The following is a 56,997-nucleotide window of genomic DNA, read 5'->3' on the forward strand; positions in this document are numbered from 1 at the left end:
TTCTTTAAACAGTCTTCACGAATAGTTCTCCAGGCTTCTTGAAGGACATTCAAAGCTCTTCTTTGGATGTTGGCTGCCTTTTGTTCCATTCTTTGCCAAGATGATCCCACATTGCTCCAATAATGTTGAGGCCCAGGCTCTGGGGAGGCCAATCCATGACTGATAGGGTCCCACTGTGTGTTTTTCTATTCAGGATTGCTTTTACTGCATTGGCAGTGTGTTTGGGATCATCATCAGGCTGAAAAAATGACAGTTACCAATCAGAAGCTTACCACATGGTATTATATTGTAGCTCAAATGGTACTTTTCTGTGTTTATAGCTCCATCAATTTTGACAAGATCTCCAACACCAGTAGCTGAAATGCAGCCCCAAATCATGACAGTGCCTCCACCGTGTTTTACAGATGGCTGTAGACACTCACTGCTATACCTCTCTCCTGACCTCCAAATATAATTACAACTAAAATGTTTAAATTTGGATTCATCTCTCCATAAGACCTGCTTTTCTCCCTGTCCCTTCCTGAAGAAATCACCCATCCTTCCACTGAAACCATATCTGATCAGTAAACTGTAGATGGATACATCTGGCCCTTTCAGAAGTGGCAGGAACAGTATCTGAAAGTCATGTCATTAAAAAACTGACTGAAAATCAGTCAGCTACAAGGACTAAAAATGAGAGAAAAAACACCAATGAAAAACTATGAAAGACCTTCAAGAAAGCCTAAAGAACTATTGCCCAGGAACACATTAAAAAGTTACTAGAAAGTCTGGGTCCTTGGAAGCAAAAATATATTAAAAAAAATAAAATAAATAAAAATAGGGGTGGCTCAAGACTTTTGCATAGCGCTGTAGTTGTGTTACATTTCCAAGATATTTTACCAGTTTCTGATTTAATGATAAAGTCCATCATTTGTGGAGGATTTAAAGCCAGGAGCACACTTTGTTTGTCCAGCTGACATTTATGAGTACAAAGTTGTATGACTGCAGTTTCGTTCTTCCTCCCTGGCGGAGACCGAGATGGCTGAAACAATCTAATCAAAACCTGCTTAGTGTCCGACCACGGTATTAAAACAATCCTTCAGTTACTTTGTGTGAAACCATCATCGCTGCTTAAAGCATTACTACAATTTTACCAAAAAAAAAAAAAAAAAAAAAAAGTATCAAAGCTCTCAGTGAACATTTTATTCCGTTATCACCCGTAACATGAACTCAGTCTGAACTGTCAGTGTGTGACTACAAAATAAAAACAATGCAGGATCTGGCAGAAAGATTAACGTAACAACAGAGAGGAAACCCAATACAGAGTCTGGTGATATCTACTTTTATTTAAATTAAATCTTATGAATTTTAAAGCATTTTCTTACTTACCGAAAAAAAAAACCAAAAAAAAAACCTAACTTTTTTCTGAATTAGATTTTTGTCTCTCATTAACAATCACAATATTACTCAGAGATTCTAGGCAGCAGAGCACAGTAGGTCAAACAGTTCTGAAAGCATTTCTAAGAAATGGCTGTAAACAGAAGTCAAGGCACAAATATACTGCAACAGACATGGAAGTGATACTATAAAATTGAAAGAATGTTAGGTACACACATACTTTAAATATCGGTTAGAATTTAGCCACAACCCCCCCACCCCCACCCCGGCAGATGAAGACATTTTTTCTATTTTTAACTTTAATTTTCTTTTTTTTTTTTCCTTTTTTCGTTGGAATGTTACATACTTTGTGCAGATTACATAGCTAGTATTTGCCAAGTTGAGTCATGCAGAATATATACTTTCGCTATGAATGATGAACTGATGTAAACATTATTAAAAAAAGCACTTTCTTTTTATGAATCATATTTTAAGTCCATGCCTGTGCTTCAGCTTTTAAAAAATAAGCGTCATGTGATTAAAATGTTAATAATTTGCACATTGGAATTTCTAAGAGTAAAATGAATGCATATATATATATATATATATATATATATATATATATATATATATATATATATAAAGACAACACATTTCCCTCTAGTAATTGAAAATAAAGAACAAAAAATACAATAGATGTTGATTTTTTGTGGTCATAGCCCAAAGAGTTAACACGAGCAACTGGATCAGCAATTGTTGAAAATCTGCAAGGCTCGTCGGGATTTCAGTCTCTTAGGTGTCTTTATAAAAAGCAGATCAAAGCATAAATTGTGGTTGGCCAGTGCAGTCATTCATGATCCATATAATCCTCCATCACTAAGGTCAGAGCGGTTCAAGTAATCTAAAAACAACACAGAAACAAACAAATACACGTGAGTAATTTCAAACAGGCTCTGGTTTATGAACTCAGAGGTCTCAGCGACTTTCTTTTCTCTTGACTCACCTTGACTCTTTCTCAGACTGTTCTTTTTTTTTTTTTTTTAGAAGAGGCCACAGTCCTTCAGGTTGTTCTTGATGATGACATCAGTGACAGCATCGAACACAAACTGCACGTTCTTGGTGTCAGTGGCGCAGGTGAAGTGGGTGTAGATTTCCTTGGTGTCTTTCTTCTTGTTCAGGTCCTCGAATTTGGTCTGGATGTAAGCCTGGGCCTCCTCATACATGTTGGGGCCTGATGGATGAGAAAGGTTTCAGGAGAGCTTAATAGAGGTCTGTATTTTTCTGCCACATGTGAAAAAGGACAACAGTTTACTGCCTGCTTCTGAAGAGTTCTCACGATTTGACATATTGCAGTTGGTTTGGGTGAGGGCTTTTCCTGATTAGAGCATGCAGGCGGCAGGACACTTGGAGTGCATTATTCATAGGGGGGGTCATCTGATTGTTGAGGTTTTCTCTGTATTACTGCAGGGCCTTTACCTTTCAATATAAAGCACCTTGAGGCAACTGTTGTTTTGATTTGGTGCTATATGAATAAAACTGAATTGAATTGAATTACTGAATGTTTTACATGTTTATGATTTTACACCATTGCAATGCTATTAGTGGATTTGTTGTGAATTGGAGTTTGGTTAATTGGCTGACCCTGGCCCAATGTTTGTATTGAGGCATTCATACAGTACCAGAGTACTCAGGGAAGCAGATGGTCAGAGGGCTGTGAGCAATCTTCTCCTGAAACAGATCCTTCTTGTTGAGAAACAGGATGATGGATGTCTCTGTGAACCACTTGTTATTGCAGATTGAGTCAAAGAGCTTCATGCTTTCATGCATCCGGTTCTGGATGGGACGGACACAAATGTGGAGATAAAGAGATTATTAGAGAACACAAAGGAAATTAGTTCACTGAAACTCAAGTGAATGCATTTCAGTTCCTTTAATATTTGTGGGACTGTGAAGTTCAGCAACTGTTTTTAACTCCAAGAAGGAGCTGCTTAACTCACCATCTCCTCATCCTCAGCCAGGACCAGATCATAAGCGCTCATGGCTACACAGAAGATGATGGCTGTGACTCCCTCAAAGCAGTGGATCCACTTCTTCCTTTCTGACCGCTGGCCTCCAACATCAAACATCCTGTACAGACACACAGTGTAAACATATTATTATGAGACGGTGGATGGGACTCAGCCATGAAGAAAAAACACTTTTTCAAACTGACACACAAGCCAAATGGATTAAAGGTCTCCTGTCTGGCTTCCCACTTCTTCCTTGCTTCAGGATGCTGTATTTGCTGCACAGGCCTCATTTTTCCTGCTATTTGAAGGCATTTTAGTGCAGTGCAGCTGCAGCGGTAACAGGAAGACCTAAGGCTGAGGCACGGTGCAGAAGGTTTCTCACTAAGATTATGTATGACTTATTCATGAAGATGGGGAGGACTTAGATAGATGAGGGGATGCTCATCTCGACTGTGCCAGCCTGAATATTTTCTTCATCCAATATTTAAAAAAGGAGCTTTTTCAGCTTCTCAGAAGGTACAGTTAACCATTTGTGGCATCTTAAAGTGGCACTTACATTATGACACTCTGGTTCCTGCTAAGCAATTTTCAGTTTGCAGAATTTGGCTCACTACAGCACTACTTTGGCTCTCCTGGACTGCCAGCTTTAGGCTGAGAAGGCAGAGCTCATTATAACAGTGACACACTTTACACTGTTTACCTCAGCAGTGCGCTCATCCAAAGCACTGCTTCCATAAGTCAAATACAAAAGAGACTGAAGTAGGTAAACACATCTGGGTGGATTTGGTTAATGTCCTTTACAAAGAAATACTTTATATATATCAAGACCTGAATATGATACATTACACACAGCAGGCAGACACTGATGTGCTCATTTCCAGTAAACCAAGTGAAGCAGTCTTGAATATTTTACAAACACTTTCCTCTCTGTTGTTTCCAAAGTTTCAGTGGCGACTACTGTGTTCACCAGATCTGAAGCATAATGTGTTTGTGAGTGGTTATAGTAATGAGGGACACACCATTCTTAATAATCATAAACAAAAACACTTCTGAGAAGCATGTCTAGAAAATGAGCAACAGTTTGTATTCCTTAATAAATTCTTTCCTTTCATTGATGTCTGTAGTCCTGCAGTGGCAACTATTCAGTCACTAAAGTCCCACACGTATCAGTTTACATGTAATTACTGATATCGATCTTTTTGCTCATCTCTGAAGGTTTTCCCCTTTTTTCAGTTTGTGAAAAATATCTACAAATGTGAAGTTCCCGTTAGAGTACAGTAACCAACGGGATGAGCTGTTAAAGGTTTAAAAACGGAATAACGGGCTCACGTTGCTGAAATGAGCAACGGCTCTGCGAACCGGAAAAACAAATGTTTTCTTTTCTGAGAATTTTATGACTTTCTGTAAAGAGGAAACATTGTGTGCTGCAAAGAAGGCACAACAGTTACAGTGCAAATATAAAAACATGACTCATAAGCCCATAAACACAATTTCTTGGCTGCTTTGACAGTAGCCCAAAAGTCATTAGAGGAGGCGTGGCCCAAACGTTTTGAGACGATGTGTGTAAAAGTCAAAACCTGATCTGCCTGACTTAACCCTTTATCAGTGAGGAACCATACATGGTCACCTGATTTGCATCATAATATTGTAGTTAAAAAAAAAAAAAGTAGAGCACCATTTTTCTAAGAAACCCATTTTTACATATTTATTATGACTGTTTTCATATAAAGTTTAAAGTGACAGTGTAAAAAAAAAAAAAGTTATGCAGTGAGAAAACCTGGAAGATCAGATTGGGTTATCTCACATTCACAATGAAATGTTATCATTATGGAAATTATAACGCTCAGAGCAATCAGAAAAAATGTAAACCAAGGTGTTGTGTATCTCATCCTTTACGATTAACTGTATTACTAGATGATAGTCAAACAAATTTCTTACTCGTCAAATTTATGGCTTTTCGTTAGCACGCTGAACGGGCGTGTGAATGAAATGAAGTGACGTTTAAGCAGAAGATAATCTCCAGAATACAGCCTAATGTGGGTACTGTACATTTAATAATTTGAATTTTGTTTCACAAAATTAGCTTTTGGAGTAGAGAAAAACCAGCAAAAAGAAGCTTACTTGAAGTGCAGGTCCTTGAAGGTGAAATGTGTTTCCACAATGCCTGTGGTCTTGACTCGAGTCCGCAGCACATCTTGCTGTGTGGGGATGTAGTCTGGCTTGGCTATCCTCTCCAGGTCATTAAGGTAGCTGATGGAAGGATACAAACATATTAGTATTTATCAACTCAGGAGCCTCGTCCTCTTACCTAACAAAGGGCATTTATTTTGTTAGGTAAGATGTAGGGATGTTCTTTCAGGTTCGAAGCCCCATCTGTTCCTGGAGACAGACATGAGAAAAGCAATGCCTCACGCTGGTACTAACAACACCGGCAGCACATTGCACAGATGAATTATGATCATCGTACATGTGTTGATATCCTGTCAGAGGCCACCACAAGACTGCTTGTCCATGTTTACACCAGTGTATGGAATCTACTCACTTGCTCACATTTTTACCCAACCTTGGAACATAAAGATTCCTATGGGGATCAATTAACAGCACATTAAAAGCAAAACACACATAACTACTCTAAACCAATGGAAAATCTTTATAATATTTAAAGTTTTCTCTAAAATGTCAGTGGCAACCTAAGGTTAGTGAAATTGATAAAGCATTCTTGTAGTTCAAGTGTTTTCTCATCACATGTTTATCAAATGTGGCGGCAACCACAAAAACAATTCTGTATGATCAGCATCTTAAGCAAAATTCTGCTGAGACTCTGAGATGTTAGTCTTTTAATACACACAAACACTGTGTGTCAGTGTGTCTTTGGTTTATCTTATCTCACGAGCCACACAAAGAGCCACAGGGTAAACATATCGGTCCATCTTTTAATGCAGTATTCAGCTACATAAAAACACTATGCTACTATGCAAGTGCTTGAACTTAATTTAATCCCCTACAATACCACAACCCAAGTGTAAATATTTGAGCCTTCACACCACTATTCATTCAGCATGTCTGACAGTGTAATCATAATCCCACTCAGCCCAGAGAGTGGTTTAGGCTGCTTTTGTAGTCCATGCATCAGATTTAACAGTGTTTGGTTTGGTCATTGTGTTTATAAACCCTGTATATTCACATAATTTGCTTCTTGAATGCATTTTTTTGTGTGTGTGTGTTTTGTTTTGTTTGTTTGTTTGTTTGGGGGGGGGGGGGGGGGCAGGACATGCTTAATATTGTCATGTTTATTATAAAGAAATTTAAGAGACTTGGAGCAGAACTACAGTCAATTTGAAAAGCAGCAAAGCAAAAAAAAAAAAAAAAAAAAAAAAAAAAAAAAAATACTGCTGCACACAGAACAGCACAAGGAAAAAGCAGTTTAACGACAGCCCCAGTTACAGGAATCTTGACGCTGATGTTGACAGTGCAGAGAGCATTGTAAATAATGAAGTTGGAGCTGTTCTGCTGAGCAAACTATGTACTGAAAAAAATGCCTAAAATTATTTACTCCAAGAGTACAATATGTGTCATAGACCAATACTGGCCCAACGTGTTTATAGATATAGAAGAGAGAGAGTGTTAGGCTTGGCCTGCCAGGGTAACCCTCTTCTTAAAAGAAGAAAAAAAAATGGGCGTGAGAAAAAGGGGCCTCGGTTAATGTGAGCTGTGCCATTCTCTTTCTCTCTTTTATCTTTCCCTTTCTTTCTCTGCCCCACAGCAGGTGCTCAGACATGGATTATGGTCTAGTACCAGACTCATTTGGTCCTCAACCTACCCACTCTGTGCTCCATGAAAGCAACGATGAAACACTGTACAGTGTCCACTCTCAGAGCTGCTAAATGTGAAGCTGTGTTAGCAGTACGTTTCCAGGTGCCCTCAGCTTTAACAAGGGCAGTGAATAAGAGACTGAGACGTTATGATTATCCAGGCCAATACAAACACAGAACAATATTACTCCCCTTGGATGTTAAATACCACCTTGAAGCACTTGACAGTCCACTGACATCTCACAGCACAATCTGGAGGTGTCATGATGTAGGGTTTATATATTAAACAGAAATCAGTGCCATTAATTGCTGCTGTAGCTTGTACGCGGGTGGTGGTGAACAATGCTCTCTATTCCCCAAACCTCCCCGAGGGTCGGAGTGATAACCACCTCTCACCTCTTACCGGTAGTGTATCACATTTAACTCATTCTCTCCCTGTTATTACACTGGTAGATTAGAGAAATGCAGCCAACAAATGGGGCACTCAACAGATAAGGGTCATTGAGCTAATTAAGACCTGCAGAGAGGCTGAGGTTGACTCTGTTGCTGCAGATTAGCAACACGGCCGGCCTTAAAAGGCAAAGCCGCTCATTAAACTAAACACTAATGTCTTCAATATTAATAACTGTTGCAGGTGTCTGTGCAAGCTTTCTCAATGTTTTATGTATTGAAGTAGAGTAATGTAGTAAAATATTAAAAATAACAAAGAGGAATCCAGCATGCAAGAAAGGTTAAACTAGAAAAGCAAAATAAAAAATAAAAGTAGAACAAAAGCAAAAATAAAGTTTGGATATTTGGGGACAGCAGTCATTTTAAACTTTAGCTCTAAATCCAGATTAAGGAATGGGTTAATAAATTAACCAACCATGGGGTTTAATGCCTTATAATGCCTGATAAGCCCACAGCTGTCTTCTTGGGTTTTTTCCTCCCCTGGTTATTAAGGCACTTACTAGGCCGCAGAGTCATTTAGCTGGTACTCTCGGGCTCGTGTGAAGCAGCTCTGGACGCCACCATCAGCCCACAGTCGTTGGATGACATTGGCCAGGTCCTCTGGCAGGGTGCCCTGCTCCTCTGCTGTTCCTGACAGTGCGAAAAGTTGGCGGGCATCATCCTAGCAGAACAAAAAAGAAAACATCATTATATTAAAATGTATTAATCCTTATTTTTCTTCATTAGGGAATAAGCAGATAAGCAGAACGCTGCAGGACTTTGGTTTCACATGGCTACCATTTTATTTGCCTTTTGCATGGACCAATAATACTGGCTCACAATACATTTTGTAATTACAAACTACAAGACACTAAATTAATTAGTTAGTGCAAAATCACACACACACACACACACACACACACACACACACACACACACACACACACACACACACGCACGCACACGTACAAAACCCCCCCAAAAAACTTATTACAGTGTAACAAACAATCACTGACCCAAAGAAAACATGATTTTCTTTAACCAACTGAAAAAACGGAAACTTATGTTTACTGTAGCATACAGCCAAGATTTCCTTGCTGATATTCTGAATTAAATTAATTATTAGATATGGTGTAAACTTGTGGTAACTGGTTATATGCCACTGCCACTGGGAAAAAAAAAAAAGACAAACCCACTGTTATTCCACATATCTTGTGTGTACTTGTGCTAACTTTAAAGCTTTTTAAAGACTGATATCTTGATGGGCTTTAATTAAAAATAGCACAAACTGCAACCCCTACAGACTTCTGGTTTCACAACCGGAGAACTGCTTTTTCTTTCCACATTACATAACTTGAATTTCCTGTAACTGTGTGACCTTCAGAAAAGTCAATCAACTAGCCCAAGTTAATGATTCTCTGAGCTTCATCCAGACATACCCACACAGTCACAGTAAGAGCACATGTAATGTAATGTATGAAAGGGCCTTAACTGATCCTATACCAGCACCTTGCATACACAGTTATATGTGGCAAACAATGGAGACAATGGAGTGTAGAATATAACTGAATGTAGGTTTTATACCTTCTGTTTGTTTCTTTTTGACCGAAATGTATGAAAAGACACTGAACACTCAAAGCTCTTTGTAAGCCGGTACAATAGGGGAATGCTTAACATAACAAGTAATTTTTAATACTGCACTCTGTTCAGCAGAACCTGTCAAGGAGAGCTTACTACATTGGCAGAGCCAATCCTGACATACAACAGGCAGTGAAAAAGGTTTTTTCCACACACAGAACCGTGTTTATACAGCTACACTGGAATAAAGGTCACCCAGGAGGGTGAAATTTGGAAAGAGGTATCAAATATGTTTAGAAACTGCAAAGTAAAGATTATTCAAGTTACAAAAGAATCCGTATTTCACAGCCTGAATGAATCTAAGTTAATAGAGAAACATACAAGATGGGTCTGAATATGAAGCAAGAATCACATTTTTGAGCTGATTGATCGGTAGGAAAAAAATGATATTTTATCTTCTCTTGAGTAATGCCTCACTTTATTTCTGTGATCTTTTTACATGTGGTAGCCCATTGTAAGGTGATTCTGAGAGCCCATTTAACAAAGAACACTTTTGCACACGACACTGCAGGCTTCCGTCTTCAATATCTGCTGCCCAGTGTTCATTTCTGAGCAGAAATGATCACACAGCACTTAAGAGATATTCTTGATCTGCATAATTTCTGCTGCCTCAAATCCTTAAATCCTCAAGGCAAGATATGGAGGGTTAGGCAGAAGACAGAGAGGAGAATTTAGGTGTTGATTAGTAAAGATTATATCACTGAAAGAGGCGCTAAAGCTTAATTGTACTATACCATCCTGCAGGTTTAGTATAACCTTGAACAGCAAAGTTTAAATTACACAGGAGCAATGTAGCAATTTAACCATTTATCTGCATTTTAATGTATATTTAATATTCATTACAACAGGTGCACAGAGCAAAGTTTAAAAGTCTAAAGCTCAGAGGCTTCCAATGATTCATGGAAATTCATCTTCCTAATGCAGAGGATGAGAATGGGTGAACAGTTAAGTATTTCAGACCTACCGCTCTAGGAGATTCCTCATAATCAATCTTGAGGTTGGCCATGGCTTTGATGATAGCCATAATGGACTGGATTGTGTTGCTGTAGACAACTGCTCTGTACTGCTTACACTCATCTTCTGAGTATCCATCCTCATGAATAATCCTGAAGAAAAGAGGGAAGGCGATTTAGAAAAAGGCAACAACTGATACAAAATTTATATTAAAAACTAAACTCAGAAATTATTTAAAAAGCTGGTAATACTGCTATAAAATGCCAAAAAGCACTGTAGTAGTTACCTAAGAAAGAGCCAAAAAATACTAAAAATGTATAGTTCATGAGATTAACAAAAAAACATTGAGTTCTGCATGCGATACTGCTGAGCTGAGCTACTGGGAACATTCAGGTGTTTTTATATCATTCAGAGGACACGAAAACAAATATTTACTTGCCTTTTTGAGCTGTGTAGATACAACTATTGGGGGGGGGGGGGGGGGGGGGGGCAGGCATGTGTTTGAAAAAGCACAAGGCTGAGACAGAAGCCGCTGGGCTGGAAACCAAACAGAACTATCTTCCCCAGCCTGCCTCAGCCAGGATGTTCACTGGTTGTGTGGTGTGCTGAATGGGACCTCATTAAAATGCAAGAGAGCCCACTGTGAAGCAATGCGAGGCACAGCCAAATTACTGAAAGCTCATGGGTGGTTTCCTCTCACACTAAATGATTTTAGAGAATTACATCTGAGTGACAGTCTTGTAAGGCAAAAATAAACCCCATTAAAGCATTTACGATTCAGAATATCAGGAACTTGGCTTTTGGCACAAAACTGTTCATATGCAAACGTCTAAACCTATGAGGTTTCTCATGTGACGTCAGGCGCACATTACTTAAGAGTTTACCGCCGTCCTGGAGATGATACAGCCACTTGGTTGCTAGGGAAACGTGTATTCCCTGGCTGGCTGGCAGTGGTTCCTGGAAGTTTCTGGCTCTCACTGGGTGAAATCTGTTGCAAAGAAGGTGCTACACCAAAAACCTCTAGCGGACTGCCATAGCTGCCTGTAGTTTTTCCATGTTTGTCTACCACTACTTGCTAACTGCTATCCGAGCAGGAGTATAACATGAAAAGGAGACCATTTGCCTTCAAAGTAGTGCCTTCGTCGTCGTTTTTATCCTTTTAGGTGGTTTTAATTTAGTTATCGTCTCGTTTTCGTCATGGAAAAAAGCGTCGTTGGCGAAACCTATGATTTCGCCAAAGAAATTAACACTGGTTGCCAGGGGGTCATTGACTGTTTGTCAGTCTTTGTGACTGGGTCTTTAGCAATTATTTTCCCTGCAACTGCAATCAAGCTCTAGCAACCACTCGTAAACAATGCATACTCAGTTTTCCCTTACAACCAGTTGCTGACCACTCTCTAGGATGTGACTGGGGCATGACTGTCACACTTCCAAAATGCCAGACAATGCAGCGTCACATGGTTATTGGTCACATGTCTGCAAAACCTCAATATTTATTTATATGTCACACATTTCCCTAGATAACAGTCCCTGAAGATGACTTTAACTAAAACCTAAATCAGTTTGCAAGCTGCATTTTAATCCAGCTCTGTGTCAAAATACTTTTGGAAAATAATTAAAACTAAAAAAAACTTCAGTAATTAAATACAAGAAAAGAGTGTAATTAGAGGTTTTGCATGCCACAAGATAAGAAAAAAATTTTAATGGTAGAGCTCAAAGGGTATAGTGTTTTGAATTAAAAAAAAACAAAAAAAAAAAAAACGTTGACTCTGCTATCAAAGAATTCAGGGAAAATGATTTTTGCCTCTACATCACAGGATACATGCAGGTAAGTGTTTCATCACCAGATGACAAATAATCTTTATTCAGAGTACATCACAAGTCCCATTTATGTACACTGGGAGCCCCCGCCTGTGCATCAGCAGCACCTGTAATTAGTTGTCTCCTGTATGTTGAATTAGGCTGGTAGGCTAACTTTTCATTCATAAAAGGGTCATCTGGGAGGGGCCTGACAAATTTGGGACAAACATGTAAGGACTGATGTGACCCAAACTGACGGATGTGTCTGCATTAGTGTTTCCAAAAGTCTATTGTAGAGATCCTATAAAGCTGGTCTAGTACAGGTGTCAGCATTTTTATAGATTATTATATTACTAATATTATATATTACTAAAAATTGTGGCCCTGGGTACTGAAATTTGTAGGTGAAGAGGTGTGCAATATCTTATAAACTCTCTCTAAATGAAGAGTTTATAAGATATTGCACACCTCTTCACCTACAAATTTCAGTACCCAGGGCCACAATTTTTAGTAATATATAATATTATAGTAATATAATATATTACTAAAAATTGTGGCCCTGGGTACTGAAATTTGTAGGTGAAGAGGTGTGCAATATCTTATAAACTCTCTCTAAATGAAGATTTAAGAATAAATAATTATAATGTACGGAATGCTTTGGATGCTTCTTTCTCATTTAACCATTTTATGACTGCTGCATTCAGGGCTCATAATGGTTACTGCTTTGGTTTGTGGTGTTAATGTGCAAAATAGTGACATCCCCACAACTTTGTCACCAAAGCAGCACTGAGGGCGTGGGTACTTGCTGCTCTCGTCTCTTGAACAATATTCACTGTCACTCAGGAAAAAAACCCACCACATGAGTAAGATACAGTGTAGGAGTAGAAGAAGTCAAAACAGGAAGCAAAGAAATTGGAGTTACAAAAATTCAGAGATGCACCACCAGCGTGGCTTGCACCACCAGCAGGTATAATGGGCCATTATAAGTAATAAGGATAAATCAAATGGGGCATTTTCATCAGAACCCTAAAAACTGATGAAATCCAGTCAATAATGTTGTCATTTCCTGCAACTGTCACATTTTTGCAAGCGTAATTTGTCACAACCTCTACGTCTACCAGAAGAATTTATTTACTTTAATAGTTTCAAAACTTGATTAAATGAAATCTCTTCAGTAATGCTGCAGTTCCCTGGGAGTCTTACACATTTTACAACAATAATTATCCTTTTGTTAATGTTATGAACATGACAATTCTACACACATCTATTAAATCTATTTTGTCCTTCTAACAAAGGAAGACAAAAATGCTGCATGTCTTCTTTTTGAGTTACTCAAGCATATAAATGGGCCTGTGAACAGATTTTAAAGAACTGTATAAGTGATTAGTACGGCTGCAGCACAAAATGTGTAATTTGGCAATTATTTTGTGCATTTATGCAGTGGAAATAAGAATTTAATATCAGTATAACACCAAGTACAGAGGGTTTCAGAGACTGTCAAGCGTCTAGAGTGAGAATCAGTCGAGTGACCAGCAGTTTCATTTATGTACAGAGTGATCAAAGCCTCAGATACACAAAACAGAACAAATTAGTGCTTGTATGTTTAGTTGCTCATATATTTACCACATCTTTTGTAACTGTTTGTACAAAACCTCTAAAATAAAAATGTGGTATCCTTATTGGCTGGTCTGACATTGTCAGGTTGCCAGGCTTCCATCTGGCCTGGACAATATGAGATAATCTGCAATGTACGATAGTATTGTTCGGTTTTGTGATAAAATACGACTTCTAATGAATATATAAATATTCTGTGTATATTAGCTATACAATTCTTTTCACTTTCTGCTTTAGAAAGTACACTGCTAGCACAGATTACAGTGAGTAGCCTAAGCCCAGTGAATAATGAAGCAAAATAAATATACAGTATATATATTAACACAAAACTTAATGCATTGTACTGAAGAAGCTTATAGCCTCTTTATTGGTCCACACAGACCTAATATTACTGTCACTTTAGTGGCACAAAGCATCAGGGATTTTTGTCTCATTTTGTATTTTAATACGACCTAAGCAAAGCATAAAAAAGAACCTTTGTGATTTTTCAACATTATAGCATTTCCACTGTTTTTTTTTTTTTTTTGCACAAAATGAAAAATGTGCATATAAATAGGTGGATGAAGATGTACTTAAAATGTATAGTTGAAAACCACCAACGGTACATTTATAGATTCCTTATACAATTACTTATGCTTAAAACATATTCTGAGTTGGCATTCATGATGGGAGGAAAAGCAAAACAATGAGCAGTCCACTCACTTCATCTGCTTCACAATGGTGCTCTTCCCTGACTCCCCAGCACCTGCAGAGAGAACAAAAACAGGCAGAGGTTAAAAATATGCTCCTGTTAGCTGAGAAATGTAAACAGGCAGCCAGTAAAGCTGGCTCACATCTGGACCCTCGTCTTATCCCCCGGCCCTTCACCTCACAGCTTTGGCTTCAGCTCTGTAACAGACCTCATCTCATTTTCATCCTGGATCAGTCTCCCTTTTCTAACTCACTGTATACCTATGAGTATTCTGCTGCTTTATCTAGAACATAGTCAGCTTTATATTCTGAATTCAGAAGGCAATGCAGGGATCTCTTAATTTCAGAGCAGAAACATCACAACCACTCTCAAGAAACTACTTTATCATAGTTAACATTTTAATGGAAATGTCTTGCACTGACAGGATATGGGCTTTTCTTATCTTCTACTATGTTTATTCTAGCAGCCTGAGGCAACTAGAGAGAGCTCATCTGCCACAAGGAATCTAACACTACACACAGAGATACACCCAGGGGTGCCTGTCAGTGCACTCTCTGCTCGTACTCGCCTGGGGTAAAGTCTTTATGGGATCACCCTCAAAATACACTGGCTACGCAGCATGCAGCACGCACAGTCAAGCCCCAGGGTAGGAACGGGCCAAGATATTTTCCACAGACAGCTGTCAGCTTCTACTCCTCCATGGTATACGAGTAAAGACTTACTAAGAGATCACATGCAGTCTGCCTTTAAATACAGACAGTTTTAACAAACATCCAAAGATTCGGACTGACGAATGTCATTTTGTGTATGGTGTTTGGTTAAAAATATTACCAACAAACAACAGCGTTTGAGTGAACAAAAAGGTAAAAATGATGCTTCTCTACAAACATACGAGAGATTGTAACATTCTCAAATTTACGTTATCCTCACGGTTATGAAGCAATTGTGACGAAGCATTCACAACACAATACAGTCGTTGGGGCATATTATTTAAAAAAAGGAAGAAAGACTGATCCCCTCTGGCTCTCTGATTTGAATGTTAAGTAAAAACTGCAAACTGATTCCCCTGTTTTAAAAATGGGAAATAACAAAAGCGCAGGTCTACTGAATGGTAGACTGAATTAATCTGATTATTTTTGTCAGAACACAGATGAAATCCTTGGCCTTGAATAAATCATATGTGCTGTCATGGACTTTTCTTATTTTATTTAAGCAGTTTGAGCTGCAGCAGTGGTAATTAGCCTAAAGACCATTAAAGTAATATACCTATGATAGCATGACTGACCATAGCTCAGGTAGCTGGCTTTTCTCTTATCACACCTACACACAGATTCTTCTCAAAGTAGTAAACAAGCACTTTGGAGTTTGACCAGTGAACCTGAAGCTGCTAACAGAAGTGAGTAATGAAGTCTGGCACATACCTTGATGGCACTGCTACTTTGACTAACAAATAGCTAGCAGCTTTCGATACAGTACAATACAAACACATTCTGTGGTAGTTGGACTGATACAACTAATCCTGTTATTTTGATTTTTTTTTCCCCCCACCATATCTCATTTGGACTATAGAGGCTAAAAACTACAGATCCATAAGCACACACAGACAAACAATTCCCGCATGCCATTTCAATACTAGTACTTTCCAAAAAGCGTTTGGAAAACATTTCATGACTCAGCACTGATAAGAGTCTCTCTACAGTGACCTATAACTGGAAAATGAATACATAATAGTCAGACAATCCAAATGACCCTAGCCTTTTTTTTTTAAATGTTTTTCAGTACAAGCAATACTTATGAAATCAAAGTAATGCATACAATTTAACTATATGACAAAACAGCAAGGAATCACACTGCTTGTGGAAAGTAGCACATGAAGAAAAGTTAAGTCTGAGGGAAAATAAATACTGCCCACTGCCTAGCAACTGGGCAATGTGCACGCCAGTTGTGGTTGTTTCTGACTCATGGTAGAAAATGAGGAGAAAAACAACAGAGGGGGAAACAGGACTGCCAATGCAGTGTCCAATTTCATTTGAACAAGATTAGTTAGTTTTAGTATTTAGTCTACTCCCACACAAATACTAAAAAAATACAAAGATGAAGCATGTTAGTGTGTGTGCATGCGTAGATCATCTGCTTGCATGAGTGTTGTTGAAGAAGGGCTTATTAGCATGAAGATGTGTAGTACTAGGAAAAGCAGCAGGGAATTTGTAAATCTCCCAGCAAGACTCAGGAAACTGCCTGATTACTGACGGGCTACAATGTGACTGGCAGAACCGACACAGAGATGAACCAGTGCCAGGAAGCCCGCAGGATTAACTGGGGCCCGGCTGCAGCTGGATGAAGCTGAGGCCTGACCCTTCTGAGACTTGACTGCATTCACAGATTTGGGTGGGGGTGTCATTAACACATTTGGGTTAGAGGACAATTATGCTGAGTGACCGGATGCATTCCCTTCACACATTACATCAGCACAAAAAGAAACCGCTTCAATCAAGTCCCAGGTGGCCACAGAAAGAAGAACTTCTAATTGCAGAAAAGGAGAGAATGCATAAATCCCACTGGGTTATGTAAGACATCAAAAACAATTCAGTTCTGTGTGTGGTTGCTCCAGGCCACCTAGTGAGCTTCATTAATTTAACTGTTAAAGAGCTGATTAAAGGTATATTTTTTTTTAAAAAAAGCTTGTATGTAAAAGGGACCCATTTAGTTTGTGTTTTCTACTCAATTAGGTTCTAAATGAGTTTGCCTGTAATTGGATATCTACCCTTGTTTGCAGATGAGCTGGTAGCTGCTTTATGTCATCTGGGAATGAAATACAATTACCTTTATTATCCTAGGGGAAATGTGTCTGCTCCCCTCTGTGCAAACAGGTGGTTTAATGTTTAGATACTAGTAGGTGTTAAATAAGCCACACAGGCAGTACTTTCCAAAGCACGAAGGGGAAACACTGATTGTGCCTGCTAACACACTAACACACACTCCTTTGAGTGACAGTCATTGTATGTGCAGCCTTAAGTCTATTAGAGCCACATTTGTCTTGGCAGGGGGAATGTGATGATAGCTCAAAGTAAAACAGCACTACCATCTACCACTGCCCAAAGAGTTAAACTTTTTTGAGGGGGTTCCAGTAACTGATTGGCTTATTAGGAGTCATTAGCTCCAAGCTACAGATTTCCTAAGGGCTAATTTGCAGATTAAGCCTAGGAAACAGAACCATCAGCTCTATACAGTCCTTTATTTCCCCTTAACTGTGGAACCCATGTCCTGACAATATTTTAGTTTTCTTATGCAGAAACAGGATCTTACAGGAGAAAAAAAAAACTGACAAAGCTCTATCTGCTCCCACATCTGACCAGCAAAGAAACATGACAAGGGGAATAACTAACTCTTCTGTGAGAATTCCTGACATACCCGCACCATCTCTACAGTCGAAAGAAGAAACAGACAGGTCTAGACAAAAGAAGAAAGAAAATGAAAGAGCCTTCCTTTGTGTGTTGTGTTGAGGTCTGACTTAATGATCTTTTCTACAATGTCTCATCAACACTATTTTACATCTAGAAATTAACCAGGTTTAAAATGTAACTGGTTTCAAAGACCTACATTGCATGGTATTAAGGCTTTTACTATGTAGGTGAATAGATGTACATGTGTTTGGAGCAAGTGTGATCTATTCTGGTGGGACTGGGAGCAGGACAAAGACAGCAGTGTGGGTCCCTGCTAGCTGAGAACACAGGCCCGCTGTTGATGTTTAAGCCTGGACCACTCTAATCACTGCGTTAGCTCACACAAGTTACTCACACTGACTGCTCCACCCTCTTTCACTCAGCATGACAACTACCTTGGACAGCCACAGCCACTCTCTAGGAAGAACTTAACTAATGAAGGTAAATCTCACAAACAACAGGCACTTAGGAGTCAAAACAGAGAGAGAAAAAATGTCTTCTTGATTAGTAATAAGAGTGAATTCCTGAGATTTGAGAGCCATTTGGGGCAATAGAATACGAGGGGGTCTACCTACGTGGGATTTTTGTTATTGGAGTGAAAATCCAAAATAAAATGATGTGATGTGATTTACAAGGAACAAATAAAAAACAAATAAAAAAAGAATAATGAATAATAACAAATAAATAAATTAGTATTTCTGGATACAATATGGTTAGAGCAATCACATCCTATGCAGACTTTTTTTTGTACTTAGATTTCCTCTCTTCCTGGCTGACACCAGAGATATAATAATACACACTATGGATTATCATAATGCCTGCACTCTAAACACCAGTATGGTATAATGTATTCCAATTAAAGTTTCATAAAGGCAGTTTTTCTTGCAGTCATTTTGTGCTACATTGCTTTAAACCACATACTGTGTTGTTCATGATACTGTGTCCACTATTGTAGGTGTTTGTGTCCTAGATCATTTAAACAGCTTTTACAAGCTGTTCAAAATATCCAAAACATACTGCTGTTGTGTAATGAGACTGTTTTGTAAATGTGTTAGCCATTTCTTATTGAACCCTTAGGCATGCAAAAGCGCACACGCACGCACACACACACACACACACACACACACACACACACACACACACACACACACACACACACACACACACACACACACACACACAAAAACAAAGCAGCCATAGCTGTTGGGAAATCACTAGAGAAAAAGAATATATATGCAAGTGAGGCTTATTCTTCCACTGAATTTCAAATGGACCTATGGTGAATCCTGTCCCCAAGTCAGAACAGATCTGATGAATAAATCAATATCTGACCCCTTGGTAACTGGCTGATCCGTGAAAATCTATCTCGACCCTGAAGATAATAGAGGTAAACATTGACTGTCATAGGGCTTCAAATCAATATCCACTCAGAGAAACTGAGACTTAATACTGTTTAGCTCACTATAATGTAATTTTTTTTCCTTCTTGCTTGGTGCCGTTGAATACTGGCTGCAGCCCCGCCTGCACTTTCACTCACTTGAGACTTCTAACAATTTCTTTTGCTCACTTCCCATAGCCTGAGACACACTGATGCACAAAAACTATAAGACACGCAATCACAATCTCACTACTAATATATATAGCACATTACACAGAACAGTGAAACAAAGTAATAAAACAGCTTGTGTCAGTGCTAACTTGAGTGACTAAAGCAATAAAGTGAGCAGTAGAACCTCAAAGAAACAAAAGTAGAGAAGGGCAGAATTAGAATAAGACCAAGTCTCATCACAGCTGATCTGTCCCTCTTCTATAATCTAATTAATTTCATTTTCCATCATTTCTCAAACTCTTCCTCCCGCTGTCCTCAGCCGCCCACACACCAACAGTGAGCGGCCCAATGCCGCCTGCTCCTCTCAGCTACATGTTAAGAAATGTGCCAATGTGGACTCCAGACCTCAGGACTTCACTTCCTATTCTCTAAACCAGTCAAGGAGGAAAAGGAAGCAGCTTGTTGTAGAACACAAAAACACACGCACGGACATACACACATACATATCTGCCTGTCTGAAAGACAGGGACAGAGATTCAGTCTCGTCCAACAGATGGCTACAACGCCTTGGGCAAAGAGCACGTCTGGACAGCACACTGACAACTGCTGCCAGGGATGAGAGGAGAGCATTTCCACTCCCTGTATGTATGCTGACTGAATGATCAGGATGGAAGATGAAAATGCTTGATGACAAATTTGTAAACATGAAAATTCTCTTAAGCAATTACTATGAAAAGTAACAAACAGTAATCCGTTAACTATTAAAAGTCCCACAATGATAAGGTCTCATTCTTTTCTTCAATGGCAAGGTCATTGTCATAATAAGGTTGGATGAAGAGCTACAAAACCTCAGCTCTTCAACAATATGATTGTAACATGATATTCTATGGAAAACCCCCTGCTCTGTGCCTGCAGTAGGGCTCTGTTTGGGGTTAAAATTGATTAATCATTAACATCAACTCTGGAGGCAGAAAATGAAAGCAATAACTCTCAAATGTAATGCATTTGATAAGGGAACCATAAACATGCAGAAAATAAAGCAATGGAGCTTGAAGCACTATGTGGTGCTTTCAACTCCAAAGTAATTAGTCACAGCGGAACCACATGTATAATATGCCTCTAGAGCAATTAGAAAGGGTAAAGATTAAATAATGCATATCAGACAATCAAGAGAGGACAGGAGGGAAATAAAGGAAGCCTTTATAAGCGATGGCAGATGAAATCTGTTGAAATTTTAAGTAGGTAGTCTCTGTGTGCCTCATTGTAAATATCTGCTTTGTTTTCATGTCAGATTGCAGGCTGAGATGCACCGTGTAGTCACAAAGCAATTCCCTTGCTTGAAAGTAAGGATGCTGCACAGACAGCCTCGTTTCTTCAATGGCAGACCGAGATGTAGAAGGATGCTCTTGGAGCAAATGAAAATAATAAACAAGATAATAACACAGAGGTGGGCTGAAACGTGTCTGAGAGAAAATCGAAACTGACACTTGTAGGAACGTTGAAAGTATATGAGAGGAACTTTGTTCTGAGAAGCTAGGGTGACATCTGGAGCAAAATATTTCTGTCTTCTTAGACCCTCGGAGGATGTGGTGAACAAAACACAGAAGGAAACAGCAGCTGGTTGTGTGACAGACTGACAGCTTCCAGCTAACATTTTTGATATTTGCATCCCCCAGCAGGTACTTGACAAGCATAGCTGATGAGGGCACATTAAACAAATGTGTCCATCTTATTTTCCTTGAAAAGGTTTTTAAAAATATTTGTAATTTTCTGTTTTTAGCCTTTGAGATACCTCCATGTCCTGCTCTATTCAACACTCTCTCTGTCTAAAAACAATTTTCTCATTTCCTCAAGCAACAACCAGCAGACACACAGATCTAACACAATTCTAATCTGCTAGGGGAGGTAATATCTCTAAACCACCTGCTTTGCGATCTATAGGGTTGTGAAGTTGGGGGTCTGCTGAGACTGGCAAAAGTCAGAAGTGCTATGTGACACATGTGGGACAAACCCAGCAGAGGTCAAGAGAAGCGACTGTTTCGAAGGCACTGACAAAATAGTGAGATCAGTGCAACATCAAACCATTAATCATTGGAGGGGATCAAATCAGGAGAGTGAAACATGACGAAAGGAGAGGTGGAGAAGGGAGAGAAACAGACAGCCTTTAGAGACCATGATGGAAAACCAGAGTGATGTCCCACCAGGAGGGTGGGTCATCAGTGCCCCTGGCCTTAACTTCTAATGAGTGAAACAACCTTGAAATTCTGAGTGGCAGACAAGTGTATAAAAAAAGACCCAAAACAGAAGCTCAAGTCAACCAGACTCCAGTGTAAGTCAGACAGTATTTGTTACACATGTGTGTCTCACGCTCACTTTTTTCCTTGGTTTTGATCCAACTGTTGCTTCTGTCTCATTTGATCCGGTCTAAATTCCAGTTTTGATATTTCTGAAAAAGCAGTGATCAGGAGTGGCTATCAGGCTCTTTATTGTGCCAGGAGTAGTAATCACCGCAAACCAGATGGAATGGATTCATAATTGATGTTGATTTTCAAGCTTTTTTTGCAGAGATGAAGTCGCATTAAGCAGAAGGGTGCTGAAACTACAATTCTCCAAATGTTTTGTTATGTGTTGCAACATCTGATTCAGGCTTCCGCAGCCATGATAGTTCTACAAAGAAAATAAAGGTGCAAAAATATTCCCTGGTAAAGGATAACTTCCTAACATTATATCACATACATGTTTAGGGCTGATTACTGTAACAAAGTAGTTGTATAACATCTTAACTGGCAAAACTAAGAACTAACTCCGCAATTAATATGGTTAAATTTTCACACATTTGAGGACGTATTCTCAAATGTGCCCGCTAATTAAAATAAACATGGAGACTGAATTGAGGTTAGACAGTTAGCCCATGTGAGATCCTCAGGCACTGAGTTCCATAGAGCAATGAATAAAGAAATGAGAGCATGGATGACCCTTTCTCAGTCAGAATGAGACAGGAATGAGTGGATTTTTGATAACTATCTAAGATGGAGGAGATGGGACTGCATGACTTTAATCACCTGTGTATCAAAACAAGAGGTCAGTGTCAAAGATTACTACTTATTGAACCTCTTTGAATTCATTTTTTGATACAAGACCCAGACTAGAGAAAAGATCAATAGTGTTGCTACTTCTGGGAGAGGAGGTTTAATTATGATTATTTCAGTTTTAGAAAGCTTCCAGAAATCCAGGTGCTAACTTCTACCAGATAAGCATTAACAACTGAGACATCACTAGTGCCAGGTTTCAATGGGACATCGTCTGCATAGCAATGAAATTTTAAGCCATGTAGCTGAAGGATTTGTCTGGGGGTATAGATGCTGAATAAAAGGAGGCCCAAGACGGACCCTAGGCAGACCTTACAAAGACAGTAGCACATTAAAATGATGTATCAGCAATCCTTAAAAAAAAAAACAAAGGCTGAACTGAGACTCAGAACAGCTCAGACTCAGCAGATCATTTGAGACTTTGACCAGAGCAATTTCAGTGCTAAGTAAAACCGGAGGTTTTTCAAAGATCTTGTCATTCATATAATGAAGCAGCTGAGTTGCCACAGTCTTTTCTAAAATTTTAGCTAACAATGTCAACTTGGAAATGGGTCTAAAATTACTTAAAATTGACAGATCCAGAGAGGGTTTCTTTAAAATGGGGTAGACTGTTCCATATTTAAAATAGGAAGGGAAATCCTCAGATGACAGGGAGTAATTTATATCTTAAATATCCAAACTAACAGTCTGAAAAACAGCTTTGGAAAACCAGATGGGGATGCAGTCAGACAGGCAGGTAGAAGCATTTTAACAAGCCACAGTGAGTTCCAGAGAGATCTTGATGAACTGGCTTAGAGAAGAAGGGAATTAGCATTTGGCTCTGTGAGTTCAGTATCAAACTATTAATAAATTTCAGTAATTTTATTGGTGAAATATTCAAGAAATTGTTCACCATTTTCCACCGAAGAGTCAATAGGATTGGCATCCAGAGGACTGATCATAGACTTTGATTTAAAAAGTATTCTCGGATTATGACCCTTGGTTAGTGATGAGCTGTGAAAGACAGCTGTCCCTTGCTTCCTTGAATTTCAACTGGTAAGCAAACATCAAGTTCTTACGAGCAGTGAGGGAAGCATTTAAATTATACTTTTTCTGCTTCCTCTCAGCCTTTCTGCGTTTCCTCTTTAAAATTCTTAATTCCTCAATCAACAGCGGTAGAGCAGAGGTTTTCAGTTTTTTTTTTAAACTGAATGGGGCTATAAAATCGAAAATGCTTGAGCATGAGCTGTTAAAAGCATTGACTCATCCACAGTGATGTATTCGCTGCCATTTGGAGATTACGCTTTCTGATGCCTACTTCTACATAATTTTATCAGAGGTTACATCTTGCATTTGAGGTCATGGTCAGGATTGTGCGACATGACCCCATGACAATAAGCTGCTGCCGTACAACAAAGACCTGGGTTAACATCAACAAAGAAACTGACAGCACTGACACATTCACTCAGCATTTAAAAAGAAGAAGAAGAAAAAAAGCAAGAATTAGAATTACTATCGATCATCTGAAAACAACATATTGGACTAAAGCCAGGCTTAGGTACAAAAACCTGGATAATGAAGCACACTTTTTGTGTGTCCTCTATGCTATACACATGTCTCAGCATTTGTCTTCACATACGTTTTACTTGGCTGGACCACGTAATTATTTTTGGCAACTCAGCTACCGATCTGAGAAAAACAACACTATACATGACTGACTTCAGTGGACATTCACCTCAATCTCATTTTAAAAGTTGAGTCACTGCTACCCAGATGTTCAAAGCCCTTCCCCCATCCCCTGTTTTCCCTACTGGCTGGCTTGCTGGCCAGGCTGTTGTTGTGGCAGTCTCAGTTATCAATGTCATCCTGACATCGAGCAAAGGCCAACTCCACCATCTCAGACTGAAGCTGGCAACGGTAGTCGGCATTCTGCTCTGAGATCCGCTACGAGCCACTCTAAACAGAACCTGCAACAAGTGGAGAACTGGTTCATGTGCCAATATGCCAAGTTCACCATGGCTCCAGAGCAGAACAAAGACCCTTGTATGTGGCCGGCTATAATGAAAAACAGTAGAGTTGGAGTCCATCAGGAGTCATCAGCAGAATCTGAGACTCCCTGGAAAAGCAAGTACAAAATCCAAGGTTTGTTTACTTTTGTCAAAATATATGCTTTATAATTCCCTTACAGTTTGTAATTGGTATAAACAATTCAGCCGTATTCAAGGACTCTCAAAACTCACACTCAGATCAAGAGGGGATTCATGATGTAAACTACTAAATCTGCCATCCTGTTAAGGCCTAAACAGTGCTGACATATGTTTTCAATACCTGGTATATTTTTAGACCTCCTTGGCCTTCTACTTTTTCATCCCTGTATAAAAAGTGAATTTTCAGTCAACACCTAAGGATTTCTTTGCAGCTCTATAACAGTAATTCAGTTGTGGAAGTTTTATGTATATATCGATGCATTAAATTTGAAAAGACAGTGAAACATATTATTGAGACATGTACTGCCTGATATTACGATGCACTGGGCTACTCCACATCCATAGTACTCTCACCGGAGGAGCATCTCCACACCATTATTATTGAGCTTCAAACTGCCAAACAAACCTGGGAGCTCAAAGTCTCTTCCTGGCATTAGCAGTCCACGGTCATACCAGCTTCAGCCTCACAATGGTGAGAATGAACAACTGGAAGCACTTTTGTATAGGATACAGCTGAATGATAGCTGATTTGCACTCCTTCACACTGACACTGCACATTAACAGTGGGGGAAAAAATGTTGCTTTTTTATGAGCACCTAAAGTGAAGGATAAAATGAAGGCAAACGTGAACACACAGTGGTCAGATCAGTCTACTGTATAATGAGGAAAATGTACTGTTTATGCATTATACACATATCCATTACCAACCCCCTCTTGCATTAGTCTTTTATTTATACACATGCATTGTGGATATGTGCAGGTTCATAGATAAGTTCAATGAATTATGGATTAGTGCATCAAAATATAAGCAATAAGCTGAAGAAGAAGCATGACAAACATTTGTACAGAGACATCCTGGGCAACAAAAACCGGACATTAAGGCAACAATAAAATTAGGAGTTTCTTGACTACTCTGATATATTATGTTATGCAGGTACACACCTAGAGGTAAATGTATATTCATTAAAAAGTAATATACAATAAAACGGTGACTCTGAAAAATCAAACAAAGTTGCATTTCTTGCACACGACTAAAGAATCCTATCTGGAGGCAAAGCCAGAAGCAAGATTTTACATTAATTAAATTAGTATGCTCAAATAATTACCATTCCTAACAAATTCATTAGCAAAGAGCTCAAAACATGCCTCAATTCCATGTTCTATGTTCCTTAATAAAATTTAGTCCACCAATATAGCGCTTACTGTTCCATCTCAGTTGGAATTCAAGACAGGAAAAAGCATGTCTTTCTGCTTCAGTGGTCTTGCATATCTTAGGTATTCTGCATGAATAAGAAGGTACAGACACAGTCCCACAACTTTACAAACAAATGTCTTGTCCTCCCTAAGGCAGGTGAATTTGAAGCCACATATTTCTCAATTTTTATGCATCCATGTTGTCCCTAGCTTTAAACTTCTCAAGTATTTTCTTTATAGTTTTGCTTTTCACTGAAAGGAACAATCTTGTGCTATAACACTGATCAACAAAACAAAGTATGCCTACATTTGCTCCATTTATCAGATGGCACTGACTGTGAAGCACTGTTTTGATATCTTCCAACATAAGGAGACATTTACTTATAATTTCAGCCATCTTTTGGAAATGCTGTCCACACCGGATGCAAGTTCGTTACACATAAGGTCAGGATTTTTAGGCGTATCCGCCTTTGTGCAGACATGGCAGGCCACAAAAAAAAAAATCACCAGCCTCCAGTCTGGCCAAGGATAATTACTCCAAACTGAAAGGCCATCGATCAAAGAGCAAACGAGGTGGCCAAGGCTGCCTGTGACGCCTGACCCTCTCACAGGCCTAAAAATCAGAGGCTGCCCTGGCCTTGAAGCCTTCAGAAATGAAAGGCCCGACTTGACCGATGCATCCGACATTGCCAAAGCAAATATCATCACTCAGCATTTCATCTCATCTTTAAATGAGGCACCAACATTGCATCCAATTTAAACTATAAAATACAAGAGTTTTTCCTTAAGATTAACTGAATAATAAATGAATTAATTATAAAGAAAACACATGCTTTGCAATTACTATTCCTATTACACAATATGACAATGAAACCCCAAAAATCTGGATATTTTTTGGTGAGACTGAAAGGATTCTATCCTAAAATGTCCCATTCAAACATAAAGAGCAAGATTTTGAATCAAAGTTTTCAGTTTTGTTTTGTTTTTAACGGTTATATTACTTACACACACCAAAACCCACGTGTCATAAATCTTGATGGTTAAGTGAGGAAGGTGGCATTTTGTAAAACCTGAAGATTTGTAAGCACTTTGATTTGGAACATGAAAATACAGCTTTGTGTATGTGAGTTGCGTAAACATAAGGTGGCATACAACTACTCGACCAGAGCAACAAGTAACCACATTTAGTATAGGCATGCATGGGATGTAATCCTGTTATGATGCTACTGGTGCACTGCCAACATTAGCCACTCTATTATTTCATACTTTTACACCAGTCAATCTATTTCCCTCTCATGCCTAATCATCTGGGAAATCAGTTGCCAGGAACATCCCTAAATGAAAAATCAGAGAAAATTATTTGAACAGCTGGGTCGGAAGACTGTTTAGAGATTTGCATTCCTGCTGCGCTGCTTGCTACTAATCACTTAATGGTGCCAGTTTAGTCATAAAAGCACACTTTCACTGTTTTCCCCACTGCTTTCTGTACAGTCTTGAAAGATTCTTTTGTCAAAGTTGAAATACACAACAAAACACTCAACTCCACATTTAAAACACCGGTCTGAAAATCCCTGTGGCTCATCAAGCAAACTAATAATGTACTGTGTCTCTCATAATAAGCTAAATGAAACAGTGAATAGAATGTAAAAATCAGCAAAGGGCCAAAAGTAGCTGCAATTAACCACAGGAAAAAGACAGGAAGTTTATTTCTCCTCTAAGTCACTATGGCAACCTTAACTTGCACGTTCAAAAAAAAAAAAAAAGCACAGGAAATGAAATGAGGAGGGGCGAAATGTGAGGTTCCCTCAACGGTTTACACATATTCTTCAGAGCATACAAGCTGAAACTTGCTTAGCTGACACATTTCCACTGAATGAAAGAATTCAACCCACCTTGCCCCATTATGTAAGCAAATGCAGTTACTGGCCTCAACTTTTACACGGATGTAATTTTACATACGCTGAACTAAAAGAAAACATTTCCTGTTTCGTGTGAATTAAAAGCCTTATAGAGTGCTATGTGTGTTAGAGAGTGCTGTTGATACTCTGGGTTATGATTGGGAGGTTCAGTAGGTACACTAACTACTGAATCATTAAACATTTTTGATAGTACCAATAACCCCCTCTGCCTCCAGTTGTTGCAAACCTGAAGTTGAAGGCACACAGTATCATGGAAGTATATTTAGATTTGTACCCACTGTCCTCAGATGATGTGGAAATTAAAAAAAAAAAAAAGTGCATCTACAAAGCTGTGCTTCAAGACATCATCATGCAGGCTTAAGCAACAGAACAGTACCACTGCGGTGGCCAGGGCATCTCACCTAGGAGGCCCTTGATCAGTTCTAGCACATTCTTAAGTCAAGATACTTTTACTGCAGCACTTCTTAAACAGAAGTAACATTCCTGAAGAAGGCAATGTCTTCTGGGCCATAGGAAAAAAGCATACATCAGCATGACACACTGGCCTTAAAGAATACGGCTCATACATGGAGGACAACCTCCCTGCGTAAAACGACAATTTAAATCTACAAGAATTCTGATTTCTCACAACATGCTTCTCTGGTCCATGGACAACCTTCAGTTGTCCAACAGTTAGAGGGGTCATTAACTGTCAGCTGCCCACCATGCTGCGTGACATGGTGGTGGTGGGGTGGGGGGAAGGCAGCAGGGTTATTATAGTTAACGAAAACGAACAAAATAACGAAAACTGAAATTGAAAAAACATTGTCGTTAACTGAAATAAATAAAAACTATAATTAAAAGGAAAAAACGATAACTAATTAAAACTGAATTGTGAGTTTACAAAACTAACTAAAACTAACTGAAATTATCGATGAACTGACTTTCATTTACTTTTTTTTTTTTTTTTAAGCCTTGTGGATTGATATGAAATCATTTTTTCCGCTCTCCGAGTTTAAGCTGGGAGCGCCACAGGACAACTGTGTGAGTGCGTGCGCATGTGCGTGCGCAGGCGCTGGTCCGCAAAGTAATGGCTGCGGTCTGCAGAGAAAGTGGCAGAGTCCCGTATGGAGGTTCTTTGAGTACAAACACCTGCACACAACCATAAGGTAATTAACACACACAATCCAGCTACACAAGCATAAATGTGGACATGAGGTCGACAACTTCCGTAGGTTATGTACAGAGGCCGCAAAGACCCTGCAAGTTTAATTAGCAGCATCTAACCAAGCTAGCTCCAAAACAGAAGCAGCTTCAGGTGGGGAGAACATCAGGATGCAGCTGGATTTGAGCTTTGACTCCTTCAAAGAGTTTGTTTTTGTCAAACACCACATGTAGCTGTTGTTAATCTACTGCACTGAGGCTGAACTTTATTGTGGAGTTTATTGTAGAATTTATTGAGTTTGGGAGTTCATGTTTTTCTTTGTTTCTCCCTGCTGATGTTCATGTGTGTCCTTAATATTACACAAATTTAGCATGTCTTGTGAACAGTTGGTTGTTGAATATATTTCTTTAAATGGTATCTTTTTGTCATTACACAATAGTCACTTTTGCGCCTTGAATCTTGCACCTGATTAGGTATGAAAATACTAAAACTAATACTGAAACTAACTAAAACTTGAAAAAGCATGAAAGCAAAAATAAAAACTAATAAAAACGAGAAAAACCACTCTGAAAACTAATTAAAACTAACTGAATTAGAGAAAAAAAAAGTAAAAACTAACTAAAACTAAACTATAATGTAAAATCCAAAACTATTATAACCCTGGAAAGCAGTAAGGGTGGCAAAAGATTCTAACTAAATCCAAATGGTTGTTCTGCCCTGGAGATTCATTAAACTTGCTCTTCTCTTTCAGCTAACCAAAACTGAAGGCCGACAGCTGCATTAATCACTGTCTTTCTTTATTTACTGTGTCAACTGTTTTGGATTTTTAAGTCTGGTTGAGCACAGGGAACATCTTGTTTTTAAGTAACCCATTGAGTTTTTGTTTTCTTTTAAGAAAATAGCATAGAAATTGTATTTTAGAACGTGGTTGTGATTACTACTTGAAATGTTGCTGTCACTTGATTCTCCGTCATTTCATTTCAACTTTGCAAGTTACTTTAGAAATTTTTTATTTTTTTTTTTATTTATAAACAAACAAGTTCAATCAAGTCTGGAGCCGTTGAGAAGCAAATATGACAAACAGAAGAGTGTTTGAATCATAAATTCTCAAAGAAAAACAAGGCATTTTTTTTGTGTGAATCAAAGCATCTTTATGTGACAAGTAGTTCCACAACACTGGAAAAAAATGTTTTAAACATTTCCATCACAGTGCCTTGTTTACATTTTGAGGTTGATACACCTCAGTTGAAGTCAAAGGATCAGCTTAACAGTTCTTTGTTATGAGGCTTTTACTTTCTAAGGAATGCTGAAAAAGTACTGTTTAACACAGAGCCAAAATTGTGACAAACTGAACTAATTCTTGTTTTTCAGCAGCAAAAAAATGTGTCGGATGCTTTTTTTTTTTGCCAGATGTTTTATGCAACCTAAAAAAAAAAAAAGGCAACACACACACACACACACACGCAGAGAGAGAGAGAGCGAGAGACAACCACCTCCACAGATGAAAAAGATGGGAAAAATACATTAAAGGAAACTCAACCTGCCTAAGGACAGCCTCTTTCCAGAGTATAGTATGAAACAAAGTCTCCCACCCCAAAAATAAAAAACAAAACACACATCAGTAATGAAAAAGCACAACTCTACCGAGCTTCGGGTGGTAGTTTAGCTACCCCTGACCCACACAGCTCCCCTGCCCACAGACATACAAAAGCAGAGTAATTTCTAAAACAAGTCTACAAAGACCCTGTGTTCTTTTCTTTTTCCCTGTTCACTGCCCTGGGGTTATTAATGTGTTTACCATTACGGATATATTTTCATTATCACACCCTTTATTACTATGGGTGCTATGGACACTGCTTTACAATGTCTGCCCAACTTCCTGTACACTTTGCCACTTTACAGCCTAATGAACAGTCTCTGTTCTGTGAATGCTATGACCTTTTCAAGTTGTTCCTGCCACTCGACTATCTCAACACAGTCAGGCATCACTGTGCCATAAAAACACAATGAAATATTCATGTATTTATACATGAGTCACAAGCATTTGTCTACCACCTGTTGTCACCTTGTCCAACACTGTGCTCATGTTTCATGTGCAAGAGATTTATCATGTCAGTGCATCCTAAACACAAATATGTACCGGTAGTCTCTTTTTAATTATGGTTCTGACTCATTTGACACAAAAATACCAGTAATATTAATAATGTAATAAATAATGTAATATTAAAGAATACAAATGCTGTCTCTCCCAAATTTCAGATTTTTCAGTCCTGGTACTGACCCCAAAGAAATCAAAACAAGGTTTGTTAAAATAATAATAACATTATAACATCAAAATAACTACATATTTACATACAGAAGCCCATTTTAAGCCCATTTTAACTGTTACTCCAGTATTCACATGACACATTGTGTTACCTAATGAAGTTCATCAACTTAACAGGATAATTGGCCATTAGGAAAACCCTATTCTAATTGTGTTAGCACAGCTGGAAAGTATTGTGTTTATTACAGAACAAACAATTTTGGCTAGTTGAATGCCAGGACACACAGCCTTTTTAGGTAGTGTAATCTTTGGACCTGCTTTTATATGTGTAAAAGAAAAGGTTGCTAATAAGTATACTAACAATACCATTCATTAATCTCAAAGTTTGACACTGGGAAAAAAATCCCGGTGCTTAGGTCCAATGAGTAGCCAGGCTTGCGCTGATAAAAACCCAGAACAAGCATGAAACATGACTACTTGAAAATACAATGCAATAAATCTATTCTGAAGTTAATGTTTACGCATGAATAGTGGCTCTTTAGAAAAGATACTGGTCTGCAAATAGGATAAAAACTGGGGGGAAAAAAGAAGAAAGTCTAATTTATCTGTGGACTATGCTGCGTATGTGATTTTTAATTAATGCGTGTTCGTGTGAGTGGATGAGTACTCTCCAGGAATACGGAGCACTCCCACTCTCAGAGAGCTCTTTGTGTGGGCACATCGCCCCTGAACCAGCATGTCTACCAAAGCCTTGTTGAAGCTTTGTTTGGCTTGCTTTCCTTTTGTTTATTTCACTTCCTTTCAGGTGCCTCTCTCTGCAGCTGATCAGAATGATGGCCATGGATGGAGCAAAAGAGGCTCAGGGAGAGAAAAAGAGGGGGAAAAACAAAACAAAACAAATGCCAGCACCTGAGAACTGAATCAGGATTTTAAAAGGCCACTGAACACTTAAACTAACTCCACTTCATTCAATCCCTTAAGATACTCTAACATTTATAAATGAATGACTAACGCAGTCGTTTCTTAGCAAAAGAACATAAAACAGAAGACGTGTCCAACCAGGAAGACCTTAAATAACCCACAAAGCCCTAGCTGAAAGGGCCAAGTGTTTTTGTTCACTTACTGTACTAATTTGTCAACATTTTAGCACAGTTTGTGGCCATGCAGCCCATTCATAACTTCAATACACACTGCAGCAAAAGTGACCAATGTATTAAAAGCCACTAGACCTTAGCTGACCCCAACCCCCCACCACCAGTCCAAGGCACTGCCATTCTTTTTAAAACTGGTTTTGTTTGAGACTAAAGCTACAGCCCTTATTTTAGCCAGCATATCTTGTCAAACTAACATTTCTGTTCACCATTTTTACCCAGACAAAAACAAATGAAAAAACTAATGTGACATTAAAAGCGAATAAAGAACCAGGCAAATGTTATGAATCCATCACATTAAATGGTAGCGAATCACTGTACAATTTACTGGCACTTAAAAAAAAAAAAAATACTTAGCAGGCCAATCTACAACCATTTAACCTCAACCAGCAGTGGACACAGAAACTGTGAAGGAAAAACAGGTAACTGAACAAACAGTCTATTGTTACATCTAAAACACACAGCAACAAACTTGCCTCACACAAACAAGATGGAATTTCTGCCCTGAAGGGTAAACACACACAACTTCAAGCAATCAATGTGCAGAATTTTACAGATGCGAAATTAACTGCTATACACCTCTACATCAGTCACTGATGAAGCAAAAATATTGTCTGGTATCTCAAAAACTGCTTATCACTCAGTTAGCCAAGTTTTCATTCTAAAGGAGTGCTATGTGAGTATATGAAAGATTTATTTGACAATCAGATAATGATTTTCACACAAAAAAAGGGGTTAAAACCTTTATATATATATATATATATATATATATATATATATATATATCCTCAAGCAATCCAGTTAATATGTCCAGTGACAGAAACAAAGCTTATAAAAGGTCCATATATTAAATGTTGCATTTTATTCCACATCCCTAAATTTTCATGAATGATAGGACTGATGGCTAAAAGTGTCAAATATAAAAGACCTCAAGCTAAAAGTTTTGAAAATCTATGGGCACACAGTCACCTTCATTACTGTTGGTGACATCCTTCCCGCAGGTTATTGCCCCAAACAGACCTGTTTGCTTTCAAAACACTCTCTGCTCCAACGATAATTGCCATAGTAACGAGAGAACTGAACCCAAAGCTATCTGGATCTTTCCACACATTAACAATTACGGTTCACTGAAGCCGACACGCACAAGACTGTCATCAAACATTGGGTCAAAGATGAACAAAGAGGATTAATTCATTAACACCACTGGACTAAGAGCAAAGCCTCAGAGCTGACCCTTAATGACAAAAACGTTTCCTTGACAGCGCACGCTGACTTGCTTCTCTAGTTCCATTCAAGAAACTGCACAAAGAAAAGGTAGAAATGTGGCCTCTGCTGAGTGCACACAGATGCTGACTTTCACACCTTTAACTGTGTTTAATGAAACAGTCACAGTAGAAGCAGCCCTGCACACCAATAGTCTAAACAAACGGTGACATATCAGTGTATCAGAATGACAAACACACTGAGGAAGTTGACTTCAAAGGGGGAAAAACAACTTTGTACAGAAGTCAAACCAAACCTCTGAAGGTGGCCTTGTGAGGATCAGACTGATGAAGAATGAAAAAGTCTTTTAAAACTTAAACTGTTTATATTTTAATCAATCTCAGAATAAACGTCTCATCATCCGTGAACCATAAAGCATTTTGTAAGACTAACCCTTTGTGAAACTGCACAAACTTCCTATCTAACAGAAAAAAACAAGACTGTGTTAAAGACAATATGGATCAAAGAAAAATAGAGTTCATAATTTTCTCTAGGGTTTCTGAAGGTTGAGTAGTTTTCTGTCCTCTGGGTGGAGATTAAAAATAATTCCAAGGAAATTCAAAGTTGCTTTGTTGAGTTGTTACATGTGACCACAGCCTAATTTAGTTTAATTTCCAAGCTCTAATGTGGAAGTTAAAGGACGGCACATCTACTCACTGGACTACATTTTGGTGCAATGACTACAATTCCAGTGTGGCTCTCTCATTAGGTTAAGAGTCAAAACAACAATCTTAAAATGTAATTTGTCAGCCATGTGTATTTATGTTCTGAGGTATATGGGCTCATGAACAAGTCTTGAACTATAGGAACATCTTCAAATAAGTTATTTACTGTATTGCTAGAAAAAGGAAGCTACTTAATCACATAAGTAGGAAATTACTTGACATTACAATATAATCATGACAACAAATACAAATAAAAGAAAAACTGCGCCAGGAAACAACCAAAAAACATAAATAAATATTATGCTGAGTTCTGATGTGGGGAACATTTGCAGACTGCCAGTGTTAGGCGTCAGACCTGATGAGGAGTGCTTTAAGGCAGAAACTGGGGCAGAGTGAACCCAGCTGTCATCAAGTTACACGCCCTGATGTGAACACTTGGGGTGGCCAGTAATGAAGTCTGCTGATGTCAGTGCAAATGAAGACTAGATATTCTGATGCTCCAACTTTGAAAACTTTGAAACTGCCTGAAACAGTCTAAATAAACCCTTTAAAGAAAGATTTGCTTCAATAGTCTATATTTGAGTGACTAGTAATAAAAGACAGTAATTAAGAGATTCCAGTCAGGTTATAGCTGCTGTATATCATACAGCCACACAAAAAACACATTTAAGCTCTACATATATGCGGACACTCTTGCTAAAAAGCTAATGCAAAGTACCATGTATTAAAAACAGCTCTGGTATAAAAAGATTTGTTTAAGGCTGCCGGCTTTGTCAAAGTTTGAACTTCATTTTTCTGTTTAAGAAACAATATCTTTGTATGGCCCTGCAGCTTATCTGATAGAGACACATCAAGCACTAAGCCTGACACCTTACCACATCCACTGCATTACATCCTCCGCTTTCCTGTCTTGCTATACCTGTCCTCATTAAATAAAGGCAAAGAAAATCTGACAGCATTGTGCTAGCGTAGGCAGGAACCTTGAAAAGTTCCAAAATGTTGTAGCATCTTAGTATTATGTGTAGTAGTATGTGTAAATGCATGTGTACTTTGAACACAAAAATGGGAGCAAAGCACATATCCAGTCCAGTACTTAATGTCAGCATAAACAGACTACACCCAAACAACTGAGTCATCCATGTTTTTGCTCTTTTAATGCTCATCTCATTTCATGTAAAAGGTCACGGTTTGATCCTCAGACGAATGTCAGGTTCTTGTCCTTCCTCATACTGCATTACTGATACTGTTAATTCATCTCTGTTGTGAGGTAACCTTCAGAAACATTATGTGGCCAAAGCAATCTAGCCACAGGTGTTCAAATGCATGCAGGAGCAAGGATCTGTATGGGTTTTATTTATTTATTTTTTTAATTTCAGAATGTGTTAAGGTCAGAGAAGCAACGAACCGAATGTAGTCAACATACATTAAAGTTTGTTTTAACTCCACCTGGCAATGCCCATCAATTGCATAATTTCTCTGTAAGGGAACAGTGTGTCAGTTTCAACGTGAAACACTGTTTCTCACAGCAGTGAGATAAAAGTGAATGTAGCAGCCTAATCAGAAAAAGTATCAAATCAGAGTGACGAGCAAGGCACTAGTGGACTGTTTATTTTGGACTTCAGCAGTAGCAAGTTAGAGTAATAACTCATAATGTTTCTGCAGCTTGACCCTACTCACTTCCTGCTTTACAGGAAACACGCTGCACAACTCCGCCCTGCCCTTCCTGTTCACTGCGCTTGTATTTGCACACATACACAGTTTGCACTGGTTGATGGCTTTTTCTTCATTCAAGCCACCCACTATCGAATCAACCAGGTAGCATGCATTAGGCAAGCTGCATACTGCACTGAATCATTTTATCTAACAGTGCCTAAATCTGAAAAATTACATTTAATACACCACACTCACAAAAATATTAAAACCAAAGTCTTTGCAGATCACAACAACCACCAGCCTGTCTGGAACTGCAAATCTAAACTACCTTGTCTTTGCCCCTGAATTACAACATGAGACTGAGCCAATGAAAACCCCTGAGACACACAGCTTGGATAACATCAGGACAACACATGTGCCTGGGCTGACCTGGTCTGTAATTGAGAAGTTAGCGTTAACAAAACAGTTCTCCTGTAAAGATGAAAAAGATGCATTTAGGGTTCCCTGGAGAAACTGGTAAGGCCCTTCTCAGAATCCTCCATTGTCACCAGCTCCCCACAGTCTTTAATCAAACTGGAGTGTAAAGGGTAGGCCATTTTTCACCACAGGCCCAGGCAAAAACATTGAAATTGCTTAAGAATGGAGATCTAATTTAAAGGGAACCCTTACTAAGAAGACCTGTGTAGCTTATAATAAAATGAACATCATCAATTTATGTCTTCGCTTTTATAAAATGTGAAAAATCTATTCACTCAAAACATACCAGATATTAATCAAAATGAAGAAAATCACAGAGACAATGAAGGGAAAGAGGGCCAAAAATCACTGGCGTCTGCACAGGCAACTGCTCCTATATGCTGACCAAGAGAGTTTGTTGTAAAGAGCTCTGGTGTCTGTCATCCCCTATTAGAGGTCACTGTACGAATCAAACTTAAGCTTTATGATAAAATGTCTTCCACTAAAAGTCATTTCAGAGATTAGCATCCACCACCATCAAATAGTCTTCCTCTACTTTTTTTAACCCAAGTCAGATTCCTCTTCACCTACATAGGCATGGTTCACTCACTCTGCTTGCCACCGTGCAGCTGCATTCATGTCTATCAGTCACTGAATTGGTCTTAATTTGAAGAAAACTTACAGATTGCTGAGCTGACAGAAGTGGCACACTGTCAGGTTCCTACATGATCTGAGTTGTAACTATTGGTTTGCTTTCAAAGGCCTAACGGGAGAGCATCTAATATTTCCCATCCTTCATGTTTCTTTCTATCTGAGGATAGCATCTGGACAGAAGTGCTGAGAACACCACTGAGTTGTTTTGAAGTAGTCTTCATTTGCAAGGTTTTTCTGCTCCTTTCTCCTCCTACTGATTAAAAGAAAAAAAAAAAAAGCTGTGAACACTAATTTTGTTTCCCTTGTTTTGAAACAACCAAAAGCAACACAGAGACATTTTTTATACTTTTATAATCTGGTCCATTACAAATAGAAACTTTTTGTAATGTAAAGATTATAGCCTGAATTTTACCTGCACTTATTGCTGATTTGTTTCCTTCTGAATGCACAGAGTTGCAGGCCTAAATGTGTGCAGTGTTTCATAGAGGCAAAAAAAAAAAAAGCAAGCAGAAAAACAGGAAGTCAACCTGGTGTGACTGGCAGCTGTTGTGGGCAAGTTTGAGTCAGTACATGGCATCCTTCCTTTGGCTCAGTTTGCCTTCGAGGCATACTCAAAGAAGAGTGGTCAATAGTTGGATCCTCAGAAAAGTTCAGAATCACTTGTCAGTGTAACAAAAACTGAGAATAAGAGCACTACAGTAAAAGAACAGTTTACAACTTCCAGTGCTCCCGAACTCAGGAAAACAATTCACATCTAAGATCAAAAGCTATTTAAAATTGGGCCTACAGTCATTTCTCTGCAACCACTACAACTCAAGAGGCATGCGTATCACTTGTGATTGATATGCCTTCTGTTAAAGTCACATGTCTCTAGCATGGTTCATCTCAGTACACTTGTCTGTTCTCTTCAACTTTACTGGCAGAGCTCAACTACTGACTGACAACAAAGCATGCAGCACAGCCATTCAACACCCCAACACTTTATCACATTCCCTTTAAGCTCCTTCCTTCACCACCCTGTCCATCAACCTCTTAACTCCTATCCATGTTGAGTTGGGTGAAGCCTGAAGTATTGAGTTCAACCCTTTTAATCTCATCTGATCCACTTTCTACAGCTTTTTTTTTTTTTTTTATCTTGCTGCCACATTTTAAGAAAAAAGAACTTTGTTAGTCTCCAGAGGGTGCTAAGAATAAAGATTTAGGTTTCAATCAGCACGACTGAGAAGGCCATCATTCATGCAAAAAACACTAAACTGGCTCACAGCTCTTAAAGACAAAGACAAACTGCATAAAGTTCTGCCCAGTATAACTTAAGCTGTTTTAACACATGAAGTCCAGATAGTGTCAACAGAATCAGGAACATCGTCTGAAGTTCCCAAAGTTCCAACATAATTAAAATACTGTTTGGCAAGGGAGCTGCATGGGTAGAGCAGGCAGGAGGCAGGGCACGTGACACTCACTCACTGTGAATTCACTGGAAAAAATACCTGTACCATCATCACATGTGTGCAAATGGACACTTTTGTTTTCTCATGTGCTTCTACTGGCTAATGACTAGAAATATCTAGGTTCAGAAGTGTAGTGTCATCAATGTTATTTAATTAAAAAGAAAAGAAAGTTACTTAACCTGCTCTAATTTTTAGTGCATGTGCTGATTGTCAAAGTAAAAGTGAAGCATCTGTGGAATTGCACACTGCAGCTCTTGATTATTCAAAGTTTCCTCCACCACCGCAAACATCTTTTGTTTGGAAGATACTGGCCCATTAGTCAGAAACGCCTTATATTCAATAATGTTACATGTGTCAGAAACTGACTGTCAAACTACATAAAGTATTAGACAGGAAGCAGCAACAAAACAGCTGAGAAAAACTACAAACATAAAATGTAGCAAATGTTTATTTAAAAAAGCTAGACAGTGTTAATACTTCTGGTGTAACACGTAAAATTCATGTTTTTTCAGTTTGATCGTGTTGTCAGTTGGAAAAAGGGAAGTCCAAGATTAATGGCAGTACTGGCTCTAAATAGTCCTCTAGATGTTTGCTCTAGAAATATCACTTATGCAATCCAATGACCTCTGTCTGAAAACTAAAGCAAGCCAGAGAACATTATTTCACAAGTGAGTGAATCATTTTCTGAATGAGCTGCTGCTCTTCAGCGGAGAGAACATGTAGCTGCAAAATAATGCTATATACAATATGCAAAAGCTGGCAAGAGTGAGGTGGTGCGATGCTCCACACAAACGATAACATTGAGCTATCCTTATGTTGGCCTTAGCAGGCTGGGTGCGCAGAAGAGTCTTTAAGAGAAGATTTTATTTGGCAGGTAATTTATTAGATTGTATTTATTGGTACTAACCATGTCCATATCCACCCTTGTCCATATATTTTTGGATTTTACACATTTACAGTTGTCCGGTTCAAGCATCAAATCAACCACACACATTGCCAACAGGAAGGAAATGTGGGGGAAATAAAAGTCGGGGGAAAGTTCTTTTTCCAACAAGTCTGCTCTTAAATATCTATTTCTGAGTCTGAATTCTTGTGTGGCTTCAGTTCAACTCTCAGATCCCATGGAGCTCCAGCCATGTCTGCTCATTCTTGGTTAAATAGAAATAGTTAACAGTGACCGTGGTCCCACCCTCTCTCTGTTCTCCTACTCAGTATTCCCTGGCTAAAAGAAGCCTCAGTGTGGGAGCACACCAAACTGAGGCCCCACAGAAAAACCACATAATTACAAATCACAATAAAGCCCTCAGTGCTGTGTTCCTGCCTGAAGCTCAGCTGCACCCTGCTCTGCTCCAACTCAAGGCCTTTGCTCGCAGCTACATGCCCCCCCCACTTCTTTTGACACTTTCTTTTAGTCTGCTTACCCGCAACCCCCTTTAGTCCCCTCACCCTTCTCTTGTCCCTGCAGTATGTCTTACCATGCATTCACACAAACTGATACAAAGTAGGTAACAGTATGTGGCCTCCCATGACTCTGTAGTTCTGGAGTTATTTTGTAAAAGGCATAATTTACAGTCTGCTCCAGCTGGACATTGGTTCGATGTACCCAGAGTTCATAACCATATGTATAATCATATGTGATGTATGCTTTTGTACTTAGATTTCCTGAATACAAGGAAAGGAGTGAGCTTTTTTTTTTTTTCCTTTTTCGTTTTTTTTTTAACCTTACACTTGTTATGCTTTAATAACATAATTACACCTAAGCTTTTAAGCCTGGCATTGTGAATCCTTACGTGTCAGTGGCCTGTTACTAATTGTGCCCATGTTTCTTTTCTTTTTTTTTTTTTAAATTCAAGTCACACCACTCTCCAGAGGCAGTCTACACTATAGTCATCACTACTCTCTAATATAGAGCATTCAGCCTGCTTCACTTCAATTCCCCTTCCTCAAAAAATTACATGAACACTTAAGAAGTAGAGATTTATTACTGTGGCTTGCAGTAGCTAGGTGCAAAAAGAGAAGAGGCTGCTGTACTGCTGCAGGAAAAAAAGTGCATCATTGACAGTGTTCACCCTTCTGAAGAGATAAAAAACAAGTTTTATCTGTAGCTGTCCCTCAACCAGACACGTAATTATATTCAGTATGGGTATTTCAGTAAAGCATCACTAGCTAAAACATCATTATTCAGATCATTTTGTTGAGATCAGCACTAAATGAGCATAAATGAATTTTCTATGTGAGCACCAACTCCAAACACACAAAAAATATTTTATTAGCCAAGGACTGGTGCCATAGGAATAAAGACCTAATACAGTCCAATAAAGAGCTAAAGCTCCAGCTTTAAGCAAACAAGACTAAGCCAATCATTAAGCTGTATTCAGGCATGAGATGCAAGTCTCTCCAGTGACTTAAAAAGGTACATGGGTTCAATTATTGCTACAGGCAGTAAGTGGTGGTCTAAAGAGATGGCAGGGGCAGAATAATATTTTTTTTCCAACTGAGTAAATGTCTTCAGCTTGTAGACTCAGCAGAAACACTAGTAAAATAGCTTTCAGAGAGACATAGGCCAGTGAATCCACACAGCTAGATGCATGCAGAATAATCCTGTAAATAAACTGCATAATTGTGAGTTGAATAAATGTGAGCGAATCAGGATTTACAGAATTAAGTCAAACAGAGTCCTATCTTAATTTTCTCAAACTTAAGATTAGTATTCCAATCTATGCATGTCCCATGACTTTCAGTCACTCGCTGGTGTGCGTCATATTCCAGTATCTAAATCTGAGATCGCCTGCTTTCACAGCGCAACTATTGCACCATCCAGCCAATAAGGGTTGCCTCTGTTGTTCACATCCACCGTTAACTGTGTCTCCCAACAGTCGTCAGGTCAGCGGCTCATTTTGTGCAGCTCACTCCTGAGTTCCACGAAGCGATGACATATCACATGACCAATCATATCAATCTATCATTAACATAACACTACAACATTATGGCAGGTGTGGACCATGCATCCATATTCTGATACATAAACTCACAATATAAACTGAAATTACTTCTTTATTGACTCCGACATAATGGTCCTTCGCTTATTTTAGAACAGCTGACTTGATTGTCACTCCAATCAAAGGAATATATTTTGGATTTCAGAATCCATAAAAGTTGCTTACAAACAAAAGTGACTTTGACCTGCCTCAAGTAAACCAAGTCATAATCATTCAAGCTGGTTCAGTGCATGACCCGCTCGGCTAAACATTCAGAGTTAAACAAACATCCACACTGGGTTGTTTCTTTTAATTTTTTTTTTTCCATCAGCTCACTGACCTCTTGTCAAGATTAGCAGCTCTTGACAGAGCTGGAATGCAACTGCACACAACATCACAACACCAAAGCCTTGGGAACTAATGTCTTTCCATATGCAGCGGCCTCAGGAAACTTGGTAAATGTACAAGCCAATATCCAAAATTTCGCAACTTTAGATGTACTTGTTCTGAAGAAATCATCTAATATTGAATTTTACTGTTGGGTAGTTTTAACTCCAGCACCATTTAATGAGCTTATTGTATATATATTCCTAATCTACAAAAATTTTTAGTTTTTAGATAAACTTATGAATGTAAAAAGAGCAATAGCTCTCTTATGAATGCTGTAAGGGATAAAGTGAAATGCCACCACACCTAAAATCTTTTATGTACGATGGTTGCGTAAACTCTGTGCCACCTACAACCAGACATAAAAGTGCAGGCCAAACACAGACACATCGTATTATTTCACAAAGACAGCCAAAATGATTTAGATGAGATTAGTTCCTACTGCATCGAGTCACTGGATGATACCAGTATCCATATATTCTATACCCAGCTACAGACAGCAAGTCTTACCTGATAAGGTTCAAAGGTTGAGAATTAACCTAAAGGGTCATAAAAATGGATAGTTCAGATTTTTATGGACAGGCCATACCTAACTTAAGAGTTACTGCATACACTCCTGTTCAGTCAGCTATTGTTTTTGTTTGTCAGCTAGGAAAAGTAGGTCACTAGAAAAGTGTGGCTTCATCAGGCACCTTTTCATTTGCTCATTTTCTCTCTCTTGGTACTTAAGGTACAACATTAGGCGCATATATACACTGACATCTCCTTGGCTGTTATTTTCCTTTTGTTGGAGAGTAATTACTACAATTACACCAGTACAAGTGTCACATGAACGACTATCTCACAGAAGGTATTCTAAATAATACAGATAAAAACCCATCATATACTCTACTCATTTGTTTTCCTGACCTTCAGCTCACTGATATTTGACAATTGAGTATGGAAAGGAAGCCACGCGGCTCCTGCAGTCATTGCTGCAGTTAGTTTAAGTGGAAAGTGCAAAAATTATTTCAAAACCCAGAGTGGTAGTTTAAACAGAACGTGTTGGGAACAGTGCTAAAATAAGGACTGAGTGCTTTAAAAAAAAAAAAATCCTGAATGTTTGGATGTTAATATAGCATTTAAAACATTAATTGTGATTTGGGAATTAGTTGGCATGTCCAATCTACTGCCAATGTGGGAACATTTGAATAAAATTGAAATATATAAAATAATAAAATTCAATAAAATTGAATTGAATTTGTTTTCAGTTGAACATTTACCAGAACACAAAAACAAAAAAGAAACAGGTGACAGTTTTAGGGCTAGGTTATGATAGGTTATTGTTAGCATGACTCCTAATAGGTGCTTTCCTTCCCCTATTGTTAGGTCCATAAGAATTTGGCTAATATGACAGTTTTAATAATCTTGCCTCTCTACACCACCAAATGAAACGATCACCATGTGATTAAAGTGGAGATATTCAGCTTTAATTCAAAGGGTTTGACACACCTTTAACTTTTTATTTAACTGCCCTCAACTGCTGCTTGTTTGTAGATCATTCTGCCTTCAGTTTTGTCTTCACGAACTGAAAAACATGCTCTGTTGGAGTGAGGGCAGGTGAGTGATTTTGCTATTGAAGAATATCCCACATTTCTTTGCCTTAAAAAACTCCTAAGTTGCTTTTGCAGTATACTTTGGGTCATTATCCATTTGCACTGTCCAATCAGTTTTGTAGCATTTGGCTGAATCTGAGCAGAGAGTATAGCCCTGTACACGTCACAATTCATCCTGCCACTTCAATTAGCAGTCACATCATCAATAGACACTACATGTTTACAACATTACCTGCACATGTTTGACAGGTATGCTTCGGATCATGAGCTTTTCCTTTCCCTTGCCATATTTTTCCCATCGTTCGGGTACAAGTTAATCTTGGTTTCATCTGTCCACATAACTTTTTTCCCCCAGACTCTTCTAGATTTTTTATTTGTCAAAGTCTAATCTGGCCTTCCTGTTGCTGAATGCAACTAGTGTACCATGTTGTTAACCCTCTGTTTCCATCCATGAAGGCATCTCTTGATAGTAGACTTTGACAATGATATGCCAACCTCCTTGAGTGTTCTTGACCTAATTAGATCTTATGAAGTGCTTTTCTTAACGATAAAAATAATTCTGTCATCATGCACTTTAGTTGTCTTGTGTAGTCTTTCAGGAGGCCTCTGGTGTGGCCAGAGTATTAATTCTTTTTAAGAATCCTAAAGTTTCTGCCATCTCTCTGATGGGTATATTTTGGTTTTCCAGCCTACTGATGGCCTCCTTCACTTGCACTGAAATCTCTCATACTGAGGGTTCCAATTCAAAGCTCCCAAATGCAAGTTCAGATCTTTTTTTTTTTGTTTGTTTGTTTTTTAGATCTTTTATCTGCTGAATTTGTCACAAAAAAAGCAAGGGAACAGACCTCATCTGGCCATGAATCTACTTGTCAATCAGTTGTCCAATTACTTTTGAGTGTGAAAACGGGTGACTAAGTATAAAAATTGCTAATTTCTAAACAGTTAATGCAATACTTTCATTAATGGTCTGACTTATAATCCACTGTAATGGTGTACAGAGGCAGAATTACATAAAAAAAAGTGTCATTGTCCAAATACCAATAAAGGTAGCGGTTGCCTCTGGAGAGTCAATTACATGCCATGGTTTATAAAAACACTGTATAATTACCACACAAAACTCAAACTTCACAGGTCAAGTTACTAAAGTGATTCTAAAGACATAACTTAAATACTGAGAATGCAGTTACAGACCCCAAATAAATCACTACTCTGACACTGAATTCCAGTTCAAATACATTATACAACCCACGGTGCTCACCACTTATCTTACTTTGCAAAAGGTTTTATAAACAACTATTTACACCACCTCCTTTTAATAGCAGCGGTTCTATTTACGTAATGTCTGTGCATGCAAAGTGGAGAGGGGAGGAGATGCAGCTTCGTGCTTTTACATGCAAAACCAATAAATCACCATATCATCATGTATCACAGCTACTGAGAACATAATCGAAACGGTTATGCTGTCAACTAGTAAATGGTTCTATTGCCGCTGTCTTGCATTTCTTATGTATTTTAATAAGCACTTTTCATTTAAACCCTTTCCCAACTAATCAGGAGGGTTTTTTTGAGTTGATATGAAGCTGAATACAAGTTTGCATGTCATGTTTGAGGGAATGTCAGACTGCTTCCCTCATGCCAAATTATACACCACACAAAAGCCCTCAGTAACACATGCACTCACACACACACACACACACAACTAACAAGTGGCACAACCCAGCTTCCATTGCCAGGGATTTTTCTTTAAGAGCCAGAGAGCTTGGTATGGGGTCCTAATTGTGCCCTGCTGCTTTGAGAGTCAATTTTTAATGGGGTGGAAAACAAAACAACACACCAAAGTACAAACATACTTTATTGCCCTTACACATTCTTTCCAAAAACCTTTTTTAGCTTGATGGGTGTGTTCAGCCAAATAACATTGGTGTCTGACTATTATGTGAAAAAGATGAGTTATAGCAGTCCCAAAGTATCACAGCTAACACTTAACTAAAACTACAGTTCATCTATGCACACACCATGCTATTGCCCAGTTAAGGGGTGTGTAAGTCATATGTCACTGACTCTTGCATTTTTCGTCAGTGTCTGCCATGTCTTTTTTTATTCTCAAGCATACAGTTTTAAATAAGAAACGCAATCCTTAGATAAAACAAGTTTAAAAGCTCTTCACATATACTTGTTAAACTGTGTGTGACAGGCTGCCGTGCCTGCAGTCTGCCATCAAGAGCCACGCAACTGACACAGGATGGGAGTGCTGGTTTCCTCAAACCAGTCAAACAAAAGGCTCACATCTAGTTCTCTTTTACATGCAGTCAGCTAAAAGAGGAAGTGAGAGATGGGGGATGGTGGGCTGAAACAGGAAATGACATCAATTGCATCTGCAACACAGTTAGCAACCATGATCAAAAATGGTAAGCGAGAAAGAACAGAGAGAGTGTGATCTTAATATGCCAACATCAAGGGGGAGGAAACAAAAGCAATCTGGGGTACTGGTTTAGATTCATACAAAATGAAAGAAGGATTAATTGCTTACTTTAGTCAACAGAAAATACGACAAACATTAATGAAATTTTGAACTCAAAGTGATGAGACTGCTTCAATTTCTTGTTAGAGAATTTCACTGCTTTTTGACATTTTTTGAGTTACTAAGTAATTTTCCAAAAGTCTTTTATTAGACTCTCCAGTCTACATTTCCAGGGAAAATCAATTTCGCAGGACCAACATGAGTTGTTTGGCATTATTAATATTTGTGAGGTTAGTATAGCAATAAAAAGCCATTCAAGAGCAATTCAGATAGCCTGACAAGGTGGTGAATGAGGTAGTGGTTTCAGCTGCTGCAAAATTAGCAACGATACACGACTTCTACACATGCTCAGGCTTTAAAAAAAAAAAAAAAAAGGATAAAATGTGACTTGAGCAACTCAGCGACCATGACTACAATTTTAAAAGTGGTAATAATTAACTGTTCTTGCTTTTTCACAAAGGCATACCACATGAGTGTAAGCAAGATTTCTGTTTCAGTCCAGTTCCCTAATGAATCTCTGCCACTGACCTTAGTTTGGTTCATTAAGGAAATTTTCACAAGACAGAACTGAGTAAAACAATATTATTGTTATGCAAGACTTAACAACCAAAATACGTGTCTACATGGCAGGAAAATTAATTACATAGTTTTGATGGAGTTAAAGGGGGTTTTTTTGGTCTATCTGTCAGATGGTGGAGAGCTTAGCAGATGCAATCACACTGCAGTATAATGACCTTTCAATCAAGGTTAGAGTGCAGCTATCAGGGGGACATATCCTCACCCACTGTGACATGTAAACTATACCCACTATCTATCACGTTCACATGAAGCCCTGCTGCTCAAGTTATGTTAGGAACCTCACTTGCAATTTCTCTACAGCACACAACTCAGATGAAGCAACACCACCAAGCAGAGGGTCAGCAGCAGCTTAAAGCCTGTGGAGTGAGAGATCAAGTGAGACTGAAGGTAAACTATGATCTGATACTGGAAGACTTTACAGAAGTGAGGATGGAGGACAGTGTGAAACACTAAGGAAGAGATTAAAAACTGTTTCAACTTCTGGGAGAGTGACACCTCCATTTCTTCTACCATCTGCTTCCTGACAATTTCGCTCACTACACTACCCTTTCAAATCACAGAAACACACTGTCACTGGCTCCCCCCCAAAAAAACAAAACAAAACAAAAAAAACCCCCAGAGATACAGTCATGCCATTTGTTTGTGACATTTTTGCAAGATTACATTTTGGATGTAGCTAACCTTCTCATCACCTAGAAACTGTCTCCCTTTTTCCCCCTCCTACATTTTTCTTGTCTGCTACCGCCTGGAAAACAAGTGAACTAAAAAGATGAGCTAAAGAGACCGAGCAGATCAAACCAAGACTGCACTGTAAGCAAGCACAGCAGGGACATTTTAAAGTTGAGTTAAGACTCCCCAATTATCATACAAAGTTCAGTCTGACCTATGGCCCACCCTCTCAGCTTACATCCCCACTCATAGTCCCATGAGCTTTTCTACAATAATTTTATCCCAATCTCACTACTAAGTTCTAGCCCCGTCTCCTCCAAGAACCATTTTCTTTCTGCATCTAACATTTTTACATTTGGCTTTTCAAGTGTACTTAAGCTGTTCCAGTTTGAATCCCAGCTCCCCCTGGAACTCAGGAGCACCAGAATATCCCATGCAGAAAAATTGCCAGGATAACCCAATGAGGATGGAGGGGAAATGAAGTGAGATCACTTCCTAGAATGGAAAGAAAAAGGATATGGATTGTGGTGGGGAAGGGAGGGGATAACAATTTACTTTGTGTGTACTTAATGACATGATCAGACAAAGAAAGTCCCAACCCCTAGCTCTCCATTGCCCAGAGGTATTTGGAAATGTAAACAATACAAGAAGAGCTGCTATGGGTGTTGATGAATATGGGGAGTGCATTGTAAAATCCAGAATAGTAACAACATTTTGCAGCATAAACTCAATCAGGTTTAGGCTGAAACTGGATTTTTTTTTTTTTGGTCTGGCCTACAAACTGATCTAACAAGTTTGTAGACACTCAGATAACAGAATGCCAAAACAAATGGCAATAATTTAAAGAAAGATATCACAAACACCACTGAGAAGGAAAATATTCTCAAAAAAAAAAAAAAAAAAAGCTTATCTAAGAGCTGTGGTCAATATACGTCTCCACATCTCAACCACTAAAGCTTTCAGTTAAGCCACAAAACAAAAAAAAATTTCTCCCCATTGGCGTACCCCTACGGTGCTCTATAGAATTTAGATGAGGGCTCTGACAGGACCTAATTAAGACCTGGGAAAAATATTCTTGCAACAGGCTGCTGGTATGCTTTGTCCTCAATCAAGCTGCTATTTTTATTTTTTTTTTAACCAAGTTTGTAACAAAATTCCTGTGTACACTTCAATCAATAAATACAAGCGCACATCCACCTCTGAAAGAAAAACAGACCCAGAATCAGAAGTTTGAACACATCTTAATTGTGTCCACATCTTGCACAATCACTGTGACCAAATCTATACACAGACACATATATAACCCCCTCCCCCCAATCAAAGTAGTCAAAACCAGCTTTGTGCTAGTTCCTGTTACAGCAGTTCCTGTTACAGCAGGCGTCTCCGGGATTACATACTGACATGATGATGGACGGTATGGCTGCTGCATAATATCTACTGTGAAAATCATAAAGTGCCATAAAGATCTTTGGATTTTACCTCAACTACACACCTATAATGTTTTTTTGATTGCATCTTGCATGTTTGTGATGCTATTGCATTTACAGTAGCCATCTAGGGACAAACTCCTGCCAAAGCAGTCAAAATAACCTTCGGAGTACCCCTACAACAGGTGTCTCAAGCACGTTGTGCCATGATGAAACACACGGACTCACAAAGGAAAAACAAACACTAACCACTCTGTCATGGATGGTAATTACATAAATTCTGGCAAAACAAATTAACTCATGGTTCAACACCTGAAGGTTAAATGCTACCTTCATTCTACTATACTGGCTCTATAACTTACGTCTCAGAGGACAAGCTCTGAGGCACTATGCATATACCAAGACAAATCTGAATAAACATGGATAGATTCCCTTAAAATTAAACTGGATTTATTTTCTTTGTATATATAATTTAGGTGAACCGAACCTTAAAAAAAAAAAAAACATTTTTTTCATTCATCATATTCTGTATCTTTCTGTTTTTGGCAAGAACTGCTTCAAAATGTTAAATCCCTGTGTCTGTGCGGGACTGTCTGCGAGCCTACACTGTGCAGTAGCCACTTCCTCCTTGCTCTTTTATCGGCGGTAATGAACATGCACACAAATGAGGCTTGTGATCTGGCACGATGTCTTTCACACCTTGTGATATCCAAAACTATGCTGCAACCTGAAGGATGCGTTTTAAATCAGCTACTATTCACGCATAAACGTCTACATACTGCTTCCACTCTCTGCTAATGTCGTATTTTAAAACGCACGACATTACAGTGACTGGTGTAAGAATAACTCAAAGATATGAGCCACGGATAGAGGCAATGGTAGAAGATTTTCCAAGCTATCAGTATTTCCAGAGCGAAGAGGATAGTGAAGCCTAGTCCCTGTGGACCTGCACTGAGACATGCAGTCTGCAGGAACAGGCTTTATCTTCAGAGCGCTCCCTGTAATTGCAGGATATTCAGCCCTTTCACATACCAATTCACAGATCTGCCATCCAGTGCGTCATACAGTTAATTGGACAGCACTGTGGTGCAGACTGTTGAGTAAACAAGGTCAAGTCACCCAAAAACAGGGCAGCAGCTCACTTGATACATTTCACAGAACAGGCACATTTCTGCCAATATGTCTCTCCTAAGAAGTTGAAGTTCAGTAAACGGCCGTTTATTCCTGTATAGCGGGTCAGTCTGACTGGTTTCCTCCAGAGAAACCCAGGTCTCCATAATGAGCCAACTGTGATTACATGACACATCCACTAAAGCTCTGCCATCGGCTTTAATAAGTGGGAGGCACTCCTTTTCTATGCACTGCTGACCACAATGACCTAACCAACAGCACAGCACGTCACCTTGTAGAGTCATCGGACATGTCTACAGTAAATAGGTGACTCTACGGAAGACTTGCCTTTGCAACACAACATGTTCGTAAATGTTAACTCTGCGTTTCAGCACGGGATGTGGTGCACGCTATTAAAAATTAATGCAGGATTTTGGACAAACTTCTGCTAAATTGTTTTTCTTTGTACTTTTTTCTGCGTTTCTAAACACACCTCTGTGATGTGGTGTGGCACAAGAGCAAATGAAACAGAAATCAGGTAATATAGAAGCATGTTTGCAGCATTTTGCAGAGCAGTCAAACACACCAACTGGCAAACACATAATAATCAGTTCAGAGATGGGCTCCTGCTCTCTACTATCACGACTGCAATAGCTCAGGTTTCCCCAGCTTACTTCTGCTTAGACTGGCAGTTTTCACAAATTGTAGCCTCGCTCTGTGATCGATACTGTGTCTGCAGTGCCACGCTTTGAGAAAGCTACATTCATTTCTCTTTAATGCTTTAATAAAATAACCGTTTTCCTCCTGGAACCCACACAAGGAAACTGCCTCTAAAGATGTGTGCTAGTGGGCAAAATCTAATACAGCTCAGTGGGACAAAATCTTCATCCTCACAAGTTTGCCTGTGTCATTGTGATAAAATAAAATATAATAATAATTTAAAAAAAAATCAGTTAATAAAAGTATTGTTAAAAGAGTAGCAAAGTATTAAAAGGATAAAATGTACTCACTGAAAGAATATGAGGTGGTATATTCAAGAACATATTTTTTCTAATATTTCTAAGGGTAAAACCTAGAATATAGTTAAAACAATTACTTCTACTTGAACATAGCCCAAATGGTTCAATATCAGATGGTGTTAGCCATATTCCCGAGCCTTTAACAGACCAGAATATGATGAAAGTTCTTTCACAAGTTTGCCTTTGAGGCAAAGTACTGGACTGTGTACCCAGGAGCACCCATTACCTATAGGTAATGAGCAATGGATGCCATAAGTCGAGGCCCACGGGGTTAAAACACATGAAATATTATAATATCTTCTATTCTATACCCTTTAGTGCCCACAAAATCCAAACAATTCAAAGACTTAAATGTGCATGAGGATGCCTGCTAATTAATGTGTTCCTAAAGAGAGCAGATGTAAAAGAGGAACAGAAAATGACTGGTTTCAGATCACGTGTGTGTCTAGCTTAAAGAAATGTTGATTCATAATGATGACCAGAGCATTTAGGCATGTAGACACGGTCAAGACAACGTACTGAAGTTCAAAATGAGCAGCAGAATGGGGAAGAAAGGTGATTTAAGTGACTTTGAATGTGGCATGGTTGTTGATGCTAAACAGGCTGGTCTGAACATGTCAGAAACTGCTGATCTACTGGGATTTTCCCACACAGGAAAAAATCTAAGGTCTGCAAAGAATTATCTGGAAAAAAAAAAAAAAATGAGAAAATATCCAGTGAGCTGGCAAAAATTCCTTGTTGATGCCAGAGGTCCGACCTCTGGAGAATGACCAAACTGCTTTGAGAAAGGCGACAATAACTCAAACACTCCTTACAAGCAAGGCGTGCACATGAGCACCTCTGAACGAGCAGCGCGTCGAGCCTTGAAGCAGATGGGCTACAGCAGCAGAAGACCACACACAGCTAAAAAAACTCAACTGTACCTGCAATGCGCATGGGCTCTCCAAAAATGGACAACAGAAGATTAGGGGATATTTCCTTGGCAGACTTTGGACCTCTACAGCCAACAGAGCAAATCTAAAAAGGCAACATTTTGATTGGATCCTTTTTTTTTTTTTTGGTTAGACTTCTTTCATTTGCTGAAAGAAGGAAATGATCTGAGCTGATATAAAAGAAGATCTGTCACATCCACCTTTGCCTGCAGCTGAAAATGAGGCTCGTCCTTGAAACCAAACCTCACAGCTCATCTTAGACAGTCTACATTCAGTTTATTAGACAGACAGCTTATTCCCGTGAAAGGAACAGACTTTTTGTGTATAGGCAGCAGATAGATTTTTTTTTTTAAAAGCTATCATCTACAGAGTTGTGATAAGACACCTCTGAAGAGATGTCACCCCTCTGTCACAAGCTGTAACTGCAAGCTGGAGAAATGCATCCTTTAGTCAGTTGATTACATGCTCAATGAAAGAGTAATCCATTAAACTCCAACTGTCACCAACTTGAGTCTACCTGCTCAAAAGGCAGAAAAGGAAAAAGGAAGTAGACAAAATTAACAGTGTTACCAAAATGAGTTTTGCTAAGTCTTGAATGAACTACCAACGTTTACACTGCATTTACACATTTAACTGGAATGCGAAATTGGCTCTTTAGAGGAAAGGGAAAAAAATCTCCACGACACATTCCAGGTTTTGATCCATGCATATGTGACAAGTTCAAACAAACAGAGGAACGCAGGCTGGGTGGCACACTTTACTGCGGGCTTTTGTTTGTTTGTTTTACAGTGATATGATTCTTCCACTGTGACAGATTCTTAGAATGGGCATACCACACCATAACAAAGTCCACCTCTTTTCATTCAACTGTCACTGATCATAGGATATAACATTTTTATAATAATAATAATTTTAAAAAAATGAAAAAAATTTGGAATTAAAATGAGGTCTGTGTCTGTTTCACATGTGTTTCAGTCTGTCTGCCCTATATAGGTTAATTAGTAAATGTTATGTGATTAATTCTTAGCGTTAGTATGGATATCCCTGCTGCAGTTTTGACCTATGAACGAGCTGTGCTGCTGAGCACCACAGATCTGAGCAGTGAAGCATATCAGGAGAAAGGTTTTTCCTGTTTTGTTAGTTTTTTTCCCCCCGTCGTGCTTACGGTTGTTTTAATATTAAAAAAGATGTTCATCTGGGAACAAAATGTGTCACACAATTTGTGACCAGACATGCCACAAATAATGTAGTTATGAATGGTTAAAATTGCCTCTATGCCACCTGTGGGAGTGAAAATTATTTAAATCGAAGTTGCAGGAAGTAGTGCTCCCTCCTGAGTGCGCTGAAACCGAAAAGCGTGTGTTTTTCACAGAAATGAAGGCAGTGCAGCCTCCATGTCGTGGCAGAATGTGACAGTGGTAACGGTGATGAAACTGCTACGCCGCCCGCCCATGCTCTTTACGGAGGAACCCTTGGTTCATTTTCAGACCTGTCCTATAATTCTTCTCAACCCTCACACACAGCAGTGGATGGTAATTACTGATATGAAACCTGCTGTACAGTGCAGGGTATGTAATTAGCCTTCTAACCAGGGGCACATCTCAACAACCAGCCGTCTCTTCAAAGACCCAGGAGAGAACAACACAGCATGTGTTCCCCATCAATCGAAGCAGAATTTTCTGCTCTGTCCAGAAAGAGGAGATCAAATTAAATTTGTAAGTCTGTGATCAGCAAACAAAGTACATGACAGCTAAATGCACTAAGCAAAAAGGATTATATTTGAGAGTGGTGCAAAATTATACAGGAGGATGTGATGTGCTGATTGGATTTTTTTTTTTTTTTTTTTTTGGGTCAGTCGCTCCATGTAGAACATGTTTACCTGAAAGTATTCTGCTTGGGTGTTCATTTTTCATTCATATGCTTTAGCAGAGCAACTTTGTGAGGAAATATTCTGAAGTTCCTGCTTTTGTTTCAGACCTACATCAATTCTAAGATGTCATATGATCAGCAACATCACTGCAGCATCTCTGACTGAAAGAAAAACGTTAAAAATTGTATGCTTAAACAAAACTTTGAGGTAAATATCAATGAACACGTCACCTTTTTCAGAAATGCCACTAACTTCCTGTGTATCTGAACTTGCATATCTACTAAGGTTTTAAGGAGCACATCAAAAGTACTTGAAAATCCTGCTGGACCTTATAGTGTGAAAGGTGGCAAGCAAACCATACGAGTTAAATATTTAAGGACGCTATAGACAAATGTGATGTATACAGCAATTCCATCATATGCAGACATATGTTAATATTCCCAGCTGCATAAAGTGGAAAGCTAAAAGAGTTGGGAGCAGTTAGGGGTGCGCAATTCACTCCAAACGCCCACTCCTGTTCTGAGAGGAAACCCCTCCAAACTTAAAAACAGGCTATTCTGGCTGTCCCTGCAATAAGCTCACGGTAATCATTGTGAAACTCCTTGCTGTGCAAGAACACTTGCTTCAGAGTGCCGTTTCTACTCCAAACTTTCCCAAGCGCTTCCAGTAGAGCCTCTATGTTTGTGTCAAAGCAGCTCTGAGCCTTGAGGGCTAAGGAGACAAGGACAGGCCAGCAACACTGGCAGATGGCTGAGCGGCTGATGGACGTTTTTGGACGCACGCATTTCTTGCGGCTCTGTCGCATTTCTTGCGACAGAGCCGCAATTCATTTTTGTATCTCTCTTCAAGATAAAAAAAATGAATAAATAAATCCCACGCGATTCAAGCAGCCCTGGACCACATTTAACTTACTCAATTGCCCGTTTCTGACAGATGTCTTTGATATTTCGTCTGTAGCCATTATTGTGGCACTTTTGCAACCCAGCGTCAGTGTTGTGACAGACTACTCACCGAGCAGCAGCAGTTTCACTTCTCTTGCCGCCTTCTCTCCATCTTCTCTCAGATTTTTATCTATCATCTTGGACCTCTCGGCCGCTGCCTTATCTTCCTGACTCACAGTACAACCCATGGTTCCCAGTGCGCGCTTCAGGTCTGCTGTTTAGTGGGAAAAAAACACCTGGGAGAAAAAAAAAGAACTAACGGCTGACCCCCTTTTCTTAAAAACAAGGGTTGAAGTTTAGTAAGGCGAGTTCCCTTTTCGGTGAGTGGTGAAAAACGTGACGGAGTCCGCTCATCCGCCAGAAGGGACCAAAATCATTAAAAAAAAAAAAAAGAAATTATTTCCGAGATGAACTTGGTTTTCTAACTAACGTACGAAATTGCCCAAAAAACACGCACGTCTGTCATTTAGTTTGTCCGCATTTGTGGGGGGGTTTACGCGGGTAACGTTGCCCGGAAAAAAAAAAGATTCAGTAACTTTTTTTGTTGACTTTTAGCTGGTCCCTAGAGTATTTCATTAGAGCAGGTTAAACACGCGAAAAACGACCGCGAAGTTAGAAAAAAAAAAGTATTCCAGCTGTGGAAAACCGAGCACACAGATTCCTGCTGCCAGTTACGCTACCACATGCATACCACACTTTTCTGTGAATATTTCAAATTTTTGCTCTAAAAATATTTATATATCGCTTTAATCCGAGTTGCCGATCTGCATTCCTTCCCCTGCGAAGAGATTTACCACGTTCGCCACACCCGTGAAGTTCCCCTCTGATCGACTGGCAGACAGCGCCGTCTCCTCCCACCCCAACTGCGGAGGGACGCAGAGCCGCAGTGCTTCATGGGAAATGTAGGTAAAGCGGTGGCGAACTGTTTCCTTCAAGTACTGTCGGAAAGATCTGTATTCACTCTTCAAGTCATATATATATATATATATATATATATATATATATATATATATATATATATATATATATATATATATATATATATATATATATATATATATATATATATATATATATATATATATATGTATGTATGTTTGCTTACTTGTTTTGTCAGTTTCGAGTATTTCTCTGCATTCTGAGTTATGAAGTCTCAGACCAACCCTAATCCTAATCCTAATCCCGAAATTTTGACTTACGAATGGCAAAATGAATAAATAATTAGCAATTAATAGTATAAAAAGCAAATAAAAAAATCCAGTGGCGGAAACAAACTTCCATCCATCCTGTTCAGGGTCGCGGGGGAGCCTATCCCAGCTGTCATAGGGTGAGAGGCAGGGTACACCCTGTACAGGTCGCCAGCCTGTCGCAGGGCCAACACAGAGAGACAAACAACCTTTCACACTCACATTCATGTTCTCATTCACACCTATGGACAATTTAGAGTAGCCAATTAACCTAACCCCAGTAAGTGCATGTCTTTGGAATGTGGGAGGAAACCGGAGTACCCGGAGGAAACCCACGCAAGCACAGGGAGAACATGCAAACTCCACACAGAGAGAGGGAGAGGCCTGGGCCAAGCTGGAATCGAACCCAGGCCTTCCAGATGGTATTCTAACTGTGCGCCACCGTGCTGCCCAAACAATCTTCCTTGTGCAATAATATGACATAACTATATAATATGATATAACTGATGAGAATAATCTAATATTTAGTTATTAATACCACAGTCTAAAATACATTTACGTACGTAAAAATATATTACAAATATTTTCAGCAAATATGTTTCACTAATCGATAATCAAAATATTAATATGTACATATTTATCTGGTTACACAATATTGACCTTGTACTTGCGGATGAGTTGGTAAATTTATGATGTTATGTATATTTTATAAAATGCCACATTTATCTCAGTTATAACCTTAAAATAATCTTGGGGTAAAAATATTCCCTGTAGTACTCTGAAATGAACGTTGGCCAGATGAAAACTATGAAATTGTTCAAAAGTACACGCAAAAACATTGATCGGAATCTAAAAAGTAGATTTAATGCGGTGTTTTGTTACCGTATTTTGAATACCGGTAATCCAGCGTGGTTTATGCAAATAAATGAGGAAACGGGGAGTGTTTGTGGTATTTCTTTAAACAGTAGCAGCTTTTGGCCATAACAAATGAACCAGTAACAGTGTCAAGTCAAAAGTAAGTCTCAACTTTGTCTCAGATTCTCTGATTGGCTTTAAATTGAGTGCGATTATGCCGCCGTACCTTATTCATGTCACAGCCCTATAGCGACACCTTGTGGTGGCAGTCTTCAAATTCTTCAAAAAAGCTGTAATAAATGGCAAATTCCAAATATTTTTGGTCAGGTATACAGTGTAAGTCCTTTCGTTTAACTTAAAATGTATTATGTACATTTGTCAAACATAAAAATACATAAAACAACACATTTAGTCACAAGGGATTTTCCACGGTTTTGGTCTTAGGTTTGTGTTTTCATTTTGGGGATTTTTAGATTTTCTTGCTTGGTTTGAGTCTTGGTTTATGTTGGTCTTTTGTTGTCGTTCCAGTGTTTTAGTTTTTAGC

The 56,997-nt window shown here is 38.8% G+C and overlaps 1 protein-coding gene across 1 annotated transcript; it reads right to left on the minus strand.

Annotated features, from left to right (window-relative positions):
• Positions 1-2,376: 2,376 nt before the first annotated feature.
• Positions 2,377-55,245, minus strand: LOC115779862 (guanine nucleotide-binding protein G(i) subunit alpha-2-like). Its single transcript, XM_030728741.1, has 8 exons — positions 54,482-55,245; positions 14,315-14,357; positions 10,209-10,350; positions 8,128-8,288; positions 5,487-5,615; positions 3,354-3,483; positions 3,036-3,189; positions 2,377-2,587 (listed from the first exon to the last, which is right to left on the minus strand). Exons 1-8 carry the CDS (start codon positions 54,597-54,599, stop codon positions 2,397-2,399), a joined length of 1,068 nt encoding a protein of 355 aa, XP_030584601.1. The 5' UTR covers positions 54,600-55,245; the 3' UTR covers positions 2,377-2,396.
• Between the last annotated feature and the right edge of the window lie 1,752 nt (positions 55,246-56,997).

This window comes from Archocentrus centrarchus, chromosome 5 (assembly GCF_007364275.1).
Source record: "Archocentrus centrarchus isolate MPI-CPG fArcCen1 chromosome 5, fArcCen1, whole genome shotgun sequence".
Taxonomy (NCBI): Eukaryota; Metazoa; Chordata; class Actinopteri; order Cichliformes; family Cichlidae; genus Archocentrus; species Archocentrus centrarchus.

Excerpts from the sequence above, each read along its gene's own strand:
- LOC115779862 (XM_030728741.1), bottom strand. The coding sequence starts at position 54,599 with ATGGGTTGTACTGTGAGTCAGGAAGATAAGGCAGCGGCCGAGAGGTCC. Across the intron at positions 10,351-14,314 it reads ACCATTGTGAAGCAGATGAA|GATTATTCATGAGGATGGAT; the intron begins GTGAGTGGACTG and ends TCTTTTCTTCAG. Across the intron at positions 3,484-5,486 it reads TTCAAGGACCTGCACTTCAA|GATGTTTGATGTTGGAGGCC; the intron begins GTAAGCTTCTTT and ends GTGTCTGTACAG.